This window comes from Watersipora subatra, chromosome 8, assembly GCF_963576615.1.
Source record: "Watersipora subatra chromosome 8, tzWatSuba1.1, whole genome shotgun sequence".
In the NCBI taxonomy this organism is placed as follows: Eukaryota; Metazoa; Bryozoa; class Gymnolaemata; order Cheilostomatida; family Watersiporidae; genus Watersipora; species Watersipora subatra.
Genome location: NC_088715.1, coordinates 7,580,618 through 7,652,706, shown reverse-complemented (window position 1 = coordinate 7,652,706; position 72,089 = coordinate 7,580,618). Strand labels below are relative to the sequence as shown.

General features: G+C 37.0%; 3 protein-coding genes across 4 annotated transcripts; 2 read left to right on the top strand and 1 right to left on the bottom strand.

Moving 5' to 3' along the window:
- Positions 1–26,876: 26,876 nt before the first annotated feature.
- LOC137402176 (turripeptide Ici9.1-like) lies at positions 26,877–29,514 on the bottom strand. Its single transcript, XM_068088657.1, has 3 exons — positions 29,442–29,514; positions 27,731–27,847; positions 26,877–27,039 (listed from the first exon to the last, which is right to left on the bottom strand). Exons 1-3 carry the CDS (start codon positions 29,485–29,487, stop codon positions 26,957–26,959), a joined length of 246 nt encoding a protein of 81 aa, XP_067944758.1. The 5' UTR covers positions 29,488–29,514; the 3' UTR covers positions 26,877–26,956.
- A 6,928-nt stretch (positions 29,515–36,442) lies between these two features.
- Positions 36,443–50,629, top strand: LOC137401649 (ATP-dependent RNA helicase DDX3X-like). 2 transcript variants are annotated; one of them, XM_068088099.1, is made up of 15 exons: positions 36,443–36,569; positions 37,078–37,144; positions 37,296–37,406; positions 38,320–38,389; positions 38,493–38,606; positions 38,878–39,063; positions 41,938–42,052; positions 42,826–42,989; positions 43,383–43,532; positions 44,104–44,253; positions 45,219–45,363; positions 45,525–45,851; positions 47,757–47,874; positions 48,808–48,973; positions 49,225–50,629. In XM_068088099.1, exons 1-15 carry the CDS (start codon positions 36,525–36,527, stop codon positions 49,427–49,429), a joined length of 2,133 nt encoding a protein of 710 aa, XP_067944200.1. In that variant the 5' UTR covers positions 36,443–36,524; the 3' UTR covers positions 49,430–50,629. The 2 variants fall into 2 exon arrangements, with proteins under 2 accessions (XP_067944200.1, XP_067944201.1); XM_068088100.1 differs by lacking the exon at positions 38,493–38,606.
- A 1,201-nt stretch (positions 50,630–51,830) lies between these two features.
- On the top strand, positions 51,831–68,028 carry LOC137401990 (protein SLC31A2-like). Its single transcript, XM_068088461.1, has 5 exons — positions 51,831–52,033; positions 60,441–60,543; positions 61,892–62,090; positions 62,301–62,416; positions 67,683–68,028. Exons 1-5 carry the CDS (start codon positions 52,031–52,033, stop codon positions 67,817–67,819), a joined length of 558 nt encoding a protein of 185 aa, XP_067944562.1. The 5' UTR covers positions 51,831–52,030; the 3' UTR covers positions 67,820–68,028.
- The last annotated feature ends 4,061 nt before the right edge of the window (positions 68,029–72,089 follow it).

Genomic DNA, 72,089 nt, shown 5'->3' with positions numbered 1-72,089 from the left:
ACAGATTGTCATTGAAACGCTCGATTGAAAAGTAATTCAATTTCCGCACAGCTCCAAATTCGTATTCCCCGAGTCATGGAAACATAGAGATAAGGATAAGCTGGCAGAAAGCCAGAGAGGGAGAAACTGGCAGCGAGCTAGACAGCAAAAGAAGGGCCCGGAGTGTGGGAAGCCGCAACATAGAATATAGCCAAAGGAGCCTGCAGCAAACTGTCTGCAGAGGATCAACTCATCTAAAAAAACACGCAGCAAACACAATTTACCCAAAGAGGTGGCAAGCCAAGAAACCCTAAAACCTTGAGAGAAGAAAGTTATTCAGATCCTCTGCCAACAAAAAGATCCATCCTTTCACGCCTAGTAGATGTGAAGGGATGAATCTAGAAAGGCTAGTTATGGCCTTTCTAGACTCATTGAATCTAGAAAGGCCATAACTAACAGGGCTGAGTATACAAGCATATTGTTATTTTTGCTTGGGCTAATGAGTATCGAAAGAAAAAATTTTGTTTTCACCTTTTGAAGGACATAGAGTTCACAAATACTTAGAAACAACCACTGGCGTGTTATTGTTGATTATATGATACATAACTACAGACAGTAGTAGGCCTCATAATCTTAACACTACTTGTTATGAACATTGATACTTGGGCTCATTAATGGCAACAGTGTGATACTGTCAAAACAAATATCAAGAAAAGTTAGGGTAGTGACCATCTTCATTGATTGATTTGTAGGCTCAATTAAATAATTATAATTAAATATTGTAATAACCTCATAGAGATCGCTAGAAAAAATCATCGTCATTTCCTTTACTTACACTGCGTTGGACATCAGTTAGAATACCAAAGCACTCAAGAGTGTCTAAAATGTCAGTTACTTTGAAATCGGCAAAAATGAAACTTTCATGAAATGAAATGATTTCAGTACTCCTACATTAATTTCCAAGTCTTAACAATGTCCCACAAGACCACTCATTTGGCGAGATCATCACAAAAACGATATAGAACGCTAGTAATATAGTTGTTGGAAATTCCAAGTGAATGAGCTTAAACTGCACTTATTAGTACTTAGCCGCCGAAGACTACTAAAAGGTTAGGGCAGTTCAGCCGGCCAGCTGCCCCAGAGAATACAGGTCTGACTGGGTATATTTCACATTTCTCTATGAACTTCCCTAGCTCATCTCGTATCGCTCTATGCCTCTCCCTTCTTTGGTCATTCTATGGCTGCCGATTTTGGAAAGGTGTGCTTGAATCCACTGCCGCAGTCAAATGTACAAGCGTTAAAATTCACCACTAGAACGGTGAACTAAACTTTTGACTTCAACAAAGATATAAAACAATCAAGAAACAAATGTTTGAAAAAACTAAATTATAAAACAACTTTGTGGGTTATTTTACAGAAACTTGTATCAACAAAAATAGAAAAAATTTGTTACAGTAGTATATATGTATAAATCTCATAGTTTGTTTGTTTGTCGTTTGTGTATTCAGTTATAGCGATAAAGTTTTGAGAATGGAAAACTCAGCTTCACCCTGAAACTGAACAAGGAATCTCCAGTATTGTAGACAGGTGTGCTATCCATGACACTACACATCTAAGTGGTGACAAAAGAATATTTGTGCACATACTTATGCACCTGCCAATCTTTAATACTGGTTGGTTAAAATAGCACCTTTCAGGATTCAGCTGGCACGCTTGAAAATTATGATTGTGTGAGAGATCATGACACTATCATTTTCCTAAAGCTGGCTTTTTGCAATAACGGCACTTATAGCAAATATTTAGACTAGCTTAAGTTACTAGATGAATATACTCAAATTCATTGGGTAAATAAACTTAACCAAGGGCAGTTGCATAACCTGCCACTGTTTATAAGAGGTTTTTTTTATTACCCGTGGAATGCAGGGCATTCAGCTAGTATGAATAAAGTTGAACTAGACTTTGATAATAGAATGACAGTATTTCATTGGTTGACTATGATGCTATCTCATTGGTTGAGTATGAAAGTGTTTCATTTGTCGAGTGTAATAGTATCCCATTACTATCTCTGTGAACGTCTGTGGCTCATCTTCCATAGTACTACATTTTTCACTACTTCAGTCATTTTTTGGCTACTCATTTTGGAAAATGTACTTTAATCTACTGTATTAGTTGTATGAAATAATGCACACTTGTTTAGCTAAATTAAAAGGGGCAGCCAACAAATGGGTCAAACTTTTAGAGTCAGAAGATTAGCAAGTTTATATTATAAATTAGTATTAAAAAGTTTGTGCGATCGAAATGTAAATAATAGAAATACATAGTGACACCATTATTCAATGTCAATGTTTAACAAAAACAAAAGCTGCTGCTCTTAACAAAGTGTATTAAAAACTGACAATTCAGAGTTACCAACTGTCAGGTGTAATATATACTGTCACTATATAGAGTTACTAAATGTCAGGTGTTATATATGCTGTCACTATATAGAGTTACTAACTGTCAGATGTTATATATACTGTTACCATTTAGAATAACTAACTGTAAGGTGTTATATGTATTGTTACTATTTAGGGATACTAACTGTCAGGTGTTATAAATACTGTAATTCTTCTATATAGAGAGATAGGGGTTTAAAAGTTGAGTTTGTAGAAAAGAACTGTGCGGGAGTCCCAATGCGCTGCTACCAAAGTATCGTCACACAGGCTTAGACTGTAGACAGCTCCATCAGCAAGTGCTGCATCTGACATCTGTGAAATTTTCTCACCTTCAACATAAGTATGGTAGTCATATATGAATATATATATTATATATATATATAAAATATATGTATATATACATTTGTGTGTGTGTAGTATATATATATGTATATACTAGATGTGTTACCCGGCGTTGCTCGGGTAATAAAAAAGTCTTTGGTTAGAAAATTGATTTGGACTTAACATATAACGCCATCTGCCATTCTAACTTTTAAACTTCATAGCATGCAAAAAATGTTTCCTGCAAGTCAACTAAATTAAAAAAATTAAATGACGGTAAAAAGGTTTAAATGTAAATGTGAAATAATTAGCAAGTAATAGCTAAATTAAGTCAGTTTTACTACGATTACAATAAAAAATGTTTCAGTAAGGATATAATTAATACGAACTGAGATAAACAAAATAAAAATCCTGAATATATAGAATTAATGATAACAATTCTTGTATAAAAAAGTGTGCGTGTAAAAAAAGTTACTGTTTCAGCAAAAACTTTAAATATGACGATGCTGGTGCCTCTCGATACCGGTACAAATGTAAAAATGAGATATCAAGCTGTCTTTGTCTGACCGAACGGAGAAAAAATGTAAAGGCTATTCTTACTTAGGGTAATACAAATGTGCCCGAGAAAAGTATTAACCTTGACTGCGATACAGCAATTAGTCCTTACGAAAAACCGGAGATAAAAGTTCATGAAAACACGAAAAAAGCATTAGATTTAATAGAGTTAAAAAAGTTCATAAAGCTTCAATTAATACATTATGTAGCGAAATCAGAAAAAGTGTATATACATACATTGTACTATATAGTAAAAGTAAATTGTCATAAGAGCCTTTGTAGAATGGTGGTTAAACATTTTCATTAGAAACCAGCGTTTGCCATCTTTGTGAGTTCAGATCCAGCACGATGGGAGATTTTAATTTCAATATTTTAATAGCTATAGCTAGACACACCGCACTACAGAATCACAGAAAATAGAAAACACACAAACTATGAGTTTTACATATGTTTATATGTATATGTATATATGTAGGCACAGCTATTGAATTTGTCTTTTGTCTCCTTTTTATCATACTTGACATAGTGTATCGGCTGTCACCATGGCAACCTATACTCATTGAATTTTAGCTGTATAATTTAGTTATTACTTACTAAGGGCTAGTTGACACTATATCACAGTATGTCAACAGTAATTCCACCATACAACAGTAATTGTCTGTGATAAAAATGTTTATACTATCACAAACCCATCTGTGTTTACATCAGCAAATAGTGTGCCACATAGCATTCTCATTATATAATTCTGCGGTTTACATCAGCAAGTAGCATTCTCTTTATATTTTCTATATTTATATAGTCTTGCAGCAAGTACATGTATCATTAAGAAAAATATAGATTAAACGCTTCGCTACAGCCAATCACCATCATCGATAAGGTACAAATTGTACAGACTCTATTGGATGCACAGTGAAATATTGGAAAGTTTGACAGTTGCAACTTTTCCCAAAATGACTTCGTTGCCTCGGCGATGTCATCAGTCTACGGTGCGCATAGTCAATGTATAATCACCGAGGAAACAACTCCGACATACTGTGATACAGTGTGAACGAACCTTCAAGCCACCTACCTGTAGAATAACTGAGTGTGTAGATTCGATCGCTGTTACGTCCAGCTACCAGTATGTAGTCTTTATACAGAATCATACCCTGTGGGCTTTCTGATAGGGAAAAACTCCAAAGAATATTCCCAGTTTTAAGGTCAAGCCTGAACACTTTCTTTGTGCGAAATTCAGCTACAATTACGTCACCACGATACCCAGCGCATAAGGAAACCTGGTCATTGCTGTTCAAGTTGCAAGGAACTTTGCGCAAGCACTCTCCTGTTAGAGTGTAAATAGCTACATTTTTTTGTGTAGGGTCAGCAACAATTACGTTACCCGCGGCGACAGTCAGCATTGAGCTGATAAACTTGTAGTCAGGGTGAGACCAGCTTGCAATAGCTTGGCCTGAAATGTCGTAGACACATACATTGTTAGGCGAAGGTCGAAGTAACGCATAAAATCTTTCTTTATAGATAGCCATTGATGTTACACTCTTTGACACGTCGATAAGATCACAAATTTTGTAATTACTATCAATTGTCTTGACTGCGCCATCAGGTAGAGCGACGTAGGCTATTTTATGTTGGTGGAATACTGCCATAGGATGATTTGGTAGTTTTATAGATTTACGCAAAGTTATCCCTTTTGGTGCTGAAGAGGAAGAAAAAGAGAAAGACAGCGGCGCAATAAGGCTCCCAATGTTTTGTTTGCTGCCAGCCCTGACATGGTCAGCAGAAACAATCTCCAGCTCAATCCGACGAATCTCCTCTAGAAAAAAGAAAATAGTACATTATTCCAAGCTGCAGCATGACAAGCTCAAAGTATCTTTAATTTCTCAGCCACAAAAATCATATTGACAATTCTTACATTCATAAGAGTATACAGTAAATAGAAGATAATGAAACAATATAGTATTGATATTGAAGGTTACAGAAGATAGGTGGCTTTGGATAGATACTTGGAGTACCTCGCAATTCCTTTACTATCTCATAAAAACAGGTGTTTGTATGATCCTTTACTTTTGTTGTGACTCCTTTGATCATAGGAGCAGGTGTTTGTATGATCCTTTACTTTTGCTGTAACTCCTTTGATCATAGAAGCAGGTGTTTGTATGATCCTTTACTCTTGCTTTAACTCATTTGATCATAGAAGCAGGTGTTTGTATGATTATTCACTCTTGCTGTAACTCCTTTGACAACATTTCAGTTAATAAATTTGAGTGAAAAAACATCTTCAAATCAAACCCTTTATATTTTTAATTAGCTCAATTAAGTTAATGAAGAATATTGACCTCGTGGCTGCATCTGTGATAAATAAATTTTGACTTTTACAAAACTTATCATTATTTTTTGTGTTCGTAATAAATGCAAATGATTATACTAAACATACCATAGCTATAAAACAAAACAACTGATAGATTTTCTGCAACAACTACTCAATGACAAATCTTTTGGAACAGCCAAATGAATATCAAGTGAACACAGAATGCGCATAACCTGGCTATTAATATTTTATATCAACTTATTATAAATGTGGCGCTTCAATATTGTATACCTGTTTGCCTCAGTTGGAGTTGCTCTCCCACTTCAAGCTTGGGCAACTCCTCAACAATAAATCTGTCCATCTGTTTCTTAAGCTCATTGAAATCTTTTACAATGTCAGCCTACAACAATAAATTAATTTGTAATAAATGATGCATATTGGTAAGATTAGGTTGTGTCTACAACTGTCTATCAAGTTTTCACATTGTACAGTAGCTGGTAGTCGGGACTATACAGTAACTGTATATGAAGTTTTTACATTATAGCTGGTAGTTAGGCTCAAGGTTACTTAACGTATGATAGTATAGATTGCTCAAAGAATGACAATATATGGCAGTAAAGGTGGTGCAAGGAATAACAATATATAATAAAATATGGGGCATTAGAAACACCAATGTGTGATAGCATAAATGGTGCTGAAAATACAAGCTAATACATGTATATGGTAGTATAGGCGGCGCTGGGAATACCAATGTATAATAGAATATGTTATCTCAGGGAGTACCAATATGTAATAGCATATGTTGCTCTGGGAATCCCAATGTATAATAGTATATGTTGTTCTGGGAATACCAGAGCATGGTAATATTATGCATCAGATGGTTGTAAATGGGTAAGCCTGTGCTTTATTATGTTTTCAAGTCTCCAACAAACAGTAGTTTTATCTACATAAAAATGGAATAAGTTAAAGGTTGACTTGCAACAAAATTCACATTACAATTACTTGATATCAAAAGGTTCACCATGTTTTACTCTGCTGTGTTGTAGGTTCAAACTATGTGGAAATGTGATTACTCAAAAACGAACATTTAATTGCAGCCATTACGAAAACGCCGTAGGTTGGAATTCCTCTCCAAGACTGTTCAAATGGGACATAGTCAAACACGATGGCTTCTGTTTACTGTTTCATGCAACCTCATTTGTCTAAATATTTTCACAAATATTTGTTCCGCGTACTCAATAAAACCATGCCTAATGTCCTTACGTGTCTATTTCGTCATCATTGTAATGCTGTCACTTTGAGCACTGATATCTCAAAACCTAGCTTAAAAATTAGTTAATTTTTTAACCTTAGCTCGAGGGAGTGCATATCATCTTCTGATTATCAGGAGGATGATATGTTGTTTGCTGTGATAGTCAAGAAATGCTGCAGAAATTGTTGGTGCCATTTGACAGGAAGTATGGGTCACATGATCAGATTACGAGTAGTAGATGATTAGACCAAGCTGAAACGAAACTGTAAAGTAGCGAGCGTCTACATTTGATGAGGGTTTTCCGGTAGAACCCAAAGTGTTTGTCATAAACTAGCGCTACAAGACATTTTATACTGAGCCTTTTATTGGCCTTTCATTTCACGTGATAACATCTCTTGTCAAAACAATAACCCCGTCAAATTGAGCCTGTCATCGAATTAAAGGGATTCAAATCTACAGCATTTTTGCGATGGCTGTGAGAAACTGTTCGTTTTTGAGCTTTTAAGAGTTTGTAATCACATTTTCACATGTTTTGCACCTACAACACAACAGAGTAAGACATGGTGAATCTTTTGATACCAAATAACTGTAAAGTGAATTTTGTTGCAAGTCAACCTTTACGTTTTTAGTAATGAACTAATAACATGGTTAGGCAGGCGCTAGCGAAGTGACAGGATTTGTATAATAACTAGGGATGGCATTTGTAGTTTGGAAAGGTGTGATCGACTACCGTTGTAGTTGTCTCACCGATAGCGACAGCCATCGAATTATCAATGAGCAGACAGAGTTCACCGATAGTTATCGCGTGACTTGGCAGCTGGTAAAACTATCGTATTATCAAGAAGATAGCTTCACTAGCCAGATGATCACACGTGCCTACAAAAATCGAGGATTGTGGAAAGCAATAGGAAAAAGAAAAGCTGCAGAAAAAAATCTGCAGAAGAAACAACAAAAACTTTCTGCAAAAAATATCGGGTTATATTCTTTTTTATTATTCGATAACGATATATAAGTTCCGGATGTTTTGATAGGCTAAAAATAGGCAACATATTCATATCGATAAGACAACTACCGACTATCGCGGTCGACTATCAAGCTATCGTTTAACCTTAGTAATAAAATCACAAGACATAGGCCAATCGTATGACAAAACTTATGCTGCTAAAATCAGCAGGTGCGTACTATCGATGCGAGGGAGCATAACCTTATCAGATAAGAAGACGCATGTCAGTGGTTCACAGTATACCTATAAGTTACATGAACTAATGATACATATATGGACCAGTTTAACTGGGTAGGAGCTATCTGCTTCTCTCTTATCACTGTAGGTTTATGTAAGAAGAATATATGTAATAACAACTGGAGTAATTGAAATATTCAACTTTGAAAAACTCCTTGCATGATTTTAATGCATTATATACCGGCGGTGAGCTCTTCATTTTCACTTCCAGCATTTCTCTCTGATTCCTGAGACATTTCCACATGTCAAGGACAACATCCTCTAGGAAGTCAGTAATTTGTACTTTAGACCTTTGCCTGTTTTCAATGACTTCTTCTTTTAGCTCATCGTATTGTTTGTTCAATGCATCTATCTGCAATTTAAATAATTTAATATATTTATTTGGGATTTTATGCAATTCACTGTATTTATTTGTAGGTAAACTAATTTAACACATTTATGTCCAAGTGCATTAATTCAATGTGTGTATCTGCTATTGAAATAACTCGGTGGTTCTATTCGCAATTGAACTACATTAGTGCATTAGTGCATTTTCTTGCAGTACCAAAAGTTCCATTCATCCATCTCCAATTCAAATAATTCAATGCGTTCATCTCAAATTCAACCAGCTTAATGCTCTTTTCTGCACTTGCAATAATTCTATAATTTCATGCAGCTCTCTCTCAGCAATTAAAATATTTTAATGTATCTGTTTTCAAAGATTTTAGACTTTTTATGTAGAAAATATTATTCTTGTTAAGTTAAGTTGCTCAAGTGTTTCATCGTACGTCAGAAAGTTCATAATGCAAGACAATAACATGTCTATGAACCTTAGTTATATGAATAAGGTTTATTGTAAGCAACCATGTAATACAAGTATATCATATAACAAATTTTATTATTATTATTATTTAATATATACATGTATACCGTATGTTTTATATGAAATAAAAAATATAAGGTATTTTGATATAAGATGGTATAGAATAATATAATACACTAAAAATTCCCCTGTCATACAGCCCACGACCGAAGTGATAATGGAAAAAAGAATGGGTAGTGCTGGTTGTTGAAAAAGTAGTTGTCAGCAGGAATTGACAGGGTATAGTGTAAATGAGAGTTGGTCGAGATGATATAAAATAAATTTGAGGGAGCACGACTTCAAAAAGGAAATTCTAGTAATCTAGGAATTGGACAGGGGAACTTGTTGGCACATATGACATAATTGCATTTGAGCATTGTATGTAATGAAATATTATGCAATATTAGAAGTAAAATGGCAAGCTGCTGTCTGATATACACAGTTTGAAAGTTGGTTGTGTCGAATGTAGAATGGGTTTAATAGCGATCTAGCAGAAAGCAAGTATGAGCGTTCACACGTCTGGAAGTTTTCTGCAAACTGGAGCAAAATAAAAAAATGTTTTTGTCATAAAGGGGCGTTGTAGTTCGGCCCTAGATTGTACATAAGATATAAAGAATTTTGGCTAACGTTTTAAATAATTTAATGAAACTTTTAGTAATTGGGAAAAGACATAGGCTGATAGACTGTGCACCACAATTTCATACCTGTAAATCGGCCTACGCCTCAAACGGTCTACGTTTATTACAGAAACCTTCAGACAAATAAATTCAAATAATTATTCTTATGATAATTTTATAAAGTCAAATAATTATTCTTATAAATATAATCAAATAATTATTCTTATAATTAAATATTTTTGCAAAATATTAAAAATGGATAAATATTAGAAACCTTCGGCAATTAGACAATGCTATAGACTGGTGAAATGAGCACGTTTTTCTCGTGAAATGAGCACGTTTTTCTCGTGAAATGCGCCCTGATTTATAGTTCTACTATCTGTTGCACGGCTTTATTGGCGTATCTAAATTTTGATTAAAAACGCTTGTCAAGTTTTTTATTGCGAATTTCGGCCATATAATCTGTCTGTTTGTGTATAATCCAATCAGATGGGTAAGCTTTAGGAAATTTTCGACAATTTTCAAAGACTTGGTAACATGTTTACATAGGTTTATATGTGCTTTGTATTGTTATTATACTTAAACGACTTGATTGAAAAATGGTTAAATTTGTTGATGAGATTTCGGTACAAGGGTTTGTGACGGTGTTGATGAATAATTTTCATGAGTTGTGTGCACATGCATATATCATAAAGCTCCCAAACAATCACTTCACTTGTGTTTGGTCGTGGAAATATAATGTAACACATTATAATATGGTAGAAAACCGTATAATAAATTTTGACATACTATACCACATAATATAAAAATGATAGAATGCATTCTAATATAACACAAAGATAATATTGCAAATGTAATAAAGGTACACAAGAAAATCCAATAGAATTTATGTAATCTATATTGTAATGAGAGTGTCTGTCCATCTGTCCGTCTGTCCATAGCTAGTCTGAGATTGCCAGGACAAAAAACCTCTTATTGAAATCGCTCCTCAGGCTTCATATTTGTAGGCACTCATGCTACCTCAACAACACTCTCACTCACTTTACCACTTTAACCATTAACTCTTTAACTTTGGAAGCCGCATAGTTCGGCTCGGCAAAGGTTTTCGTAGGGCCAATAATCGCATGATGCGGCTTTTGCAGGCTTTGTACAAATAATTTTTGATTGATTAGTAGTTAATAAATTACCCTATCGTATCTGTACTTCAACAAAAAGAAACAATTATCCACATTTCTTGAGCCAATAAAAAATATGTCAGCAATCCATCACAAGCGTAGTTTCGCTTTTCAAAACTTTTAGATTTTATCCAAATTTATTGTTAGCAAAAGCCAGTTGTGTTAGACGCATTACAGCTCTGACTCGACTCAAAAATTTGGAGCTGTAAAGGAATTACAGCTTCGAATTGTTTGGCTCTTTGAGTAATTCTAATAAAGACCCAAATATTTAGGAACTTTGGGTGATTTTTATTTAAATACTGAGAGTAATTATTTGCTATCACTATTATTATTTATTATCAATAATTTATTTTGTTATTTATATTTTATCAGTAACAATACTGTCGTAAATTGCAATAATATTGATAAATCCTCTGACTCAGACATTCTGTTGGTTGTTTAAAAAATGGCTAAAAAAGTGTTGGTTTTCATTTTACATTTATAGTATTTCTCATGACATCACAAAATGTAAACTTTTATGATTATTGGTTTATTATCATTGCCTTTTTCATAGATTATGTGGTTCAAAAGGTATGACAACTTATAGGCACCCCAGTCAAATATTAAGTTTTACCTAATACGTAATTATGTCCCGGTAAGGAGATTAATTTGGTAGGGAGTTAATTATGTACCTACTGAATACTTATGATGATCTCTCATGATACATAGAACTGTTGAGCATACTAATATAAGAAAATACATTAATAATATAATATAACTTCATGCAACAGAAGATAATATGTGTCAATACATCACATCATATATAAAATACTAGAGTATTATGTTATATGATACAACATATTATAGCGTAAGACGATATAATACAACATAAGACAGTATACTACAAAAATAATATAATAGATCACAAAGTATTATAATCTATAATTATAAATCTCAGTGTTTGTCCATCTGTCATTTGCGTGTCCAGTTATAGAAATACAGTTATAAGAATGAAAACTCCCCTTCACACTGGATTTAAACTTGAAACCTCCTGGTCTACAGTTTACCATGTTTATTCATTTGGCCAACTAGCTACATTGCCATGCAACCAAATAATTATAGTCATACATACTACAACTGCCATTCTTCAATTCCAATTGGTTAAAATAGCATTTTTTATGCTCCAGCTAGCAAGCTTGAAGACCATGATTTGAGCTGCAATTTGTTTCTTACTTGTACAATCATTAGGTGCTAGAAAGAGACTATCCTTTTTCTGTCACTCTATGATAATCCGGATAGTTTCGCAATAAGATGTCACCTAGGTAGCGTTATATCTCCACACCATGGCAAGAAACCAATACAATTAACTGGTGAGCTGATTAAATTGTACAACAAAGAATACTTAAAGCCTGGTTCCCATATACGTCGTAAAGCACCGGCGACAACACCACAGGCTATTAGCGGTGAAATGTGAACCTACGCGCGGAGTACTGCCGGTAGCTGCCGGCGGTCAACGCAGGAGTTTAGAGCTGTTCAAATTTTGCGATGAGCCGCAGGCAAAAACTTCCGGAAATGCACTGCACAGGTGAAGGTCAACATTATCGAAAGCGCATGGGGAGTGAACATTTTTATTGCGGTTGTTAGAGAAGCAGCTTTATGTGAACAGACGCCGCTGAGCCTAGCGTCGCAAGAGTTCTGCTGGGCAAGATTACCGCCGGGGTCTCGCAATCGATATAGGAACCAGGCTTAACCTGCTCTTGTCTTTTTGCTGGATCATCTCTACCATAGCTTCTGTCTGGCTGTCATATTCTGCTTGAAGTTTTGAGACTTGCTTAAAGAGCACTTCAAAGTCCTTGTCTCTGTCAGCGCATGCTGCTGAAATCTTGCCGGGCAAGAGAGTTGGTGCTAGGTTTTCTAGCAATTCTAGTTGATGTGGAGAGCCTGAAATGGGTTTTGGAAATATTGGTAGTTTTGCCACCTTCACTTGTCTTCCTTCAACTAGCTAAACATTTTTACAGAATTTTATCTAGTATATTAGAAATATCTAAGCTAAAATATCTAAGCTTATTAAGAAACCGCGTGCACAATTTTGCTGCATTGTTAAAGGTCTTAGTACTACAATGTTCAGGGCATGAAGAAGCTACACGAAAAAGCCATGCATGCCAATGTTTTTGGTTTGGCTTAATTGATGCACTGACAATCCTATCATAGCTGCTTTAGATTGCTGGATTTTTGTATCAGATAACTTGCCAAAAATCCAAAAGTTTAATTGAAGCAAGGATAGTTAGCCGCTGAAATACAATGATGCAAAGGAACTTTAAACAAACTATAGTAAACTGAAAGCCGAATGGAACCAATATCAGAGGTAAATATTAAACATCAGGCGACAAACATCAGGTGAGAAACATCAAGTAGCGCACATCAGTTGACACACAACAAGTAGCAAACATCAGCCTGCTAAAGAAGATTTTTCTATAACTTTCATTAAAGCAAAAACCAGAGTTCACCATGAATCTTAGACTGCATTTAGCCTTCTGTAAGTCTATTCAACAGGAAGACATTTGGAGTAGATGAAAATGGCTCAGATGTTTTGGCGCCGATCAAGCTAAATGTTTTCTAAGCTCATAAGCTTACCGACACATACATATGATTGGTCATTTGTTACAGTACAAGTGGTCTCTTGAAAAGACCACCTGTACTGTAACCAGTTGAGAATATGCAACAAAACCTTGTTCTAATTATGCTTCGTTTTAAACTAAATTAGGCGGGAAGTATCAACAAATAGACTAGGGTCTAGCTTACTAGAACATCTTGTTTGAAGGTTGGCTTGCAACAAAATTCACATTACGGTTATTTGGTATCAAAAGATTCACCATGTCTTACTCTTCTGCGTTGTAGGAACAAAATATGTTGAAAAGTGATTACAAGCTCTTAAAAGAACCAAAGCGAACAGTTAATCATGAAAACGCCGTAGTGTGAAATCTTTTTATTCTAATGACGCTCTCAAACATTTTGATTATTGTTTTGACATGTGATGTTATCAAGTGAATTGAAAGGCCAATAAAAGGCTCAATATAAAATGTCTTATAGCACTAGTTTATGACAAACACTTCGGGTTCTACTGAAAAGCCCGTATCAAATATAGATGCTCGCTACTTTCCATTTATGTTTCACCTTGATCTAATCGTCTAGTCGTAATCTGATCATGTGACCCAATACTTCGCAAATAATTTTTGCAGAACTTTTCGATTATCACAGGTGACCAACAGACTCGTCATGTTTATCAGAGGGTGATATGCAATCCTTCAAGCTAAGGTTAAAAAATTAAACGAATTTTTTGTGGTAGTTTCTGAGATATCAGCGCTTAAAGTGACAGCATTACAATGATGATGAAATAGACGGATAAAGAAAATAGACATGGTTTTTATGGGATGTTTGAAGTATATTTGTGACATTATTTCGACAAATGAAGTTGCATGAAAATGTAAACAGTAGCCATCATGTTCAGCTACGTCTCATTTGAGCCGTTTTGGAAAGGGATTCCCATCTACGGCGTTTTCGTGATGGCTGCGACTACCAGTTCATTTTTGAGCTTTTAAGAGCTTGTAATCACATTTTCACATATTTTTCACCTACAACGCAACAGAATAAGACATGGTAAATCTTTTAATATCAAGTAACTGTAATGTGAAATTTGTTCCAAGTCAACCTTTAACTAAATTACAATGATAGTCGTGGTTTCTACCCCTATTAGGGGTAGGGGTTTCTACCCCTACCCCTATGCTAACTATTCTCTTCTTCAAGACAAAAGTGCAGAGTAAAGGTAGGGCCACACGTATCGTGTAATTTCAACTAATCTGGGAAATTCCATTTGTACGAAATTTCTGACCTGCCACACGGAGTTTCCCCACCACGGATTCGTACGAAATTAACTTTCAACTAGCCAATCAGAACACGGTGATAAATTGAAGCCGATTCCGTTTCAATCTTTCTGGATATGCGCCAAAGAAAACGACCTTCAACATTCAACTAACCTTTTCAACCGACCAATCAAACAACGATTCGTAGGAATTTCTGACGTTTCGTCCAATTCAGGATTCGTTCATCGTGCGCAACCAACGATGGACGAATTCGTCCAAATGTCAATTTGTACGAATCATTTCATCCAAATTTCGCCAATTTCGTGAGAATTTTGTCTCATGTGGCCCTACCTTAAGTACTCGTATTATTAGTAGAAGTTTTAGCTTGATCCGTAATAAGCATACCGCTGACACAAACTGGCAGCTTAGGAACACATTTGACACAGCTGATTGTGTGGCAGACTTTGCAGCCGTATACATATGGCTGTCCTGTGTGCTCAGTGCAAGTTCTGGCCTTTTGATTTTTTTCTTGATGTTTCTCGGCCAGGAACTGAGGTATTGTAATTCTGTGGTGCTCTTCCAAGGTCTCATCATGTGACTAAAATAATGATAAACATACATTTAACATGGATGAGAGGTTTGCTGAATTGCTTGCTGAAATATGATATCTGCTGCAGTACATATTTATTGACTCCTCAGCAGGTAGTACAGACAAGACTGAATGCAATGATCAATTAATCAAGTAGTAACTAATATTCACTATAATAATAATATTGTCCGTGTGTCCATCCTATGCCAGGCTTGGGGCGTTGGGAACAATGCAGTGCACGACAATTAAACTAGGGCAGCTATGGCCAAATGGCGGATCTAGATCCGGATCTGGATCTATTAAGTTTTTTTGTGGATCTTTCAAGTTGGCTGTTAAAAAAGATTTTTGAAGTTTTTTTTTTTAAATTTGGTTTTAAAAAGATTTTTATAAACTTTTCTTAGAAATTTTTGTAAATTCATTGTATTCAGCAATGAATTTTGTGAAAAATATCATGAAACATGACTCATGAATACCCATTATCATGAACATAAAGAGTCGCTGCAAATAGCAGTAAACCGTGATTTGATAGTATGTATTGTGAATTCAAAGCCCTCTCATCATTTTCTCATTGATATTAGACATATTTATTACATCACATTCATTCACCGAGTTTTAGTAAAATTAAATATATAAAAAGTTTTTTTAAATCGTATTTTACGCCTTGTTTTAAGATGTACACAAATAATTGCATGTTTATGTATAGTAAAAAGAAAAATGCACATCTACAGCTTGTTGTGGATCTTTAATGTGTCATATTTGGCTGTAACGGATCATGGCCAAAATCATTTGGCCATCCCTGAACTCGGGTATTAAACTTAGTAGACCGACACCGCAAACCATTACATCACTCAGTCAACTTGCAGCTTCAGGAATAATTGTACACATAATTATTACACATGATGATAATCTCTCACAACACACAAAAAATGAAAAAACAGAGAAAAAAGATTGCACAGATCGCTTATAAAAAAGATTGCACTGCTCGAACAATCAAACCCCATTGTTGGGATTCAAAGCCAAGCACGCTACTACTACGCCACTTATTACTGATAACTACTGCTTATTAATACTTACTTCACGCTCTCTTGTTTCTCGGTACGTGGGACTGCCAGTGTACTAGTGTTAGATATCAATAGAAGTTTGTATTGCCTGCAGCTGTCACTTATTCACCAATCAGGCCCATGTACAGTGATACAGGCATAAACAAAATAGACTTTACTTAATTCTAGACCTCTAAACCTGTATCAATAATGTCATAACGTTTTATCCATAATGTGTTAGATTTTAACATACCCTCAGATGCTCATCACAAAATCTCTTGCAGCATTGAGTGCAGTACCTTACAGCTACCCTTCTAGTTTGGCTTTTCTTTAAACAAACATCACATAGGCCCTTGTCTGTTCTCAAATCATAAGCTGGGAGGCTCCTCGGTGGTAGTTCAAACACCTTGCTGTAATTAGACAAGACCTCTACGTGTTTGCAAATGTATATAAAGCAGGAAGGGTTGTCAAATTAACATAAAAAGAAGTAATTCACTATATTTACGAAAGAGTACGTTTTTATTGGATTCAACGTAGGAATACAAAAGTTGAACTATAGCAGTCTACTCAGCCCCTATGTTAGGGTGAACTGATACGTGTTCCTGTAGGTTTATGAGTTAACATGTATATGATGTATATGTAAGCTGTATCTGTATCTGTATCATGTAAGCTAAAACTCCACAAGTTATTTGTCTAAATAAAACTTACAGAATTACCTAGCTAAAACTCTGAAAGCTCTGTTATGTGAATAAAACTCTTTGAGTCATCTTATCTGAATAAAACTCCATGACCTATGGAGCTTTATCCAGATAAACTCCATTTTATCTGGATAAAGCTCCATAGGTCATGTCTTCTTAATAATTTTGCATGAATAATGTTGTCTGGATCAAACTCTCAGAGTTATGCTACCTAAAATAACACTCTAAAAGTTTTGTTATGTGAATAAAACTCAGAATCATGTGATCTTGATAAAACTGCATGAGTCATATTATTTGAATAAAACCCCTCAATTAATGTAATCGGGATCAAGTTCTCAGAGTTATGTTATCTAGATAAAACGTTTATCATAGTAAAGATTGCTTGTCAGGCTTACACAAAGAGAAGTTGCCCTGGTTAACCGCAAACACGACTTATTTTCATTATTTAATCATATTAAAATGAGAATACAATATTATACATTATATAATGCATCTGATTCCACTCGATCAGCCAACAGATTTTAAGCTAACTGTAAAGCCCGGTTTCCATATCGATTCTATAATGGTGACCTTCACTCGTACAGTGCATTTCGGGAATGTTTTGCCTGCGGTTCTCTGCAAAATTTGAGCAGCGCGAAACTATTGCGATGCCGCTGGCAACTACCGGCGGTCCTCAGCGCGTAGGTTCCTATTTCACTGCTAATAGCCTGCGGTGCTATCGCCGGTGCTTTGGAATGTATATGGGAACTAGGCTTTAGCCCCTCAACACCACTTTCTTGTACCTAAGGCTATTAGTATAGTCAAGTTTACTTTAACTCAGATAATCTCTCAATATAATTATGGGAGCTTCATTATTGTCCCAATTTGTTTGTTGCAAATAATTTTCAGTTATGCATTTTCATAGGACTGTTCTATTGCATATATACCCCTGCCAACAACTAAAATCCCTATTATGCTGCTTTGGTAATGGTTTTTAATATATTTTTATCAAGCCTCTGGTTTGAATATAGCAAACACTAAAATTGGAGAGCGTCCCATTGTTAGCAAAAAATATAAATGTGAAAACAGCTTATTCTGTTAAACCTTCACTATGCATATTTTTTTAATTAGCTTCTTAAATCTTGCTATACATACTAGTACAAGATGGCTTCCAGACAAAAGCAGTTGCTCACAGTCATCCAGTAAATAGCATGCTGAATGTAGCTAGGTGTTCAAAAGAATAAAATGTGGTATATTCTTGGGGCCCGTTTCTTTTCATACACGGATAGAAGATAAGTTGGGGAGTTAAAGCTCCAAACAACAGCTCACCCACATCCCCTCACCAGCATCCAGTGTTTCCACACAGTAGCAGGTGTTTGCTCTCATAGTAGGTGGTCAAACAGGTTATACAGTGAATATGACTGCATGGTAGCACTTTGGGGTTGACAATAGTGTCACTTCTACTACAGCAAAATTCACACTCAACATCTTCTACAGCTTCAGCCATTGTAATCTATAAATAAAGAGACAAGAGCTTTAACAATTAAGAGCTATTTGTCTTTACACAAGTAACTTTACTAGGTTATGTTACTAAGCCTCTATTCAGGATAGCTCCTAATCTACATTGCCAACTTAGCTGATAGAGCAATTTGAAGATATTCCCATCACTTCTGTCAATTGTTACAGAGTCTTGCCTTAGAACACTAAGCCATGTTTGCTTTCAAGGGCTGGTCTGGTGATGACGCAGTCTTAGAGGTGTCAGTGCTTTGATCATTAGCAAATCGAAGTAGTTTAGTGATATTGTTGAAAGCAGTGTTTGTGATGATCAGTCCGTCCGTTGAGCAAAAACTCAAGAGAAGTTTACCATTAGAATTGCATTAGCCTGTACCTTAAACTCACTAGACATCCGACCATTCTTCCGATACCATGCCTACTCCAACGATAATCAAATTTTCAATTATAAGAACACTTTTAAAGATATCTCTTAAGTCATGGTAAAATTCTTCTTTGTATTCGTTAGGGTTTGTCATGAAGGGTGAATAAGCATTTACAATAGTAGAACATCTTTTGTTCTAGATATGCAGTCTCATTGTCATCATCTGATCAGATACTAAAGCGAGATCCTGTTTTAGGCATCAGACAATGGAGTTCTTGAACACAAGCCTGATTTAAGGCTCTCTTCTCTCATTCTCCTGCCTTCTACTTCAAAATGCATATATATTGCCCTGCTGTATACATACTGCTGTGCTGAAACATGTCAGTTTCACATAGAGCAGCTATGCATATTGTATCTGCCGCGCATTCGCAATGATTGATATACTCTGCATAAATCTTTTTGGGTGATCTTTGTCCATCAATGGCCTTACGTTCCATTAAGTTACATTCAATGATTTCTGATTTTTTACACTTCTTCCTAGCGTATTGTCATAACATAGTTAGCTCAATGATATACATGTATGCAGTTAGGTCAATGGTTAGCCATTATGTGTGAATCATCTTACCAAATTCAGCAGCTGTTTGTTTTTATTACTATGTTGTCCTGACGATGTTTTGCTATATCCTTTGCCAACCAGTCTATATATGATAGCTGACCTGACCAGACGTACAATAAACTTATACACTGAAACTCACTTCATAACACATATTTACATTGATTGTTTTCATTTCATCTGATTGTTTACACTTCTTCCTAGCATATTTTCATTGGAAGCCGGGAAGAGAGTAGCTCAGCACAAACCTTGTTACTTCGGCCGACATTTGACCAGGTATTACAGATTTTTACATTTACCATTTATCCAATAGAGCTGCATGAAAGTGTTAAAGTCTTTTTGCCAGACTGGTTTCACTCTTGCTAGCGGAAGGATTTGGCATCCAGGTGGCAAGAACAGTTCGAGACATGATAGCATTTTTGGAGCATAACGGGACATGCTGGTGGTAGATATGTTTGTTTTTCCTCACCCTCTAGATGTTGATAAGGTACATCACTAATCCAGTGCAGGGCTTTCACAGATGCTGTTTGTGATTCTGTAAATTTATCAAGGTCACTATCTCTATTTGTACAGGGGTCGACAGTTTAGTCACTGTTGGTACAGGTCATAGTCACAGGTAGCATACAAATGTGTGTATTGCTGGTGGCCGGTTCATATTGACTGACCTATTTTCAATGGTATTCAGTGTCTTAGAGCTGTTACAGGACCAGTTTAGGAGTCAGAAAAAATCTCTAGTAAAAAAACCTGTTGCAAGAACGCTGTTTGGACAGCCTGTCATTTGCCTCCTTGTTGAGTTTCCATATCACTTGTGGACCGATCATCCTTTCCATGTGAAAATAAGGAAGGATGAGCATGATGGTGCGCTTTAATTTGTTGACAACTGAGTAGCATTTTCATTGTAATTTTTATATAGAAACCAAGTTACTGACAGTCAAAGAAAACAGTAACAACAACAGCTTTGTCATTATCAAATCTTGGTCGTTTGTTCTAACTTATAACACTAGGAACCAAACTAAAGGAGTAGTTAACAGCAAAGGTTTTACGTTGCAAACAGTATTATTTCTATGTCTTTCACACAACATGATAAAACTAAAGGTCTGTCGCACATAGCGGTATTATTCTAATTAACAGGTGGGCTGGGGTCTACTAGTTTAGGTAACCTCGTGGGTGAATCAAAAAACCAATAGTTTATAGGCTACGATAATAGATAGAGCTTTAAATTAATGCAAAAACGTTGTCGTTGGGCTCGCCTATAGCTTTTTTACTACTGAGTAAATTATTTTTAGTCAATCTCACATTGACTAAAAATTGTGACATGTTTTCAGTCAATGAGCGAACAACTTGACAACAACTGCAAGGTTATGATGGGATGGGTAGAACTTGACAATTACTTATTACAAATATCGACTCAATGAGTAATAGTTTCCTCGTGTCATGAATAAGGAGAATGATTATCGGCTTCCTCATTATTTGTTATCCAGCAGTGTATTTATTATTTAATTTGACCACGGAGTATTGTTTGGGAAGTCTGAACAATCATCCTCAGCCTAAAAGGGGCAGTAGAACAGCTATAAACCAACTGTTAACCTAAAAGCCCCGATAAGCTTTGGAAATGTCTGGAAATTTCTGAAAACAAAATGTGTGCCGTTTTAAATTAGAAAACTCAAAAGCTGATTAACATATTTAATTAAATGCACTAAATACTTAAAATACTGAAAACTGCAACATGTACACTGCATTTCATCGGTATTACATTATGTCAGGTTGATTTAATCACATTAAATTGTATTACCTTACAAAATAGGCTGACCTCCCTTTCATGACAGACATACTGATAAAAGAAAGTCTAAGATGGTTAGGACATGTGCACAAGATGGGTGATGCGCAATTATCAAAACAACGACATGTATTATAATCACAAATCTACAAAGGAAAGAGTAATCAGGGCAGACCCATAGAGAGATACAATAAGAGAAGTGAACTGCGACGTGATGTTGTTGAAGCTAGACACATAGCGAAAAAGTCAGAGAGCCGATTTGCACGAAAGTCAAAGATAAAGCCTAAATCCTATGGCTGTCATATTGAAAATGTCTGACATCAAGAGAAGAGCATGCATTGTTGACCAATAAAAGAACACAACATGGAAAACCATCAACCAATTGAATTGGTCATTAGACTACACTAGAGTACACTGCGTAACTTAACCTTTGACGGTAATTTTATAGATATACAAGTACACTGACGTAAGAACTTAAAATCACAAAACATATTTATTCTAGTGCAAGCAACAAGCTACTGAATAGCTGCTGTCTAAGCAGTCCTAAGAGTAATATGAAGTATTTTAATCGTCTTTTACTGACAACAAGATAGAGAGTACTAATGACAATTTACCTCAAAGTCAAGAAGGTGTTGATCGGGCTGATGACCTTGTTTGAGAGTAGAATAGGCAATTTAATCAGTAAACATACTTCATACCCGCATTCAATCACACTCGTAGTAGTTTGAATTGGGCTATATAAGCATGGCAAACAAAGCGCCGCATGTTTTATTGTATTCATTTAATGGAAAGCTATGAAAAAGTTATTGTGGTCATTCCCACAAGACGCCGAGTATCATTGACTACTGATAAATCATCCCTATAAATAAACTATTCTCATATTTTGACACTCTACCAAAGTATCTTTTACCTACTCTCCTTCAAAGAAGAGTAATTAGAATTTGAGTGACAAATAAAATCGGAAAAACAAGCTCATTTTTAAGTAAGAGTTATCATCTCTTTCAACATACGCACTGAACTAGAAAGTAACAAATTTTTGAAGGGCATTGAAGTATGTGCAGATTTACATTTTAGCCATAGTTCTCAAGAAAGTAGGTATAGATTGTAAACATGAAGCACAGTTAGGGCTATAATTGCTGAGGGGAACTAGTCTGCTTTGTACTCTTAGGATGCTGGAAGTTCTGTGTGTTGTGAAAGATCTTCAGATGTAATAACTATGTGCACATATATTCTGTGATGCTGTAAGGTGGTCTTGCGGTGCAGATGGTAATGTTCCTGTCCCCAAAATTGATTATTCGAGTTCAATTACCTTGTGAGGTTTTTTTTCCTAAATACCTTACAGTGATAGCCGGAACATATGAATGAACACAATTTTTATTATACTAAAAATTATAGTAAATATTTAGATTTGGTTTACAAAAAAAACAAAGAGATAGCTGTACTTGGTTAACAAGTTTTATCAGTGATGCATTTTCAAGTAATTTAGTATTTTAAGATTTAGTAAGTTTTCATACACCACTTGACTATGTGAACTTCATAGGTATGTCTCAATTGACCAGACTATCTACATGTATATTAGTCAGAGTAGAACAGCTGCTGGAGCTAGAATCATCAAAGAGCAATGTTTAATAAACAGAAGCCGCAGCCTGGCAATGCCCAAGATTTGTATTATTTTTAGTCAGCCTGCAGTTGGGGTTTTAGTAGGCTGGTGTTCAAGAACCAGACATGGTTTTCAAAACAAAACTTTTAAACTAAAATCTTTATCAACTCAGAAAAAGGAGCAGAATATATGCTTGTGAATTTTATCCTCTGAGTTACCCCTATGCTCAAGGTATTTGAACCTTTCTACTAGGTACTAACAGCTACTATACTACAAAACATTAGTCCAGCTAGGTTTGTACTCTTGAGTGAATGCAGCTATGGTTTGCAGCATTATACCACACAAATGTTACCTACAGTCGGGAACTCTTCAAACCCACTAGTTTTCATCTAAAACCTCTGGTGACTACAGTTTTGAGGCGCTGAGTGGTGCTACAATATATAAGGAGAGAACAAGGTAGATTCAACTCGTACTCTACTAGTTGGTTTAATAAATGTATAAATATTGATGGTTTGTTTTAATGTATTCTGAAGTTTATTAACAATAAAGCTGTGTAGGAGCAAAAGGTGGAATGCCTAAACTGTGCAGGACAAGAAGCTCATATACAGAATAATTCATCAAAACAACAAGTGATTAGTTAAGAGTACTATAGATTGAGTCTACTGGTTATGATTGGCCCATTCACAAAGTACAGACAGTACAGAGTAGTGCTGCACGATATCTTTGCATGTACCTTTGATTATTTGTTCTCTAAATATATCCAATATCGAAAAATATCGAACATTGGAATTGTCTTCTATCAATATATAGTGTTAGGCTTTAACATGAGCTTTAATCCTGTTTTTCAATCAATATTCATTCATATTATGAATGAATATTGACTAATATTGGTTGAAAAACAGGATTTATCCTCTCTTTACAATAACGATAGTAGACAACTCCAGATTTGCAAAATAAAATTTATGTAATTAGTTTTGATAAAATATTGGCTTTGATATTCATATCGATTTGAAAACCGACCAAATATATAAATCATCCACTGAAATATATCGTCACATCGAATGATATCGCTTTATCGTGCAGCACTAGTACAGAGTAACTCATAAACCACCCAATCATTTGTTACACTCCTTACATGATCGGCAGCAGTTTTATTGAATTTCGCACTTTCTTGTCTTTAATGCAACCACACATTCCCTTTAGATGCAATGTATCTTGCTAAAAGATTTCATAGGCAAACATAGTGCTACTATGTGTCGAGTGTTACACATGTTTTTTTGTACAAAAATGAGTAGTCTCTGTGATTTGAAGAAGCATGAGTCAGACGGTACAGAGTACTGCCGCACGATATCTTTGCATGTACATTTGATTATTTAGTCTCTAAATATATGAAATATCGAACATTGGAGTTGTCTTCAATCGATATATAGTGTTAGTCTTCAGCATGAACGAAACGAGAGGATATTGGTTAATATCGGTTGAAAGACAGGATTTGTCCTCTCTTTACAATAAGGAGAGTGAACAACTCCAGTTTTGAAAAATAAAATAATCAGTTTTGATAAAATCTCAGCTTCAATATTCATATCAATTTCAAAACTGACCAAATACAAAATCATCGACTGAAATATATCGTCACATTGAATGATATCGTTTCATCGAGCAGCATTAGTACAGAGTAACTCAGAAATCACCCAATCATTTGTTACATTCCTTACATGATCAGCAGTTTTATTGAATTTCGCACTTTCTTGTCTCTAATCCAACCACACATTCCCTTTAGATGCAATGTATCTTGCTAAAAGATTTCATAGGCAAACATAGTGCTACACTGTGTCGAGTGTTACACATGTTTTTTTGTACAAAAATGAGTCGTCTCTGTGATTTAAAGAAGCATGAGTTTCTTTAGATGTTACCTTAGTAACATCTGAAGAAGCTTTAGATAAGTACAGCTTTAACATAAGTACAGCATTCATTTCCTATCACAGGATGTGTTGAAGAACCACAGGCTACAGGAGCAGTTCATGGCCAAAGCACATCAATATGAGGTTCTTTAAAGCAGCGGCCAGTTTTCACAGAGATCCTGCTGGAGGTTTTCGGACAAGCAACACCATCAGACACGTAACACTGACCTTCGCCAGTGCCATTTCCCTGGTCATGCTAGCGTACGGTCACAGATGCTAACTATTTTCATAGCAACCTTAATAACAGCCTGCGGAGACATACAGATTCAAGTGAGAGCCAGCAGTCTCTACTGCTGTGTGGTTAATAGCTCCACTAGAGACTTTTGACTTGGACTGCTGAGTTGACGTTTTCCACAATTTTTACCACTTTGTTCAAGAGTCTGGTTTAGGCTATTCCTGTCTAGTTCACTGTTATGCCAGTCAATGCAAACAATAAAAACCTGTTTTAACCAATTTTTCTATAAAAACATAAATCTTTACAGTTAAAGATATAAGCTATACAAACTTACAGTGTTGAAAATTCACCGATAATAAACCTAACAAACATACATGTATTTGTACTTGCTAGCTTACTAAAACACAGGCATATAAAAATTTTAATAATATATGAATATATAAGTAACAATATATCTACATAAAACATTATATATAAAGTCATACATGATACATAAGTCATTATATATAAAGTCATACATGATACATAAGTCATTATATATAAAGTCATACATGATACATAAGTCATCATATATAAAGTCATACGTAATACATAAGTCATCATATATAAAGTCATACATGATACATAAGTCATAATATATAAAGTCATACATGATACATAAGTCCTGATATATAAAGTCATACATGATATATAAGTCATTATATATAAAGTCATACATGATACATAAGTCATCATATATAAAGTCATACATGATACATAAGTCATTCTATATAAAGTCATACACGATACACAAGTCATTATATATATAGTCATACATGATACATAAGTCCTGATATATAAAGTCATACATGATATAAAGTCACTTGTGTCTGTAAAGTATACTAAATTTACCTAGTAAAGTGTGAGAGACTAAAATCAAATTGCAACAAAAGAAAAGCAACTCTACAGTCTCGTGGAAAAAATGTACACCATTGTAAAGCGTTGTAATTTTACATTCTAAGGTGAAATTTAGAAATTACAGCTGGTTACGAAAGTTTGAAAACCTTTACAGTTGTTTTTTATTTTTCTCTTAATCCATTTGCATTGCACACAAATAACCTTTTTCCATGACATGATGTTGAAAAGTTAGAATGGTAAATGTTGTATATGTAAAATGAAACTAAATTTTCTGTCCAAAGACTTTTTTATTACCCGAGCAACGGGTTTCTTGCCCAGGTTTGATACTCCCCAAACCCGAAAGGCCCATTAGGCTCAGCCTAAAATCAGGTTTTAAAGGGGGTTTTTAGACCATGGGACATTGTCATTGAATTTGCTACTTTAAGAGACCTAAATAAAATTTACTAAATTTGCTGAACAATTTCTTTTATTGATTGGCCTGAATAGGTGTTCCCGTATATACATAGGGGATACATATGCTATAGGCCTAGTAGAAATTATTTTTATAACTTCTGAATCATATTGGATGTTTAGCGGGGTGTGGAACCTAGGCGCCCCTTAGGGAACTCCTAGTGTTTAAGGGTGTATTTCAAATTGATCAACCAGGTGATTGGGGGTCCAATATCCAAGTCTGGGCCAAGCCAGGTGGGTGTTTCTTTCATAGTATCAACCCTGAGGTTTCCTGCTTGTTCCATCAAACTGTAGAGAACTAACTACTTGCAAATCAAATATTTTTTCAAGCATACTTGTTGTGTAAAATAGGTAGACCCTTATGATACTCCAGTGTTAGTTATGTCGACAGCGATGTGTTACAAAGTATTGTGTTACAAAGTATCATTCTATCAATAGAGATGTAGCAGACTCGAGAAACCATAAACTATGAATAACCTGCAACTAATTAATAGCCTGTGCTCTACCAAAGCTACCATCGCCATGCTCAATAAAGTATGATTCCCTTGGCAAGTTGAAGATGTTGTGATGGTGGTAACTTTATTCTGCTATCAACGATTGACAAAGTCTCTGTACAGTTTATCTTTATACACAAAGCATGTTCATTAATACTTCATGGGACAAGTGTAGGGAGTTGTGCTCTCACTGCAATTTTAAAGCAAAAATTGTACAGAAGCAGAAATAAAACTATAGCTTTGAGCTATTAGGCATTAAAATCATCTCCAGGAAGAGGTTTCAATGGTTTGCCACACTCTCCCATGTAGGCAACCGTGATTGGCTGAGCATCTGTAACAAAATACAACAACTCACAGATAAGTTACCGTAAAACCTCATATTTAAATGCCACCTCTATTTGAACATCACCTCTATTTGAGTGCCATCTCTATTTGAACGCCACTTTTATTTGACCACCACCATGAGAGAAGGGTTGAAAAATGGAGCACAATGGTGTTCAAATAATGGTTTTACGGTATCTCAATATTAAACACAGCAAATCAGTTTCATCATTCATACAGAATGATAAAATAGATTTTTGGTTCGGTAAAAGAGAAGCCTTCTACAACTAGATAAGCAACTTATTTATGAAACAAAATTAGTTCAGCAAAATTAGGCTGGTAAGACAAAGAACCTTATCAGGTTGTGTTTTAGAGTTTAAAGAGAAAGCTGACGTTTCTGTAGAACTCGATTTTCATCTCTTCATAGTGCTTAACCAGGAGAAATACTAACCATTATAGATGTCTAAGTAAAAATCAAAACTTGTACAATAAAATTTTTTATAAGTTCACAAAAGTAATATGTCATACATCTTTGCATCAATGAATAAATTTTTGAAATATATGTTGCTACATAATGCGATTCTTTCAAGAAAGTTATATTTGACCGATTTTATCATACTTCTGTGATACCATACAACTATGTAAAAGAGCTGCAATGTGCTGATTGGCTGGTTACTTTAACCAAAAACTGATGGTTTCACCTGGTGTGCTCTCAAGGAGCCGAGAGTTGGCTATATTCAAATAGCAGTCATTGTGGTAGGTCTGCCCATCTGTCCCGCAAACAGGGAATCTGACGAGATAACAACCATGGCTGACACCTAAACATCAATTCAAGATGTAATAGGTTTACTATGGTAGCCATTGCCTTATAAAAGGATTCAGACTTCAGTAATTAACAGTATAAGACAACTCCAAGCTTTTTTATAGCAGGTATGGTTTATTGGTCAAGAATTCCCGAAGTGAAAGCAACAAGTCAGGGTTCAAGTCTCAATAAAGGCTACTATTGGTGACAGGAATGACTTCCAACATCAAATTCCTCTCTACAACTGGACATGTCTCTAGTTGTCAAGGTTTTCTTCTCATCGGACTCAGGCTTGTCCAGTCTAAATTGTACAGCTAATGTTTATGGAACAATTCTCTTATAGAAACACTTGCAGCCTCGGCAGCCAGATAACTAAACAGGCATCATTATTGATCTTCGAGGGACTGCACACACAGTTGTTATGAGTGTCTCATTTGTGCGAAACATTTTGAACCGCCCAGAAAATTATGTACAAATGTATTCATAAAGTTATGAAGCACTTGGTTTAGCTTTAAACTACTCTTGGCTGTCTTTTAAGTGGGGCAAATTTATATTATTTTGAAGACTGAACACAAAAAATATGTTTTGAACTTTGTTTCAATCAAATTTTGGAATTTCTAATAATTGGTTGATATAGTTTAGTGCCCTTGAGCAATTCCTTGTAGAACGAGTACTGTGGCGGATTAGCTTACTGCAAACATGCCGTAAGCTAACCCGACGCGCTAAGAGACAATGTTTAGATGCATAAACATTGGCTCTGTAATCTTGGCAGAACATGTCTGAGTTGAGAAATATTCATAAAATTAGTCACTATATTAGTAGTTACTAATGTTTCCTGCTACTCACTATATTAGTTATTACTAACAACTGTTAGACACTACACACAGTAATTACTAATACTTCCTGTTACTCACTATATTAGTTATTACTAACAACTGCTAGACACTACACACAGTAGTTACTAATACTTCCTGTTACTCACTATATTAGTTATTACTAACAACTGTTAGACACTACACACAGTAGTTACTAATACTTCCTGTTGCTCGCTATATTAGATACTACTAATTACTGTTAGACACTACACACAGTAGTTACTAATACTTCCTGTTACTCACTATATTAGTTACTACTAATTATTGTTAGACACTACACGCAGTAATTACTAATACTTCCTGTTTCTAACTATATTAGTTATTACTAACAACTGTTAGACACTATACACAGTAGTTACTAATACCTCCTGTTACTCACTATATTAGTTATTACTAACAACTGTTAGACACTACACACAGTAGTTACTAATACTTCCTGTTACTCACTATATTAGTTACTACTAATTACTGTTAGACACTACACACAGTAGTTACTAATACTTCCTGTTACTAACTATATTAGTTATTACTAACAACTGTTAGACACTATACACAGTAGTTACTAATACTTCCTGTTACTCACTATATTAGTTATTACTAACAACTGTTAGACACTACACACAGTAATTACTAATACTTCCTGTTACTCACTATATTAGTTACTACTAATTACTGTTAGACACTACACACAGTAGTTACTAATACTTCTTGTTACTCACTATATTAGTTACTTACTCAAAAAAAGGGAGAGAACCACAAGAAGACACAAAAAGACTTTCATTGCTGCGTGTAAACCTGAATTGTAGAGTTTGTCTTCACACAGTGTAATGAGCTGTGAGAGAGTTCTGTGTGAGCCAACATCTGGTACTAATACAGGGAGACTGCGGCTTCTTATCTTTTATGCTCAAAGGTGAATAAGTGAAAAAGCTAAAAATACATGAAGACGCATATCTTTACAAGCTGCATACCATGCCCTTACACCTTTCTTTAAGCTATTTTCTTTTAAGGTAAGGCCACACGTATCGTGCAATTTCAACTAATCTGGAAAATTCCATTCGTATGAAATTTCTGACCAGCCACATGGAGTTTCCCCATCACGGATTCGTACGAAACTAACTTTCAACTAGCCAATCAGAACGCGGTGATAAATTGAAGCCGATTCCGTTTCAATCATTTGCTTCAGTACAAACATGCGCAAAAGAAAACTACCTTCAACATTCAACTAACCTTTTCAACCGACCAATCAAACAACGATTCGTAGGAATTTCTGACGTTTCGTTCAATTCAGGACTCGTTCATCGTGCGCAACCAACGATGGACGAATTCGTCCAAATGTCCATTCGCACAAATCGTTTCGTCCAAATTTCGCCGATTTCGTGAGAATTTTGTCTCGTGTGGCCCTACCTTTAACGACACTCAAAGCCTCCTAAAACACTTCCTATGGACTAGCGGTAATCTGTGTAAAGTTGAAAAGCTCTCTTCATTGTTGAAGATGTCCAACTAGTGTACATGCATGCATTTTTGCATAATTACATTACAAAAAGGAGTACCAGTGATATGCTGGCGAAATATAGTGCGCTAAATGCTGTATTGCAAGAAAGAAATCTGACTGTAGACAATAGGGGGACCATCGGAAAAAACAAGACTTTAATAAGATCTGTTGCCCGCATGATCAACCTATTTCAACATTTACTAGTGTGGCTTATATGACTGTGGTACCTGGTAGCCAGCACTGGTTTTCACAACGACTAGGAAGAGATATACAGCAAACTTTGTCGTTTTATACGTCGCATCCAAGCAACATAGCTCTGGTCTGGCGCACAAACAAAAGGCACTGTGAGTGTCGTACACAGTTCTCACCTGAAGTGGAATCGATCTCCAAGATGTCTCTTTGAGCAGCCTTCCACCAGTGTGGTACAGTTATCTTGGTCACTTTTGCTACTCCTATAATGATGACAGTAACTTGTAAAAATTTACATATGTAACTTGTAAAAAAAATACATATGTTATATGTATGTAAACAACATATGTTATTTTCAGCACAAATTAATTCAGTCACGAGCAAATGCAAAAAAAATTATCGATCATGAGGCATTGCCAAGAAGAACCAATGCAAACACTATGATAAACTCAGTTGTAGAATGAATACTACTAAAATTCAATACTAACTTCATAAAAGAGGATGCCGAATGCATGTCATTGGCAATGTCCGGGCCTGTTACACAGTAGGCCAATTCCAGTAGATATTCCAGTACAGGTGGCCTCAGCTCAGATAGGAAATTAACTCCTTGGGACACCATAAGATGAATGAGACGTTTGATTTCATCATTTACAATTTGAAGCATACCCGCTTGCTACAAGGACAGATACAGTAAGACAATAAGTGTATGTTTCCTGACGGAAAAGAACATGAGTTGTTTTATAATCACTCTCCACGGCTTCAGTCGCCAGAAGTAAGTCTCCTCTCCAATACACCTTTGTATATAATGTATATATATTTAGGGACCACAATAAACTGAGAAAGCTATATAATCCTGCAAGCCTGTGTCGGATGAAAAATAATATACCGTAAAGCCTCTAATTGAATGCCATGGCGCTCTATGTTTCAACCCTCTATAATGGCGGTCAATTGGAGTTGGTGTCTCAATAGAGGCTGGCGCTGTATTTTTCAAAGGGCTCGTCAGACTTTTCGGAAGATAAATTTAGTCCTTTCACGGGTGACGCGAATGTCGCCTATATTTTGCCCTATTTTTCCGGTAAAACGATATTAAACTTTGTGGATGCAATAATTCTGCTAACTTACCTCTAACTTGTCAAAGAACTCTAAATAAATACAGTATACATTGAGAAACCGAGAAATATCTCTGGGCAAGGCCACGCATAGTATCACACACTAACAACTGGTAGAGCTACCAGTTGTTATTTATTGCTTGCAATTAACCTGCGATGATATTATAGCCTGTGTCCTGCTTTGCAATCTGTTGGGGGCTCTCAATTTATATTTCATTCTAAACTTGAAGACATGTTTAATTTATATCTATATTTAACAATGTTGCATAAAAGTTCGTTGCACTCATTGATATGCTTTCTACAGTTTGCAGCCAAAACTAGCTTTCTAAGTGCAATAGAAGAGGAGTTACGAGCATCAATCAATTCTAATATCTGATTACCGCAATGATGCTATCAAATAATATGCTATAAATTTGCAAATTTATAAGTTATATACATGTAATTATAATCTATCAAATGCTACAAATATATACATGTATATTCATGAGCAAGTCACATAAACGAACCATACTTAGATTACATGCAGAAACAAAAATTAATGTTTTTAAAACAAGAATATTTGCATCGTTTGCTCGGATAGCTGCGTTCCGATTGTCGCTTTCGATGGAACAAACATATTCTGGTTGTCCAACATCTTTCGACATGCCTTCTGATTTCAATTTTTGTTTTACACTGCTGAACTAGTCAATGTTAGCGGCCAAACAATCTTTGGGCAGACCAAAACTTTTACGCGTTGCATTTAGCACAAATGCAACGCATAAAAGTTTTGTTCGCTAAGCCTAACCTTTAGCCCAAAACTTTAAACTGTTTTTGTATAAATGTGACTTAAACAAGGAACTACTATTAGCCAAAGACAGTTATTAATTATTTTTATGGTGTTTCTTTTAAAGTTATAACAAAAAAGTAAAAAGCTTTGAAGCCGGAGGTTGAGAGAATTGATTGTTTTTGACGATTTACTATTAATACAATTTAGTGGACACTTTTCAACTGATCATTTGATATTATGGGTTCATAAAGATCCAAGATTTTCAAAGTGGCGGTCAAACGGAGGTGGCGATCAAATGGAGGTGGCGATCAAATGGGGGTGGCGGTCAAATAGAGGTGGCGTTCGAATAAAGGCGGCGTTCGAATAGGGGCAGCGTTCGAATATACATGGCGTTCGAATAGAAATGGCGTTCAAATGAAGAAGGCATTCAGCAATAATAATAGCAGTGTCTAATAGCAAGTGGCAGGCAACTTTCATTACTTATAAGCTGATTTTTAATACTCCGACAACACCAGGTAGCACAGCTAGTATATATATATATATATTTCTCAAATTTGGGCATGTGTATGTGTGTAGCTTCAGCTATAGCAATCTTGGAGTAAAGAATCCATAAGCAGAAGATTTGAACTTAGATCCCCGGTTCACCACTCCAACACCTCCCCAATTAGGCCACGCGAGCTTCATATATTCTTTAGGCAATATATGTGGCTATATGGGAGCGTAGCGTGATGGTGTAGCGTCATGAGAAGCGGTAGCTCTTATTAGCGAGCGAGCTCAAATTATCTATTGGCATTGTGCCAGGCTAATAGCAAGTGGCAGGCAAATCTCATTACAGTTCATTGTTTATAAGCTTATTTTTAACACCTGGGCAACGCCAGATAGCACAGCTAATTTATTTATAAAATGTATATACTCTGGGCACAATATGGCCACACTGTCAAGCGTCATAAGTCTATGCAGTCAAAATCGCAAGTTTAACCCAAAAGTCAGCCTGTCACACATGTGATAATATTAACGAGGAAAAAGAGGGATGGAGGTTTAGAATATATTAACATAAATATTTTGTAGTAAAACAATTTATATGATAAATAGGCCATATAAGCAAGAAGAATACCTAAACAAAACCAGCTCACCACAGAAGAAGAACAGTTTAATAACAAATGTTGATGAACTTTGTGTTATCTTTAGGTGACAGATGAGGCTGTATGCAAGCCATACAAGGGCTTATATGCGAGTCATACAAGGGCTTATATGCGAGCCATACAAGGGCTTATATGCGAGTCATACAAGGGCTTATATGCAGGCTAGTGGTGCACTAGTTATGTTTAATCAATTCGCAACAATGCTGCACTCAACCACTACTCACCTCAAGGTGTCAAAATGGCGCTGAAGGACGGGCTTCTGGTAGCTAGGTTGGAGGTTGCGTCAGGGTTGGAAAGTTTGAAAGTTTGCAGAAAGCAGCAATCACGCTAAAATTGGCATCGCGGATATTGTAATGCTAAAACAAAAGTGTGATAAACTGCCAAGCTAGGAATACATCAGTATTGGAAGCTCTGACAGATTAGCGTGTCGCACTGCAGAGATGTGATTGCACCAGTGATGGAAATGATGACAGGGCAGCGTGAAAAACCTGCCAAGCCAGAACAGCATTCGTGTTGGTAGCCTTGCTATAACAGCGCGTTACATGTCAAAACAATTTATAAGTAAATTGTTTGACAGGTAACACGGGCATAGGAAACTTGGAAAATTTAAAAGAAATTGCAATCTCTCCCTACTGCTACAAACAGTGTAATAATTGATGTATTACCACTATGCTCCCATGTATCAAGCATAGTAGCCGTCTAACCATTACAGCTGATGAAGAGATATTAATAAGCTTGTCTATATATGATGTCACCACTACACACGAAGAAAATGTATGGCCATATGATAACCAATTAGAGGAACAAGCACAAACAAGGACATACATACATCGAACCATCGACCAGTCATAAACGAACCGAATTTATTATGGATAGTATGACTTTGTAAAATCATAATATAACTATGCATGATTTTAAAGGTTTTGAAAAAACAGAACTGATGTAATAAATATAGAATAGCATGAAATATGAATATCTCTTTTGCCTTATGTAATATGAATAATTAGAACTGTTTCAGAATGGGTATTATAGCAAAATCCAATTTTTATACGGTAAATCAGCTATTGTCGGTTTTCAGGTTATGGCCAATCTTGTACAAATTATTGACTTAGTCTAATTCTTGAGCGTATCGTATCGTCATGGAATCCCGTAAGATGTCAACTGTCAAGGGGTCAGATATCAAATGTCAGAAAGGAACACTGGCTGACATCGAAGACACTAGAAATATACATTATGAAAATGTTGTAAAAATCCATTGACATTCGACACTAATCCGAGATATATATAGGAGTATATAAGGAAGAGCTGGCAGCAAGCCAAGGCAGAGCGCATCTGGCAGCGAGCCAGAGACAGCAACTTGGCAGCGAGCCAGAGACAGCAACTTGGCAGCGAGCCAAGCAGCAAAAGGGGCGCATAAAGAGAGGGTGATATAAACAATAGGAGCCTGCAGGAAACAGCCTGCAGAGGATCAACCCATTGAGGAAAAACATACAGCAGATACAATTTACCCCAAGAGGTGGGAAGCCAGGAAAACTACAAAGCTCTGAGAGAAGAGAATTCATTCAGCCCCCCCCCCCCTTGCCAGCAGAAGGAGCCATCACTACACACCGCGTTACTACACGCCTCCAGACGCGTAACTATCAAACCTAGAAAGGACATAACTAATAAGGCTATTATACAAGCGTATTGTTATTTTTGCTTTGGCTAGTTAGTATTGACAGAATTACTGTTATTTTTGATCTTCTAAAGAAAATAGAGTTTACAGACACTTGAAAACAAACCAATGGCACATTTTTGTTGTTTATTAGATAATTGCCTACAAGCAGTAGTAGGCCTCGCAATCTCAATACTACTTGTTGTGAACTTTGATACTTGGGCTCATCATTGTAATAGCGCTACTGTCAAAACAAATTGCAACGAGAACTATAGGAGTGCCCACCTCCATTGATTGAGTTATTATTTCAATTTGGCCTTATAGCAGCAGTCTGATTTTTGTGGGGCAGAAGTGCCACTTTGTCTGCGGTCAAATTTATCTTGGGAGAAATTAAACTCTTGGGAGATCTAGAGGCTAACCATTACACATAAAACCGCAGAACCATAATACTACTACACTCAGAGGAAACGCACACATAAAAACAACACATTTTACATTATCATTCAAATGTTATAATTATTATTATTACTATTAAAAAATTAATTGCAAATCATATTTCAAATTAAATAATATATATAATATAAATTATAAATATAATAGATTTAAATATTTCAATTTTCTCCCTTGACAGTTCAAATCCTATTCATGGCCCTATGATTGTAAAGGTTGGCACTTCACATTCACACTTAGCCAGTTGACATAAAACTCTAATGCCCCACCTGGGGCGACTGTGATAAGCGTGAAGAAGAAGATTTTATAATACACCTCTCAACAATATACATGTACCACCACCACTATAAGTCAACAAGACATCACTCTAAGTCGACAATATACCTCTCTACGTGGCCCTACGTCAACAATACCCCACTCTTCATCGACTTTAATCAACTGTATCATTATTCATCAACAATGAAGCTGATACATTATGTATTCTCAATAAATGATCGTTATTTATTATTTTCTCAATCAAGTACCTGCAGGGTAAACATGAAAAATACGCGGGTTGTAGCGAGTAAAAGGGAGAATGAAACTTTTATGATAAGAATTGAATGACAGGATAGAAAACCACCGTATACATTCTACACCGTAGCGCTCCTAAGACCTGTCGAATAGAAACTACTGTATATTTTACGTTGAAGTAGATTGTGGTAACTTTCTACCTCCGAAGTAAAAGAAAGAAATTTCAAAAGATCTACCGTATTTGACATGAAGCAATTATTTTAGCTTCAATACTTTATAATAGCCTTGCCTCTATTATGCTTACGCAACTAACGATGGTGGAAGCTAGACAAATCGTTAGCTGTCAGCTTTTTACTGTGGTGATCCTGCTATAAGTTCGTCATTTCTGACGGCTGACAATCAGGCAATATCTTGCTCCCGTACCACTTTACGGCAAGCCGTGATTGCGTGGGGTAAAATTTTCTTTGTGTAGAAGATTTCATTAAAGTAGTTTCATTCATAGTAATATGTCTGATGATTTCAGCCAACATGGACAAAGTCTAGATCAGCAGGTTTGGCAGTATAATATTTTTAATGTTTACTTTAACGTTTTCGTGTTCTGCCCTAAGTCGTCGCCAATGTACTGTTGGTTCGGGTGTGTCGATTGATTTTCAAGTTTGCGACAAAGAGTGGTTACCCAAATTAGTACTAGCTTGTGATGAGTTATTGTTCAGTTATTTTTTGTTGACGCTGCTTTATGTGAGTGGAAACTTGTTTTTAACCCTGTTCGTAATTTTTTTAATTCATTCCGCTGAATGATGCTTTATTTTGAACTAAGAGCAGGCGTGTAAGATCTAAATGCTAAAAAGAACAATTTGCTGTGAATAAAATCGGAGGGTAAATTAGTCAGAGATAAAATCTTATCTACTATTTTTGTTACAGATTGTTTGAAGTGTAGCAGCACGGCTTGTTAATATTACATTTTATGCCATATTAGAATATTTATGGAAACTGGGATTTAGTCCTTCACGTTATTTTTGGGAATTTTGCTTCTGTCAATTGTGTTCTTTTTGCTTACAGTTTGCTGGTCTGGACATTAACGGATCTGCCCAGGGCGTTGCCCAAGGTAGAGATAATAAACAGCAATGTAAGTAGTGGCTGGCATTTTTGGAGGATAATGACAAGCTCATGGTCTCGTCTCATTTGTAAAATACGTTTTGAATTACTTTACTACATTACAAGCATAACTTGAGATTGTCATATTTTTGCACTGTTCATTGCCTGGTTCTCGATTGTAGACACCGCGCCTGCTCGAGGGCGATATGTGCCTCCTCATGCTCGTTCTTCTGGTGGTCAACAACGACCGCCTTCAGACATGCCTCCAGACATGCACCGCGGAGGTGGCTATGGTGAGTAAGCAAATTTATTTTTATTTTTCAAACCTTCGTTGATGGTATGAATGATTTCTGTTCTGCTGATACCGTTTCCAAAAGCATGCTTTGTTATTTGGACTGTCTAAGATGATATGCATGTCAAGGAAGGCATGCAAACCGTGTATGCATGGTTATATATTTTGAGCCTTTACTGGAGTTTTTTCTGCACAAAAACAGATGGAGCTAACACAACTAAAATCAGTTGACCAAGTGCATTGTTACCTTTTAGAAAAGGTTTTAATTCATTAGTCATGTATGGGCAGTGTCTGCTTGCTATTTATATCCGACTAGCATGTGTCTTGTGAGGATTTGTAGGAACAAACATTGTACTAATACATTGTAATAATCTGTCTACCGCCTGAAAAATGTAACCTGTATATATATATATATATATATATATGTAAACATGAACATTTTGTGCAAGTATTTTTAATCTCAAGTTTTATTGTACATGGCAACTAGGATTGTGAGGCATTGAAGCTGTCCAGGGTTTTATGGTTTTTGTAAAAAGTAGATTTTCTTCGGGTTTAATGCGCTTAGGAGTGTGCAATCAATTGACTACTGCATGGCTGTGACATACTTATTATTGCTATTGCACAGCTAATACAGCCACATAGATCCCGATGAAAATTCACTGCATGTGTTTAAAATGTGAAACATTTTAAATCTGGGCATTGCCTATTCAGTGAGCATTTGTCAATGCACAGGGATGATTTTTTATTGTTATGGTTACAAACTTGATTGCAACCAACATCATGGAAATGCTGATGATTTTATTTTTTGGATCTGCTATCAAATTTTCTTGATAAGTTTTATGAACAGATCTAACACTATCCTCTTAAAGATCTGATGCTAAAGCTCGTTGCTAACTGTTGGTTGTTTATTCTAGATGGTAGTAGGGGATATGGTGGAGGTGGTGGATACAGAGGTGGACGTGCCAGAGGTGGCTATAATAGAGGGTGAGTCTTTACATTTTTATGAGACTTCGTGAGAGTTAGTGAATTTAATAGTTCGTATTCTCCCACTAATTTGGTCCTACATAACTGTGTTCTAAATTTGAAGAGATCAAGGTGGATATGATTACAATCAACGAAGCGGTGGTTGGTCAGGGCCCCCTCCTGCACAGGCTTATCCTGCACAAAATATCAATGGTGGACCTTATGCTATCAATTCAAGGTACATTTTGTTCCACAAGTTTACCTACCAGCTCTTAGAATAAAATGGTTTACCTACCTACATAGAATAAAATGGTTGCGCTACAGATCTATCCTTGTGGTTTTCAATCAAAAGACCATTAGACAATGCATTTAAACATATTGTTGCCAGACTTGTACCAGTTCATTGGCTTTAATCTGCATTTTAGCCACCATTGTTGATTGCCAACATCATCTGTAAGCGCTGTAACTTCACCATCGAATTCCATTCCGAATTATTGGAATTCTTTCAGGTGGATCCCCGATGAAGGAGCTAACTATGGAGCAATGAACCGTGGAGGGCGACAATCAGGAGGCCCTCCCAACAGACATGAACAATCTGGTAACTACAGATATGAAGCAAGTTCGAGGTGGGACCAACCAGCGCCTGAAAAACAGGATTGGACAAAACCTTCACCTCGTAATGAAAGGCTCGAGCAGTTAGTATTCCTCTTTATTTCAATTTTTATTTCTCAAATTTACTTCAATTAGGCTTGCAGTTACATTTCATATCTAGTGCTATACTGGTTAGTGTTTGACATTGAGGTCTGGCTCCGTGTAACCTAGTTGACAATAGGCCACTATCTGCAACTATATAATTTGGACCAGTGTCGCACCAACAAAGATGGATACAAACTGAAGCGTTCAAAACTTAGTGCGATGCTTTGAGTTATTACTTCGATGTGGATCAATGTGCAAAATTGAGATTTCTCTCATTGCATTAGCATTGTATCTACTCTAAAACTTGTTGGACCAACTAACAAATAGGGTAACTTAACGTCATACCAGTTGGTTGATCTTTTGGAAGATAGACAAATTTTTGGTCGCATACAATGGCTACATGTTGCGGTAAAAAGCAAAATTCACTTATTGTCCATCTTGTGCATGTTTGCAATATGGAGTGAACTCCTTTACTTAATGCAAGTGGTACATCAACATACAGCCATACCTCTACATATGAGTGCCTCAACATGCAAAAAAGTCGAGATAGGAGCTGAATTTTTAGCGAGTTTCCTCTTTGAGATACAAGTAATCTTTGACAAACGAATGTACGGGCCACTCCTTGCTGGACACTACACTATATGGTCGAGTATGCGAGAAGTCGCTTTCAAGAACAGCATCGTTCAGTCTTTCTCATTAAATCAGCTTGAAAAAATGTTCCCCACTTGTTGGCTAAAAATTACAGGGAACACACGATAAAAGCGTACAACCGAAAACATACAAAAAATATGACGACAAAATTAAAGTAAGTTTAATTAAAAATTATTAAGTGAAATTTGTTAAGTTGAAATTCTGACGGGTGTGCAACACATGGCGTCTAAATTGATATGTCGAGAAAAAAATAGCTCATTTATGCTTGACTGAAATAATTTCAAATCAACTTGATTCCGTGTTCATTAATTTACAGCACATTTTATATTGAATAATATCAGTAAGGTTCATGCAGAACGCTACATTCGAACCTCTGCTTATGGGGGTCCTACCACACAAAGTTGTCGTCAGAATAGTCACTTTTAAAATCACTGTCGTCACTTTTAAAATCACTGTCGTCACTTTTAAAATCACTGTCGTCACTTTTAAAATCACTGTCACCTTTCTAAGTTGGTAGCCAAAACAACCTTTTTCTTCATATTTGTTATTTTAATACAAATATCCATTCTGGTGGTACTGGGTTGCGTTAAAAACCTGAAACTTGCTCAGTTTGAACTTCTGCTAACCAAAAGCATGGCTAAACCAGCTATCTTCACAAACTTATTAGTGATGTTTGGGAGTGTTGCTGATTACTCTGCGAAGAGTGACAGCCGTCTTGGGTTTTTAGGGCTACATTTCTTGTATTGAAAATAGACCGAGATTGTCTTTCATAATCACTGTCAGTCACAGACTTAGAAACGGATTTGCTGTCAATGTCGCGGCATTTCATTGCTGTTTACTTTAATTATATGGCAGTCTATAAATGCTGAGCCAGATGCTTCAAACACAAACTAGTAAAGTTTCGGTTGAACGTGTTGAATTATGGGCAAATAATAAGTTAGTAAAGGTACAGCTACACGTAACAAATATTTCTTTGGTTCTAACAAAAATCACGATATGATTGAAACGCACAGAATTATTCTGCGCTGCTAGAATCGTGTGCTAGCGAGCACGATTCCAGCAGCTTTGCAATTAGTATAGTCCAAGAGACGTATAATGACACACAATAAAAGTATAAGTGCAATTCAACATAGTACACACGATGCAACTGCTTAGTTTGCGTTATTGTATGTATTTATTGTTTGAACGCTATAGCTACAAATTGTTTATTTTTAATTATATTTCCTTTTTAGCAGCAAAAATTTTGTGGTAGAAAATGCTGCCATCTTTAGAGCAATCAAGTCATGTGCATCGTATTTACTATGGTGAATTTCCGTAATATTTTTCTTGCGTGCGGCATTATGTTCTCGGACTACATATATTCTAAAATTTGCTAGAGTCATGCTCGCTAACCAATAATAGCGCAATTTAAACAGATACATCGTGTGTTCTATGTTGAATTGCTTTCGTACTTTTATTGTGTGTCGCGATACATGTCTTGGACTATACTAATTGCTAAAGTTGCAAGAGTCCGTGCTCGCTAATAATTTGTTTAATCTGTAAAAGCGTTTCGCCGACGAACTCGGTGGGCATGCAAATAATTCTGTGAATTTCGACCGATTAATTATGCGTTTTTCGTGATTTCGGCCAGAACTCAGAAGCAACGAAAAATTCGTTACGTGTAGCCGTGCCTTTAGTAATTCTACTTACGCAATCATCGTCACCTACATTGATAAATGGTCGTCTCGTCTGTCACTTTTTAAATATCCCTGTCGTCGGGTCGTCAGAATCGTCACAAAACATGGGAGGACCCCCGCTTATGGTTCCCTCTTCGTCCAAGTTTTGTGACATTTGATACTTATTTGAAATTTGAGCTAAAGTGTTTTCACATGCCGAAAAAACAACTACATGCGACCTCTAAAATTATTCAAAACATCACAATTCTGTAAATAACAGTAAAAATAAACTATGAATTCGAAACAAATAATAACAATAAAGTGCCACTACAGTTAATTTTTAATTAAATCGCATTTCACCTCGTTCACATTTCGTCCATATGTGTTGCCACATAAGATGCTTATGATGCTGCATTTGGTCATTGTATCTAGCCACAGTTTTGTTGTAGGAGTCAGTTAATGCCTCCCTTTATTCGATAGCTTCACGGGTGCTATTATTAGACCAACAGTAATACCATAGCTAAGCTTTTCAATTAGAATTCATCGATTTTTTTCGCACCATTGCAGTGAACTCTTCGGTACGAGCAACACTGGCATCAACTTCAAGAACTATGAGGATATTCCTGTAGAGGCGACAGGAAATGATGTACCCAGCTGTATAACAAGCTTTACTGAGTCTCCGGTAGGTTTTTTCTGCATTTTCTTTACAGGATAGAATGGGTAATGTGGGTGCCTGTGGTTGTTCCTATTTTTATGTTCTGGTCATAAGTGTTTTCATACGTTTTTGGTTGGAGTAGCTAGGTGGGAGTCCAAGGTAGCTTAGTGGTTGGTGATGAATAAATCATAATCATTTTTTATCAGCTTTTACTCTATGGCGATTAGTTGAGCTAAGCGGTTGATGCCCATGTTTTATGTTCTAGGGGTTCCATATAAGTTACAAACCCTCAAGACAGAAATTCCCTAGGGAATTTTGCTCATACTTTAAGGAAAAAATTTGCTTGGAATTTTTCCTTGTCTTTGATTTACCGTATGTCGGGACATTCATATAGCTGTAGTTACTTTTCGAATATGATTTTGACATTGGTAGTTGTGGCGCTAACATAGTCTGGTTTAAAAGGTGAATTAGACGATTGTTTGATGAGGCATTGTATTAATGACTGATGCAGGAACTATTTGACTGATTATTGGAGGAGTGCGGGGATTCCCTGAAGGTTATACATGTGTGAAGGGATGTTGTAAGAATGAGAGATTACGCAACAGATTATATTATCAATGTGATTTTATCAGCATCACATGATTGTCAGATACGGAGCAGGTGTTGATAAGATTCGTGCTAGGATTTCTTTCACCTTAATGCTGGATGCATGTCCAGTTTATTAACAGTTTTTCCCAAAATGGAAGGTTGTGACCGATGTAACATAGATATTACTGATCTAACTGGCGTGTCTCTTTCAGCTCTGCGAAATAATCAGGAGTAACATTGAGCTGACCAAATATGATAAACCTACCCCTGTGCAGAAATACTCAATTCCCATCGTTTTGAAAAAGAGAGACTTGATGGCATGTGCCCAAACTGGATCAGGCAAAACTGCGGCCTTCCTTGTGCCTGTTCTGAACCAGTGAGTCATTCGCCACCTCTTTTTTGCTTCAACTCTTTTTATTGGTCAATGTGGTAGTCATGTGATTGCATTCCCTATCCATGTTCAGTTTATTCATTCTATGGCCACCTCGGGCTCAGCTTTCAATCTCAGCTTGGTTTAGCGAACAAGTATGTTCGCTAAGGAGTATGTGTCTGCATGGAGCGTGGAGTATGTTCGTTCCATGCAGACACGGCGCACTATTTACATCTCAACTAGGAATGAGTTGCATATGGGCTTTATTTAAACATTCTCATGTGTTAGAACAAATGATTTTAGTCGATTCTGCTAGTCTGCAGCATTTTGCTGATTAGGAGAGTGAGTCGTTCATCAAACAAATAGTTCATCAACTACTTAGAATAAATATGCTTGTAGGATTTTCGAGGGAGGTCCAGGTGATGACAGTGGCACGGAGCCACCAAGGAATTATAATCGAAGGAAGCAGTTCCCAATAGCCTTGGTTCTAGCTCCGACTCGTGAACTTGCCTGTCAAATCTTTGACGAGGCGCGCAAGTTCTCCTACAGGTAGTAAATGTTGAGAGTCTATAGCATTTTTGGCAGCTGCCTTTTTCCATCTTACCTTCTACAGTCTGTACAATATTTCATGAATATGTCTAACATGATCTCCATGTGTCATAGCATTACCTTTTTGGTGGCTGTGTTTGATGTGCCTCTTTAGCAACCTATGTTGTCCCGGCCTTTCCCTTTGGGTTTGAACAATTTTTTTCAAAATTTGTCAAGAAATACAATTGAATATGGTTACTTTTTAATAGATTCTCAGATTATTTGTATCTTTTTCTTGATCCTGTCACTATATGGGAATTATTTTGGCACCCAAACTGGCTTTAAGCTCGTCAACTCATTCTTTGTTATCCCATCACTCCTAGTTTTGAATAGCTATACTTTTCGTATTCCTCTAAAATTTATCACATTTCTGGCAGTGTTTGACTTCATAAATTCGGACAATTTCAATTTTCGGTAGTTATCTCCAAAGCTGCATTATGTGGTGCTATGTGCTAATGATCTTACTATAGTTGTGTAGAATAATTTTGTTTGCGAAGAGACCCTGCTAACTGTCTGACAACCATTTCAACAGGTCAATGGTAAGGCCAGCTGTGGTTTATGGTGGTGCCGATGTTGGTGGACAGATGCGAGAACTTGACAAGGGCTGTCACCTCCTTGTCGCCACTCCTGGCCGATTGGTGGACATGCTAGACCGGGGAAAAATTTCCCTGGAGAAGATCAGGTGGGTTGCATTGAGTATTCTGTTTTCATATGGATATTGATAGTCTGTTCCTCGATAAACGCAGCCCCAACATACAAGAAATATGAGATATGAGTAAAATTTTAACTAATTCTTTCTTGAGATACGAGACAAATGTGAGATACGAGCCAGTTATCGATTTTGACAAGTATGCAAGAGGATGCTTTTGAAAACGGCATCACCCGGCCGTTTTTGTAGTTTCTGTTTGAAAAGTTTTAAAAGGTTGAAATTGCTAGTGAAAGCAAGGCAAAAAGCGCAGCCAAAAACAAATAACAAAAAACTGAAACCGAAGACAAAATTACTATTTAGTGTAAGATTAAAACTTATCTTCAAGTGTGCCTTTAGTAAGTTAAGTTAAGGTTACTTAGCGTCAAAGGCTCAGTGGTGTATCCGAGGTTGGGATATTAAGAGGTGTACATTAAGCTGTCAAGTGTCTCACACTGCTGCTAGTCACTGTCTGTCTCAAAGATAAGAACTCAATACACTAGTGTACACAGCAGTGTTGCATTGCAGATTATAACCAATAGGTGTTTGTTACTTTGAGAGCGTAGGTAGCGGAATTAGAACAGTTAAAAACAAGTTCTGTAACCATATTAACTTGTTTTAGATGGTTTTTGTCAGAGCATTGGAACGGATTAATTTCTATTTAGTTATCTTACATACAAAATAATGCATTAAGGAGGCATTGCACATGCGAGCTCGGTTACGGAATGCATTAAGTTCGTATGTCAAGGTATGCCTGTGTATGTAGTTGAATTAATCAGCAATTGGAAGGATGATCATTGAATGAAGTGCAATAGAGTACATGAAATTGCCACTGTGAATCACATGAAGTCATGTTATGTTTAGCCTTGAGTCATGAGTTGCAGATGGGAAGTTGACCAAAGTCGACTTGTAGGGCCAAGAGATTAAGTTTGTAAGTTAACACAAAGTCGTATCTCTTGCAGGTTTCTTGTCCTCGATGAAGCTGACAGAATGTTAGACATGGGTTTTGAACCGCAGATCAGGCGTATTGTGGAGCAGGATAACATGCCTGCAACGGGAACAAGGCAGACGCTCATGTTCTCCGCTACATTTCCCAAAGAGATTCAGGTGAAGACATTTGGTTATTGCTTCACATTCCTCATGGTATCTAGTCTACATGTAGCTTAGTCTATAAGTGTCGTCAAGGTCACATGGGTCTCTCTTAGTCGTTTCATCGATTTGTTTTCTCTTGTTGCTCTGTTGTTTACCAATAGCTCTATATTCTATAGATGCTGGCAAGGGACTTCCTCCATGATTATGTGTTCCTTGCTGTTGGCCGAGTTGGCTCAACGAGTGAGAACATAACACAAAAGATTGTTTGGGTAGAAGAGGATGACAAACGAAGTTTCTTGCTCGACCTCATTAATGCTGCTGGCCCTGAATCGTTGACCTTAGTCTTCGTTGAGACAAAGAAAGGTGCTGATTCGCTGGAGGACTATCTCTACAGAGAAGGTTTTCCAGCAACAAGCATTCATGGAGATAGGTCTCAGCGTGAAAGAGAGTCGGCCCTCGCTTCCTTCAGAAATGGCAGGACGCCTATCCTAGTAGCGACAGCTGTAAGTGGTGTTTTGTGTCATTTCATGAGGTGGCCTCTTAGTTCACCGTATGAACTATAGTAGAACCTTAACTTAAAAAGCTACCATATTTTCCGGACTAATAGCCACTCCCCTATATAAGCCATATCTGCTTTATTTGTGAAAAACCGATAATAAAACAATACATAGGCCGCATCTTTGTATAGGCTGCAGAACTCATAACAGCGCTTTTTAACACTGCAGCAACTTTGCTGGTTAAAACAGAAACGTTCGCTGAAACCCATGAAGCCGTCTTTTTCAGTGTCATAGTTGAACAATCTCATCAGCGTGTGCAGTCACACGGTTTGCTTCCTGGATAGCAAGATCGATGGCCTTCAGCTTAAAACTTGCTTCATACGAATGTCTTCGTTTGGGTTCCATAATGATGGGGCAAAAATTTGAAAATAATTAATAGTTGATAATTTGTCCTCCGTGTTCCAGTTACTAGCTGAATGAAAAAGCAACGTCTGCTTCTCTGCTCAACTTTTCTTTAGTTTTGAGTTTAATTCCGGTTAGCGCGCCCCTAGCGATGAAAGAAAAAACAACAGAACAGCCGCAGCCTCTAAATAAGCCGCATGGCTCAAAACATCTGAAAATGTAGCGGTTGATACACCGGAAAATATGGTAATTCGCTGCAGAATCTGTTTCACAAGTGGAAAATTTATTGAGTCGGAACGAGCAACCTACCTTACCTACAAACTTCCGAATCTGTTCCAAGTCACCACAAACAAAACTCCCGCATAACATTTTGATGAATAAATATGTACCATATATCGATTCTCGAACGCAAAATAAAGCTATCAAACTAAGGCGTCTGCGTATACGCTCAACTTTGATTAAAAGGAAATAAAATAACATGATGCTAACATTTTTAAGGGTTTGAGACATTTTCACCGCTATTAATAAAGGTGAAACATAATAATGGTTACTATCATTAACGCTACCAAGTTTTTTACCAAGACATTTGAATGTTCCAAATATTTGCCATTGGAGCTTAAACAATAACTGTCATGCACAACTTTTATCGTATCTTTTAGGTAAGTCAGACACGCTGATTCCGATTTTGTACTCAAAATAAAGATTGGTCCACTAGCCTTCAAAGTCATTTAGGCTTTTTTAAAGCGTTTCAATATCCGTCTCAAACAACACAATCGGCATAACAAGCTCCGCCCATAAATATGTGATGAAACCTAGCTTTTTCAGGAACGGAAGTTAGGGATGTTTAGTCCGATTTAGAATACTAGAGATAGGTGTCTTAAAACCCATTATCTAAACCCAGCCTGTAAAATAATGTCTTTTATGAAAGGTATATAAACTATTTAAAATTGTTCGTCGCTTCTTACATGATGATTAAATAGGTTGAACGCTGAGAAAAATGAGTTCAAAAAAGCGCGATAACCACGCTAGATTGTGATAAAATTAATCTTTTAGAGTACAAAATCGGAATCGCCGTGTCTGATTTACCTAGAAAATACGATAAAAGTTGTACATGACAGTTATGGTTTAAGCTGTTATAACAGTTGATAAAAAATTAACATTTCGCATCATCTGATGCCATAAGAAAGCCAGAGGTTTGTTGCAGAATCAGTTTAGACACCATTTTGACCTCTTCACGCTACTCTGGTTGATAAGTTAGGCGTGTTTAGAGTAGAACAATTGACCACTATTACTATAGCTATTACTATTGATGGCATTGTTACTGTTAAAAAAATAAATGTTGTCTTTGCTATTGATCTACAATTTGTGTAGCCTGTAGCTGTGATGCATCTGATCATCACTGGTGCATTCATCTGATCGGTGAATGCACCAGTGATGATGCTGCATCACAAGGTGAATGCAATCGTACAGCCTGCTTGTGCTTATTATTTCACTTGCACGCTCTTACAGGTTGCCGCCCGTGGCCTTGATATACCAAATGTAAAGCATGTCATCAACTTCGACTTACCCAATGATATTGAAGAGTATGTGCATAGAATCGGTCGAACTGGTCGTGTCGGCAATCTTGGTAAGTCTGCATTGTCCTTGTAACATCGTTACTTAGTAAAATTCTTTAGTTCTACAGACCAAGGTCTCGGCACCAGCCATATTTTTTCTCACAAGACAGAGCGGTTTAACTTGGTTGACCCAGTTCTACTGTCAATTCATTTGGCAACTGCTGCAGTGGTATTTGCGGTGCCCATGCCAATGACACTCGTTATCGATCATGGCTTTCCTAGCATTTGGCTTCGTGCTTTGCTATGCATAATTGTCCAAACTTGGCTAGTAGGCAACAGTTATTGAAGGCCTTTTTTGACATGATCTGATATGAATTTCTATAACAGCATGCATGATTATATTCATGGCTGGTTTTTGGATGTGTTAATATATTATTGAACTTAAGGTTTATTACCCACTCATTTACAATCGTTTTCAAGCTAGTTAAAACATTATTTTTGGCCATTCTAAAAATACCGCGAAAGCTGTTTTTCAGCTTTAGTTATATCTACTTTTGCATGAGCACCATATAGGCGGCACTGACTGTGTAGGCTCAGGCCTAGATTTTGGTTTTCGCCTTGGAGTATCTGTTAAGTTGTAGCTGTATCTACACATGTTTGGTAATATTCTTGTGGCTCACCGATTTTAACTAGCTTTTACTCGCAGGCCCAACATTTCCCCTTTAATTGCAGAAATGCACTTCGTTTGTATTCAACTTCAAAAATTTGGTTGACACTTGTTATTATGACTGTAGTGCTACTCCATACATAATATCCTTTTAATGAGTAGGTCCTAGTAGTTCTTAAGCAGCTCTTGCTGCCAGAAAGACAAGTTTGGAAGTTTCTGTAGCATAATGAACTTTTACTTGGAAGAAGCTTCCCAATTTTCTTTCGGCATTCTCTCTGCACAACAAAGAGTTTACTATCAGAGTTTTTCTTTACGTCTGAATCTCTTCCCTTTGTAGGTTTAGCGACATCCTTCTTCAATGAGAAAAATCGCAATGTAGCACGAGAAATGGTAGAGTTGCTCGGGGAGGCATCGCAAGAGCTACCTAGTTGGTTAGAGAGCATAGCCTATGAGGCTAGAAGCTCGTATCCTAAACGCAGCAGCAACAGGGGAGGTGGACGTGGGTAAGTTCTCACCATTTGTTTAAGCATAGTGCGAAGTGTGTTCCTCCACATGGTACAAGGACCCATTCTCTAGTTGTTTCGTGCTAATATCAATTGCTTGTCTTTGTCAATTTTAAATCTCTGTAAGGCTTCTATTTTCATGGTAAGACTTTGTGTTATTCAAGAATAACGGTTAGGGCAAACCTGCACGTAAAAGCAGCTACATGCGCATAAGTTTCATTCCGTAAACACTGGTATCGTCTTGATTTTAGTGGCTTTGGAGGGCGTGATTATCGACAGCAGGGAGGTCGTGGTGGTCAGCAGGGTATGAAGCAAGGATATGGTGGAATGCCCCAGCAAGGCGGTGGTTATGGTAACCCTATGTATGCTATGTATGGAGGAGGAGGAGGCTATGGCGGTAGCTACGGCGGTGGATCCTACGGCAACTCGGGCTCTTCTGACTGGTGGGGAAAGTAGACGTCCCTCCTCCGTCCTGTCTCCTTCGCAAAAAGGACGTCAAGCTCGAGTCATTGCTCTCTTATCTTAGCTATATTACAGTATTGTTTAGTCATTTCCTTTATCAAAAAACCAAGTGATTCCAAGCTTGTTTTTGCTGACACACGGTGTCGTCCGATGTATTACCCAGCACGTCTCAGTCAGCCCAGTTTATGTTCATGTTGGCCAGAATCATACAGTCATTAACTAATATAGGGTGGTCCCCTGATAGGCCCATCCTCTTGATCAGATTTTATAAAGAATTTCTTAGGTTCTATTGGACTGCAGTCTAGCCGTCCAATTAACTTTCTTGTTGACTTTTAGCTGGTGTATCCAGGCTGTTCGTAACAGCCAAAAGGCTCGGTATTTTTCTCTCATTGTTATAGATGTTTTAATTAGGTTTTTGTTTGGATCTCATTGTATCTAGCCGCGCTAAGTATTCGCACACCTTTTATTCAAAGTGATGGTCAGATATTTTTAACTTATCGCACCACTTCTCTATTCTCTACTGATAATCATTCTTACGACTGCTGCGCGCATTTGTGGTGTGCATAATCTGTTGGTAGGCACACTTTGAATTTGAATTCTTTCGATTATTGGACTTGATGAGGGAAGTCACAAGTCATTCTTTAGGTAATTTGTACAGTTTAAACAATGTACATAGTATGTATAATTATATCGGTGTGTGCGGATATTTTAGCTTCGGTCTAGCTTTTTAGACCAAACATTTGTCGCATTAACTTTAAATTATTTGGCTGTAATTATTTAATGGCTTGACCAACAATTTTATTCTGGCTCAGAAAATCTGTGAGAACCAATCGTGAGCTGTGCCGGTTTGGTGCTAATATTAGTAGGATTGGGACATAGTCAAGGGCTTTCTATGGCTGACCTAGTTAGCTTAACTAACAGCTGGTATCAGCAATTGTTTTTGTATAACAGTCATTACTATTGGTTACTAATGTTGCTCCACCCTTAGATGGGCAGAGCCTACGCCAGTGCTTTTATCATTTGCACTTGCAGGTGGAGACAATTTCTGTGTGTTCAGCCTTGTCCGCTTCTGGCTGCAGCCGTACAAGCTATATAACCATATTTTTTTTCTCTAATATCTGTCTTTTTGTAAATGCTTGATGGATAAAATATTGTCAGTGCATTTAACAAAGAATAAATATGCATTGTTATCACTTGAAATCCTGTCTTATTCCTGCCTAACCTTTACCTGGTTTACGAGTTTGTAGAAGGAATTATAACACTAAGGTCATTTATATCATGGGTTCCCAACTTTTTTCATTCAGTTCCCCCTTATGCCTTTTTCTTAAATTTGATTCCCAACACACTTATTATATAACTTTAATGACAAAAACAACCGAAGCAAATTATAATCCGATTTTTATAGTACATATTTAACATACTACAAAATTTTATTAGCTTGTATACAGCATGCATACAACACACAACCATACATGACCTTTGGCATGGCGGATAATCGGTTTATGACTAAGTTAACTTAGTATCCAATCGAAATCTGGATGGATGTGTTCACATGTATCTGGGTTCTGACTAGTAACTCATCATTAGCTGCTAGTGTTATAGATGAAACCAAAATGTTGAATGATCAAACTCATATGGCACTGCAGGACATAAATTGAAAATCTAGCAAATCAGACACTTCTTTGTTCCCCCTTGTATATTCAAAATTCTTCCTTGATTTCGATGGATATCTCTTGCGGAGGTGCCTACGTGAATCGACAGCTTTGCCTACGTGCAACCGTTTTTTCATTCTATTGTAGCTCAAGTCAGGTTAGATAGATCCTATACATCATATAATGATTACTTTGCAGTAGTCTGGTAAGCAGTAAAGGTAATGTGCTAGTAATTTGAAAGCATACATGAATTGCAGATCATGATAAACTATGGAGCCTTATAGCAATGATATACAGCCCCCATGTGGTGGACGTATATCATTGCTTAATGCTTATAGTGCCCCGTGTACCAGGTTCTCAACCCGAGCTGTTGAACTTGGAAGTTTCACAGTACATACATAGCTTATTTTTTGTTAGCTAACGGGTGCCTGTTGGTAAATATAACCAGATCTACGGTTATGCTACCGTAATACCAGTATATTGCACCTTATTTTTACAAACTCGAGTTGGTAAATATAACTTATAATATATAAGTTATATTGTTATAAGTTATAGAATTGTTATATCAATATGGGTTGCAAACTCGGGGCACTCTAATCTACTATAATAAACAGTACACAAGACCTGAATTTGGTGTAACTTTACTTAACCTACAATAATTCCTCAAATCAAAGATGTCACGTGAACATCATGTGGTTCTCTACACAACGAGTCGGGTTGTACTATTTGTGGCTTACATTAAATTCGTAGATATTCGACGAATTATTCGATACGTTTTTATAAATATTTAGCGTTGAATAATTTCGTCTCCGATTTTGAATAGCAGTGCAGTCTACGTATGTTTTTGTGCTTCACATTATTTTGTGCTATTTTGTATTACTGAATCAAATTGAAATACTTACGAAACGATAGGATACTCTGACTCACTAGGCGCAAGTTCCTCATGGTAAAACGACATTCTAATTCTTTATTACATTGTTACAACGCGTTGCTGTCTATGCTTATGCAGTTTTAGTAGTACACTTATGTCACGTATAGCTCTGAGTGAAAAATCTGTCGTGAAGTATACTGGAGGTCGAGGGTATTGAAGTGTTTGCCATCTCGTTTCCTCGTAGAGCATAGAACACTAATAACACCGACGGTGTAAAGGGGAAGTTGCTTCATATGGTATATGATTTGAGACAGTGTGAGACATCAATACAGCATGCTGCTGAAGGAGTTTGTCATTCATATTTTGGACCAATTTTCATATTTCGACCACTGCGTATGAGAAAGCTTTAATATTGTACGTGTTTGGATGTAGCCATGTGGAAGTTCATGGTTGTGCTGTTTTTCTCCTTTAACATGTCACCATAAGCTGAGGAAGTGTTACTTCTATAGCCATCAAAGAGTATTCTCATCAGTAAGGCTATTCGATGTGATGCACGTGTATCACTCAATGATAGCAGTTGTAATTGAGTTTGCGCTTCTGTCAGACCGTGACGGCCAGACCTGCCAACCCAAGAGTGGGCAATGCGTGAGATTTGGTTTTGGGGCAATTGATGTATCAATGATAGTATATACAAAATTGTGGAAATCGGGGCAAAAATCTCACGCATTTTCATTTTTTCTTTGGGGTGATTGCGTGAGTCTCACGCCCAATGCGTGAGAGTTGGCAGGTATGGTGACGGCTTTTAATGTTGTTGATAAAATGGACAGCTTTATTTTGCACTAATTCTAGCAATTTAACATTGGTATTATCTGCAGAATCACATAGTGTCTCCATACTTAACAGGTATGCCTAGACTGGGGTATTTTTCAGCTCAAAAGACAGCTTATACTTTTTAGGTGCTTCATGGAGGAAGTATTTGATAGCCTAGTATTTGTAGCCTAAAACTGTCAAATCTCAAACTTAATTGCATTTGAATACCAAGATATCAGGCTTCTGTTACTACACAGAGTGCTGATCTGCCCAAAGTATAAGTTTTGCTCCTGGTGAAAAACCATAACATCATATTCATTAGTGTAGTTAGAATGCAACAAGTTTATTACTGTACTCACTTCATTCACTAGCCAGAGCAATCTGCCTAGCCAGATCCCAGCAATGCACAAAATAATAAGTCAGTCTGACCAATCAGATACTAGTAAGCAAGCTAATATGCAACGGAAAAAGGGGAATCCCTTTCAAGCTAAATAGCAACACAAAATAGACTGGGTTAACAAATCATGCTAAAACATAAATCGTCACACCTCCCTTGATTTCTAAATCAACAAGAACAGAATTAGTAAATTTTAAAACTTAAAATTCAACATTTATTACCTATGATAGTCAGTTTGTTTCGTGTTGGTCTCGCATAGTCACTGGGAACCACAAGACTGTTAGCTAGATTATCACAGTCACCTGGGATCTGAAACTGATCTGGACCGTATTGCAATTCATCATTGTCATGTTCTAGGCTATCGTCTTCTACTTGCTGTTCGGTGTCTGGCTCATGCACTTCTATGTATGTGTCGTCCTTCTCAGCTGCAGAATGTGGGTGGCAAAGCCTCAAATCACTAATGTGTCTGGATATTGAGTCCACTCTCACCGCCGTGTTTGACACTGATGATGTCACCTTGCCCTTTTGCCATTGTGTCGTACAGCTTGCCTGAAATGGCTTCACATACACAACATCTCCTGGTTTAAAAGGATTCAGCTCAGTACTCCTGTGCAGGAAGGAATTTACAGAAACATTTGGTGTATGCTGTCCTTCATACTTGTACACCTTTTCAGCAGGAATGGCCCCATCAATCTTTGGAGAGAAATTATGCCAATATAACATCTCCTCAGCACTGCGACCTGTTTGAGCCATCATCCTTTTCACTGTTCTGTGCTGTCGTTCTGCGATGCCATTCCCTTGCTGTCGATAGGCACAAGAGAATATGTGTTCTATACCCCACTTCTCTTCCAGTTTTCTCATTACTTGGCTGCGATAGCATGGGCCGTTGTCTGACAGAAATTCCTTAGGAGGATCCGCTCATAAAATATTTGTTCGAGCTCTTTCACCACCACCTCAGCTGTCTAATTTCTTAGTTGTCTCCACAAAGAGAACATGCGAGGTCCACAGTCAACTACTGTCAAGTAAGGGATTCCTCGGTAATGAGTGATGTCTGATGCTAATCTTACCCACGTTTCCTCAACAGCCAGTTTACCACAATCCTATCTCACCGATGAGGGATCTACCTGCCTACAGACATGACATTCTTTGACCACCTGTTCGACATCTTTCTTCGACACTGATCACCCCATTTTTGGCGGGCTAAATAAAAAGTCCTGTCGACTCCTAGGTGATTAGTGTCATGAAGGTCTCTAATTGCTTGGACTGGGTGAATGCTGACAATCGCTGTAGCACACACTCGGGCCTTCAGCCATTTCTTGGGAACTCTCATCAGTGTGTCTGCTAAGTTCTCTTCTGACTTTACTAACTTCATTTTTACATCTAAGCTGTACAGTTCTACCAGCTCGGCAATCATACTGAGCCTCCTTCGTGTAAGCATCTCTCCCAGGCCGCATACTTTTGGTCGTTTACTGTTAGTGATAATAGAGTTAACCCAACCATACACTGTAGCTGAGTCGGTTATCACACATACTGATGTGAGGCCCCATTTCACTCCACAACTAACACCTCGTATTATTGCGTCCAGCTCTGCGACATTAATATGGTTGCCATCATCTTTACGTAACCAGCAGCCAACTTCCACCTGTTGCCCATCAATCTCCACAGACACACCAATTGTCAGGTTACTTGCGTCACACCATATTGATCCATGTCTCTTGTCAGGTACTGACCACTGTCCGCCTACTGGGTCTTTTTCCTTCAGCATCTCCAGTGTATCATTTATCATCACCTGAACTGGCTCTGGAACTGTATCATTCCAGCCACAATCATTACTTTCTCTCTTCATATAACGACAGGCCACCCTCGACCAACCACCAACTGGGTAGTGGCCTATAAGCCTTTCACACAGGGAAAACAATTCTCTTTTCGTCCTGCTCTCTGTCTTTTCACCAGCATCATTGTCTCTGCACCACTGAACTCTGCTGGTCTCATCTCTTTTAACACGAAGCCCCAGAACTCTAGCATCATCAATGCACTCCGGCTCCTTAGTCACTAAGCCATACTTGGTGAGATGCTCCCTTACATGTGTGACTGAAACTTTATCGTTATCCACAATTATATCGTCTATGTAATGATCGGTACCAGCTTCAATCTTGCTATCCAATGAAAGTACCTTGCCTAGCACCTTTGACATGATCTTAGGCACCACATTAAGCCCGAAGCCCATTCGTGTCATCATAAAGAGCTTTTCTTTGTACCTTACAGCCTGGAGTTTCAAAAGCTCATTATTCACATACAGCTGCAAATAGGCTTTCTTCAAGTTGAGCATACAACAGTTGGGTCCAAACTTTCGCCATTTTCGCAGCTTGTCTTGACAGACTGCTACATCTGCACCTGGATTGCAGTTTATATGCTGGTTCAATTCCCGACTGTAGTCCACCACAGGCCGAATTTTTCTCTCGTTTGGTTGTAGTGCTGCCATGAGAGGTATAGTGCCTTGCACTTTGCCGTGTACTGTTTCATCATGCTCTTCCAACCATCCACTATCAATCCATGCTTCAACTTCCTGCTCATAGCCTTCTCTGCACTCATCTGAGATGCTGTACTGTCCACATTGACTTTTCAGAATGGGTTCTCCATCCTTCCATCGCTATGCCACCATCCACTTTTGTCCATCAAATGTGGCTATGAAATCAGTGTCCTCAACTTGTAATCCGACAAGTTTATTGCATACACCTACTACTACTGTTGGCTCTGCACCCTTGCAAAACCCAAAAGATGGCACACCTTCAGCGCTCACACTCACGCCGCCCAATCTTTTCACTGCATCCATCCCAATAATCACTAAACAGTCGCACACTAAAGATATGGAAACCAAACATCGGAGCCTAACTGTGTTTTTCCCTGTGCCAATGTACAAATCTACCTCCTCTAGGCACTCTGTGGTTTTAACATCTAACATCATCACAGTTGTACGACGTGCGCTGTATCTGACCCAGCAGCTGCAGAGCCTGGGCACTCACTACAGATTGTTGACAACCAGTGTCTACTGATGATCGAATTTCTACACCATTGATTAGGAGATTCATTATTGGGAGCGCCGTATCTATTGCTGCCATGTGGGGCGAGAATCCGACGCAGATGCTCCCCTTTTCGCATTTCCTGAGCACTCAAGACACCTGTTGGCCAGATGAGTGGTCGAGTCACAGACATAACACTTACGGACAGACTGGTTACGACTACCTGCAGATTTGTCAATTCTTCCTGTAGGGCACTGATGAGCCATGTGCCTGTTTCCAGAGCAATTGTAGCATAGCATGGCTCTACCTTGTTTCAACCCAGCGCACACAAAGCTGGTAGTTGCTCTCCTTGACGCCAACATAGCTCTGGCCTTACTCACGAGGGCAGGCAATTCCATACTATCAATATCTACAGTTGATTTTAGTTGCAAAGCTAAATCAGAAGGTAAGCCGCCAACAAAAACACATCTGAGCAACGGATCTGGATTTGTCTGTCCCATCAAATTTACTAATCACCTCAGGTCAGCAAGATATACATTCACAGACTCGCCTTCTGACAGCATCTCGCTTTTTAACTGCTCATATGAAGAAAAAACATCAATGCTGAATGCAGTTCTCAGTTTATGTTTCAGCTTATTATAATCAGCCTTTACTTCATCGCTCAACTGCTGATACACTGCAAACGCTGGTCCTGACAGGAACAATGGCAAAAACTTCAGTTTGTCAGTCACACCCTGCAGTTCTGCTACAAGCTCTAATTTTTCAATCCACACTGAGAATTCCCCACTAGTGTTGTAGTCCTCATAACTTTTTTATAATGTCCGAAAATCTTACGCTCTTAGCCATTGTCTTCTTGTAGTATCGCCGAAATAGCTTGTAGTTAGAATGCAACAAGTTTATTACTGTACTCACATCATTCACTAGCCAGAGCAATCTGCTTAACCAGAGCCCAGCAATGCACAAAATAATAAGTCAGTCTGACCAATCAGATACTAGTAAGCAAGCCAATACGCAACGGAAAAAGGGGAATCCCCTTCAAGCTAAATAGCAACACAAAATAGACTGGGTTAATAAATCATGCTAAAACATAAATCGTCACAATTAGCATTGAAGGACATTTTACATTTGACAGATCATTCCTAGAGCTGATCGATGTCATTTTAAAAGTGTTGAAGTTCTGTCATTATTGACTTCAAAATAAAGAAGCATATCATCCCCAAAAAAGAGTGGTTTTTACACGACATATTATTTGGAAGGTCATGAATATATAAGATAAATAATGTTGGCCCCAGTTCCAAGCCTTGTGGGACTCTAGAAGTCACTGTCATGCTAGGAGATAGCTCTCCTTTAATAACCATTTCTTGACTTCTATCTGAAAGAAAACTCTGCATCCAGTTGCATCTGTTCTGGTCTATACCATCAATCTGTCTAATATTTTAGATAAGTTTGTGTGGTAGCTTGTTAGCTTTGAAATTAAGAACTACGCTGTGAAAAGTTGAGGCTTTTTCTAATGCGTTGGCGAGATCATGATAAGTAACACACAGTTGGGTTTCACAACTAACACTGCTTCTGAATCCCCGTTGCCAGTTATATAGCATAGCATTAAGGGTTTGGTTGAAATGATGGCAAACAATATGTTCTAGCATTTTGCGTAGGATACTCGTTAAAGAGATACGTCTATAGTTACATGGATCTTCTCTACTTTCTTCGCTTGGTATACGGTATTTGTTTAATTATGGTAGATTTTCATTGATGATGTAACACTCTGCTGTCAATTGATGCTCGGAGTATATATACTAAACAATCAGCTGTCAGTGCAGGGTCTGTTGGGAGTCGGCACTGTCTTATCTGGTCAGGTTCGGGAGGTTTGTTGTTTTGGATGTCATGTATGAGTCTGATATGGCACCTTACAGTGCTTCGCGTTCCATGTTTTCAAGCCGAATTGTTGAACTCGAGTTGCTGTTGAAAGAACTCGGCCTGGGTTTTTGATGAACTCGCGTTATACAACTCGAGTTATATTTACAAACTCGAGTTTGTAAATATAACTCGGTTTATCAACTCGAGTTGCAAACTCGGGACACTCTTATTTGCCATTAGTTCTAGTTTTACAGTACATACATAGTTTAATTTCTATTAGCTAACGCGTGTCTATTGATGTACCATTGTTAATATAACCAGATTTACGATTATGCTACCGTAATACCAATATATTGCACCTTTTACAAACTTGAGTTTGTAAATATAACTCGAGTTGTATAACTCGAGTTCAACAACTCGATTTGAGAACACGGAACGCAAGGCACTGTAAGGCGCCATAGTTTGACAATACCATTCAGGTTGATTTCTAAAAAGTTGTTGTCGATAGTCGGTAGTTTGCTTATATTCTCATCGTTACAGAACTGACTGCGGAAATATTAAATTAGCACGTTGGCACGCTGCAGATTAACACTAGTGAGACTTTCATCACTTTGATCATCACTTTCATCACAGTTTTGAGCTGAGTATCTGGTGTTCATCTTTGTTTCTTTCAATGTACTTATAGAAGGGCTTACTATTACCCTTCTCAACATGTATGTTCTTTGTATTTGTAAAAGAAGTACATGTTTCCAGTTGATTTGTACATTTTGTAAAGTTTTCTCTGCCTCATGTGCAGCTTTTCTGCGTGTCTAGTGAACCTAAGTGGTTGACGTTCAACACTTAGTTATAATGTTTTGTGGGGCAGCAAGACCAACAGCCTTCCTAAAAGTTGTTGAGAGCTTATTCTACATTTGCTGAGCATCACTCATTTTTTAGAGCTCATCACAAATGTCGGACACGTGATCTCGTAATATCGTTTGATCTGCATCTCTGTTAATAAGAATGTCTTTAGTTCTGCTTCAAGAGGTGGTGCATCTGAAGAGGTACAAGTTTTTAGATCAGTTGTTACTATGCATCGCGTAAATTAGGGAATATAACACCAGTTAAGCCGGTAAGCCCAGTATTATAACTTTGACTACATCAAGAATATTACCATGAATATGTGTGGGATTTTTTACCATTTGTACAAACTGCTAAAACTAAACTTGCATCAATACTAGCTTCAGTCAGGTATACAATGTCGTAATCAGTGATTTCGATTGCTTTTCCCTCAACAGGTCTACAGTTGCCAAGAAAGAGACGTAGTGACTTGCTGGGCTTATGGCTGATGTTGTTAGAGCTTACATGCCTTCTCATTTTCCCAATTCGTTCTTTTGTTGTATTACGAGATTTCGTCTATGAAACTGTGTAGAGTTGTTGTCAGCTTTGAGAGCGCAAATTTGTTCTCTGAGATTTTATTCTTTGTCTCTTGTTTTTTTTTTACATATAATTTACAGAATATTTTTTCTGTGCTCTTTTCAAGAAAGGAGTTTGAAAGCTAGCTTTCAATGGCTAGCTGCGCATGTGAATATCGTAGTTTCAGGTTCGTTTTTATATTTTTTCAAGAGAACTCTGTCAATCTTCGCTTTTGAAGAATTTTAGCAACTGTAGTAAAGCTACCCTATGGTTTTCTTTTGCCTGGATAAGGTCGGAAAACTTAATTGCTCACAGGCTCCCATGATACTGTCACAGCCTTTCAGACTGCTCACATTCGCAACAGCTCTCCTCTGTACGCTTTCGATTTATCATAGCTTTGTTGGTAGGGTCCCATATTGTATCCACGTACTCTAAGATGGGTTTACATAGACTGGTGTGTGTGAGCAGTCAGCTGTTTTATATGCACCTCCAAGCGTATATTTGATTGCGTCCTAGAGTTTGGGGCCGCCTAGATTTGTTAGTCAAAATGTTGATCTTGTTGCAGAATGACATCTAGTTATTTGATGTTTTCTACCCATGGGACATGCGACGGACCGAGCTTGTATTGTAACTGGGATTGAGATACATATGATGCTGGGGTTTAAAATATTGTTTCTTTACCACCCTTGGGTGGAAGTAGAAACCATCCATGATGCGTGATGCGTATTTCAAAATTTTCATATCATGAGTAGTCGTTGGTATAAAACTGCTAAAATATGCATTGTGGTTTGTAGAGTCGGTTAACAGCTCACCCACGTTTTGCTCACACATCATTGAAACGGTGTACAATAATATCGTTTAGTTCAATAAAAGACTGACTCCTTTGACCGTAAAACAAAATAGAAAAGTTCTGATTCTCTGCAACTCAAAAAAACGTCGCAATTGCTAAAAGTTTTAAGTTGTGAATGCGCTGAATGAAATAATTTGTTCTTTTTTCTTGTAGACAATGAATAGCACGGGCACAGATTACATGTTTCTCTATTTCGAATTCACAGCCAAAGTTCACGATTTTCTTTTCAATGGATGGAGCAGCAACAACAATACGGGTAACATTTGATTAACAAATGGTGATATTATTTTGAAACCACAGTATTATTTTTATGAGTTGGCGATGAGGTTATTAGCTATAAAAAATGAATGCTTACTCAGGCATAAGTTTTAGCATATATTTTCTGCGTCATAACTGAGACCAAAGCATGCATATATGTTTTTTTGTTAAATATTAGATTTTATAAAATATTGTATGTGTGTTATATGACATTACTAGTTGAATGCACGGCATTGCGTGGGTAATAAAAAACATCTTATAAACAGTGGCATGTGATGTAGTTGTGTACTTTGAGTAAGCTAGTATATGCATTGCTTAATTTACTAATAAGAGCCGTGAGAGCAAGCTTCAATGACGTTGTGCGTAACACAGTGTTGTTATGCGTATTGTAACCCAGATAATGACTATCCGCCCTATAAATTCATTTCATTCTGCGTAGATTAATGGATTAGCTTGTCACCTTGTGAATGGTGGTTCTGAGATCAAATCTTCTGAGATATGGATTTTTTATTCCTAGATTGTAATCGCTACGACTCAAAATAGGGATGAAAATGAGAAGACCAAAAAAATACCAGCAAACACTGAGATTTATATAGATAGATGTTCAATGACACCTGCCTTGAACCTCTACAATAGTTAGTCCGAAGTCGCTAATACTTAACGGACGATTTAGCCACATAGGCCTACAAAGCAGCTGAGCCATATTCTGGCTAAGAGTTAAATTTTTAACTTCTTACTGAATGTTGCTACAGTTAAAAGCAAGCAAGACAATGAAATACATTCAGGGTACATACACGCCTCACCCTTATACATATTATGAAACTATTATTTTTAATAACACTGTCAAGTGTTTTTTCCAATTTTTTGAGCTTGGTCGGTAACCTGTAAGCCGTTTGTTTTGTACATCTATATATATATACATCTCAGTGAGTGTCCTTTGGATGTCCAGTTATAGCAATAAAATTTTAGGAATGAACAATCTACTTGGCACCGGAATTGAACTCGGAACCTTCTGTTCTGAAGATAGGCGAGCTAACCCACTGAACTATACAACAAAATAAGTGTGCACATAATTATTACATTGGCAAAAATACCCATGTTAAATGCGCTTGGGGAAAATGCTATTGGCTACTATTAGCTTAGCTTATTGGCTACTAGATACATTAGAGATCATTACGCATAACGATTATTAAGCTGGCTTCAGAGATGGTTTTTATTATAGTAAATATTTGGACTAGCTAATTTACTAGCTTGAGTTACTTAAAATCACTAGGTAATCTTTTTATTAATTGTGCAATGCCAGGCATTCACCTAGTTTGTGCTATATACCACATTTATGTTTGTAGGTTTGCTTGGGATGGCTTTTGCAATGGCTACTTTAGTCTTCTTCATGGAACTTTTGCGAACAATAAGTGAATATCTTCATCTCAAGATGCGTGCTGGACCTGTAAGCCTTGTAGCCTCAGTTCCTGTCGAATCTGAAAGCTCTCCGCTAATACGGGCTCTTCAGATACCGCCCAGTGAGGAGCATATCAAAAAGTACAGGTAGCTGTGTCTCCAATCTTAGTTTTACCTATTTGCCATGTTCATAAGCATCGCTTCTGGTTGCATTATGAAAGTGGTAGATACTCCTAGAAGTCAAAGGTTCTGTTGCATCGATTTAGCTTGGCATGAATAGTGCTCCACTCTCATCATGTACCTTTATCTCATCTTACCCTGTTATATCTCAATTTTAGCCTTGTGTCTCATTTGTAGGTTAAAGTTGCACTTGATAAGGTCTCTGTTGGTACCTGTACAGTTAGCTATTGGCTATATAGTTATGCTGTCCATCATGTCATACAATGCCTGGATACTAGTCACAGTTTCCCTTGGTGAGTTCATTCATGACTACAAATCTTATAGTATTCAAGTAATTTCATAAAGTAACCAGAAGGAAATGCTAAACGTGTTATTTAAAATTAAAAATATTATTATGTTGTAACACGACTATTTGAACGCCATAACGCTTTATTTTTCAACTTTTTCCCGATAGCGGCGGTCAACTTGAGGTGGCGTTAAAATTGAGTCGGGCATTGCATTTTTTAAATAGCTCGTCAGAATTTAGAGAAAATCAATTTACCATCTTTTATTGCCTTTTTACCTCCAATGTCGCCTATATTTGGCACTCTCCTTCGGGCGGAGTGACATTACACCAAAACTGCCACGCACAACTTTTATCGTATTTTCTAGGTAAACCAAACATGCTGATTCCGATTTTTTACTCAAAATAAAGATCGGTCCACTAAGTTTCAAAGTTATGAAGGCTTTTTAAAGCGTTTCAATATCTGTCTCGAAAACAACACAATTGGCACAACAAGCTCCGCCCATAAATATGTGACGTAGCCTAGCTTGTTAGGAATGGAAGTTAGGAATATTTAGTCCAATTTAGAATGAAAGAGATGAGTGTCTTAAACCCATTATTATCTGAATTCAGCCTTAAAAATATTTTTTGAAATTGTAAAATGGTCTTCGATACAAACAAACGAAAACAAAAGAATTAATTGTTATTGATGTAACCGAGTTATTATTAATACGATTATTAATACGGGTTATTACGTATTAATAATAATACGTGTTACGTATTATTATAAATACGAGTTATTATTAATACGATTTTGGGGACACTTTTACTGGTCACTTGGTATTATTGGTTTGTAAAGATCACAGAATGTTAAAGTGGTGCTCAAATAGAGGTGACATTCAATTAGAGGTTTTACGGTATGTTAATAATACTGAAGGCAGCACAGCTTCCTCTATCATACTGGAGTTATCTTCTCTAAATTTGTATATTTAGTTGCAGTGTGCTCTGTTTTACCTAGTTCATTATACCTGTATTCATCTTTACTGTTTAAACGACACGGAGATGTGCTATAGATCTTTTAAAGGTTTGCTATGTATCCCTCAAAACAAAACATGTTAATGTAGACTCACTTTTCAGTCAAGATCAATTTTTAATTTATGTGTAGCCAACTTGCACTAAAAATTAAAAATTTATTCATTTTTCTATAAGCCTACCTTGGTCGTGTAAATGTTAAAGTAGCGACAGAAAATCAAGCGAAAATATTACATAGTAGCAATAGAACTCTTTTTGTACCCACATGGTTGTGTGCTGAATTTTTTTATCTCTGCTGGGGAGCGCTTAGCCGAGTATTATTGATTTGGATCGATTAGCATAAGGAAGTCAAAGTACTGTCACAGCGAATGCCTCCACATAACTTTAGCAAAGCGAAATGGCGTTAAATGCATTCGGATTTATCGTTTCTATGATTCGAAAAGAAAGCAACTCCGAGTCCATTCAAAGCATGGAAATGCAGAAATCTTTCTGAGTTTTTGTTAATCACCAGCTATTAACTTTCATCAACTCAGTAATCAAATATCAGGGTAAAGTCTCATATTTCATCTCTTGCTCATGTATGTAATAATTATGTTAGAACTGTAATTATTTTGTGAGACCATTTTGTTGTAGGCCTACACACGTCTATAGGTTTTGGACAACAAGAGTCTGGTTTGTGTTAAATACTGCGAATAGTAAAAAACAGGATTTGACTCATGTCTTAATAGTTTATCTTGTTAGAGAGATTTCTATGTGTGTACAGATAGAAGCTTATTGGCTATGAGGATTGAAGCATATTTGATGATTCTAACGATTGGTGCTGGTATTATATAATGATGTCTTTAAAGAATAGAGAAAGATATTATTATGCCTTATTATTTATCTTGAGGTGTTGACCGATGTTCTAAAAAAAGAATCGAGGAGATTGACCAACCGTAAGCTGAGATATAGCCAGCCAAACACAGGTCTACCAAAAAACAAAAGTGTTTTGGTAATCATCAATATACGACGTATGAAATCGACTTGTGTGCCATTGGTCAATTAAGCCAACTAATGCGCTCTCCTATAACAATCACGACGTTTTAATTGGTTTAATCCCTGGAAGTATAGAACAATCAAATTGGGCCTGACAATCATCGCTCCTAGAACTCCGAACCAGTCCCTCTGACGTGTAGATTAGTTTTAGCATAAAATAATTACACGCATCTATTATTTCGCAACATTTTGCTATGTTGCTAGTTTAGCTCAGTTTTGTTGTTCTCCTACTTAGCTTCCCTATTCAGACTCATCTTTAGCGTTGTTCAGATTTTTTAACTATAGCTAATAAATGGAATCAATTAAATCAATCATCAATCTCGGTTATCATTTGGAATTTTCTACAAATTATATTAGTTACATCATTTATTCTATACGCAGTTATATTATTATTTTGTATAATATGCATTATGATTATTATATTAATCATAAAAATAATCATAGATAAGATAATAGATAAATAGAAAAAATCATATCAAAAGTTATCGTTTTCTTTTCTTACAGCAAGAGCAGCACGGTCAAGTTATTCTTTTTAAAATTATGGCTGTAGTGAACTTACAGTCTGTTAATAGTGACGATAATCATGAAAATCAACTGAGTGCTGCAGTAGGTACACAGTAGAAAAATGATGAATGAACAAAAATTCACATTCCCATTTCTTATTCTAAACAAACTGCAAATCGCGGATGTCGCATATAGACTATACACGCGCCGTTCGTTGAACAGAGGATCTTCGGAGCATATCCGTGGAGATTGAGTTAAAATTTGAAGCACAATAGTCAAAGTCTGCTCTTCTGTTTTGAAAAATCATGACGAGGGGTTGTGGGCAAATGCCTTTACCACACAATGTTTGCTTGATTTTCCTGAGAAACCAGAGCTAGTCTGTAAATTCTTTACTATCGCGAGAAGCCTTTCACATCTCGTAGCCTAAAACAATCATTATACGTAACGGCGATAAGGGTGCGCGACTCCGGCACATGACCAATAAGTCGATTTCATACGTCACCATTCTCGGGATTTTCAAAGGGTTTTCCTCTGATTCGTTATTAGGTAGACCTGTGTTTGGCTGGCTATATCTCAGCTTCTAGTGGGTCAATCTCCTTGATTATTTTTTTAGAACATCAGTCAACACCTCAAGATAACTAATAAAGCATAATAATATTATGCTTTCTCTATTCTTTAAATTGTATTATGGAATTTTATAATAAAAAACTTGGTATAAAACACTCAATAGAAGTTGTCACCCTTGCAAAAATTCTTAAAATTTTATTTAATTGGCGGTGGTTATAAAAATAAAATGAGTGGATAACTTCTAAACTCATAGGAAAATTATATCCCCATTTTATAACAAAATGTTAGCAGTTATATTTAGGATCAACATACTGAAATGGTATTGAACTAGGTTTAGACAGCTTGCAGGGCATGTAGCAATTGCCTGTGGTGAGTAACATTTTATGAATGATGGTAAAAACCTGTGATCCGGTAAAGGTCCTCTTAAGCACGTCGGCATATACTGTAATTGCTTCACGAAAAAACTAAAAGCGTGTCTTTTAGAAAATTTTCACCTGATTTTAAGTAGCATTGATGGATAACTGATATATTGCTTTCATTGAAAGTAATTCTGGCAGTTTAGCCTTTTTTTACTGCAGTTAGCGAGAAGTGCAACCCACTAGCATAATAAGGATGAATGGGTAATCTTGGTTGCTGGTGAAATTTCCTGTTTCTGGCATTTTATCAGCTAACTACTTTGAATAATAACCTCCTTTCCATGGCTTTATTTCCCATTGCTTGTTGCACAGCGCAGTTATCATAGGAATGAGCTCTCTGTCATCATTTAATGGTTCACCCATCCCTCCAACTGATGGCTCTGCCAACAATACATATATTATATTATGAAGGATTATCATATTGTTTGAAAAAGTGCTCGATAGGAAAAATAGACTTGACTAAAATCAAATTTGAGTAGTAGCTGCACTCTTCATGTAAAACTGCAAGAAACTATTTAGAAGTAAAATGCTTTAACCATTTTGGTAACTTTTACATATACAGTCAAACATGGATAACTCGTCCACGGATAGCTCGAACACATGGTTAATTCGAACATTTCCTTCGGTCCGTTCCCACGTAATGATAAATTGCTATAGATAACTCGAACTCAACACTGTTAATTCGAACTGTTTTTTTGCCCAACGGCTACCGAAACGGTTGTTATCGCTTTAGAAAATCACTTTATTCAAAGCCATAGAGGTAAACTTCATCTTTTCGTAATTCATAAGCGTCGTTATTACCACCATCGGCAAAATATTTTTGTCAACGACTTTTCTAAAAGTTTGGTGAAATTTGATTTATACTGCGATACGATGAATAGCACGGGCTAGCCGGGTCACGGGCGCAAGGATATTCGCCACGCACATACAAAACAAAAATCGCATGTTGTTTTGTATGTGCGTGGCGAAAATCCTTGAGTGCGTGACCCGGCTAGCCCGTGATGAATAGTTTTCCGACGTTGATTCCGTGTTGAATCAACGTCGAAATGTTGAATGTTTAAAACGTCATAAAAAATGTTGTAATTAAACGTATACGTTGTCTGAGCTACAAAAAACTATTCATCGTTTGACCTAAACACAGAATACGTGTGTACATTCAATAAGTATCTATTAAAAAAGCGTGAGTGATATAGATTATAGAATGTACCGTAAAACCTCGTAAAACTTCTAATTGAACTGCCTCGGAGTGTTGCTCTTAACGAATCCCAGGTAAAGTAAGGTAATCTGCATAAACTTCAAGAAAAAACGGCAAAATTGATCGTGGGTAAAACCCCAAAAGAAAAAAATGTCTTTTCTTTTGAGCATTTCAACAACGATCAAGTTTTGCCAATGTCAATCTGAAAAACGTCCTGGCAATAACATCACCTCAAACAACAAACCAATCTCAAGTGATAGAAAAATCTCTATACCTTTTCATGAAAACGTTTTAAACTTTACATTAGAAGCATTTAATTTGAAACAAGCCATTTGTGCTTTTGATTTATATTATAGTTTGTATATGTACATGTATCTACTAATAAATAAGTAAATATATGGACTTGTGACAGTGCTCTGATAACTTGAACGCTCTGATAATTTGAACACTTTTGCTCGGTCCCTTGAAGTTCGAGTTATCCATGTTTGACTGTATTATATTATAATGTTTATATTAAACAAGTGGAGTTATTATTTTATGTTTTACAGCTAGTGGCTGCATGTATTGGCTGTTCTCATTCTGTCGAGACCTCATTAAGCTACGATTCACGGATGACTCGAATAGTGTGAACACTCAGAGTGAGTTGACACGGCATGAGTCTTTACCAGATCTAGAAGGCGAATGATATTGTCCTTCCTCATGTGCTGACTTCACAATCTAATCTGTTCTTCCTTTTACCTTTATTTATGTATCACTCCCTTGCTCAATCTTTACTTTTGCTATACTTTATCACAAACTAAAATGATACTTTGTTTTAATGTGAGAGTTGCTTGTTATTATTTTTATTGTTATTATAAGTATATATATTGCTATTGTTATTATAATCATATACCAAACATACACTCTTGTTTGGTCTTGTCTCCCTTATTATATAATACCTGTCAACTAGATTAATGAAAAAGTATATTCATCAGTGTGAGGAATTCCAACAGTTATATACGAAGGCTCTGCCTGAGGGATATGAACCTTGAAAGGCTGTCAAGATAAAGTGAGAATGTTAGATTTTTTGATAAGAGTGGGGTAAGCAGCTCAGTAGCTAAAGATATACTATAATAGTAAACAATTGGTGAAAAAGGTAAACATTAAATTTACAATTGTGAACTACTTGGTAGAGGCATGAGTCAAGTTTCGTCAGGACATACTGTTTATCGAGATTCCTAGTAGATGTTAGTTGATGGCTATCTAACCCCTTTCTTCAAGGATAGGTTGTAAATATTCATTTCAAAGGTTTTGCTCTGAACTTGCGCTATACGTATGTATCTTGGTCTGGTCTCCGTTATAGCAGACCTGCCAACTAGATTTATAGAAAAGGGTAACTGTAACAGTTGTATAGGAAGGCCCTGCTTGGGTGATATGGAGCTTGAAAAGCTTCGAAGAGAAAACAGGAAGGTTCTGAAGCTCTGAGCTCTTGCTATCCAAAGATGTTGACCAATCTATTTAAGATGTTGACCAATCTATTTAAGACCAGGCGTAGGTAAAGGTATTTGATGATAGAACTTAAATAGTTAGGTTTGACATCCTGTAATAACAAGCGAATGGGTAGATAGTATTTTTAATAGCCTTCGTTTGTGGCACAGCAAAACTTCATAAAAAGTACTTCGGAGTTGTCTTACCATTTTGGTAAGTGCAAATAACCATTTTAAGAGCATTTTGCTTTGGCATTGATGATATTACTAAACTATAGATAAAAAGCAGCTATGTGCTCTTTTTTATCCTGTGGTCCAGTTTTTTCTGTGCCTGGCAGCATCATTCAAGTTATAGTGATCCAAAACATTAAATCTTTACTACTAGCAGATTAGTATGACAGCAATAACTGCATGCTGATAATAGACCCGGTTAATAGAAATCTTCAAGCAAAGGCCACCATTTTTCACAGTGTATCTTTGTATAACATGAAAGTGTATTTAAAAAAAACAGTTGGCTTTATTTTTAAGGCGAGTTGATTCAGAGTCAATCTGCCAACATTAATCTATTGTAAGAGTTACATGCTTTGGAATCTCTGGGATGGAGAAACTTTGCAGAAACTCTCTTACTGACCGAGTTAATCTGACATTATAGTATCAGTGCAATGCAGTCCTTAATAAGAGTAAAGAGCCACGTAACTCCATGCGGATATGTATATCATAGTTTTATTAGATGGTTAAAGAGAGATAAAACACTCTCTAGTTCTATGTGCTGCTATAAGACTTGAACAAGGTATGTGCTATTTATTTTATTACAGTCGATAGGGATATACCTACAGAGACTTGCTAAGATTCAGAATAAAACATCAATAAATTAAGGCTTGATGCTAGTCATAGTAGAGCTAGAAAGTTGATTCGTTTATCAGGTGAAATCTATGCAGACTCCAGGAACTTAGTTCAAAGCATGGAGGTGTAGACCACGAGGATAATTCCCAGCTGCAACACAACCTGAAAAATACCGCAACATATTTCAGCTGTCCGTACAAGTCTATATATATAAATCTCAGTGTTTGTCTGTCATCTGTTGTTTGTTCGCGTGTCCAGTTATACTCAGTTATAGTGATTAAAATATAGGAACGAAATACATGTATTTGCTTCACAATAGATTTGAGCTCTGAACCTCTAAGTCTGCAGACAGGTGAGTAAAACTATGCTGCATTTTCCTTGTCATACTATGGAAACCTTGTGCACATACTGTTGTAGCGCTTGTGATAATGTTAGCATTACTGACGCATAACATAATGATGCATCGTAAAATGAAACTGACTTCACCGCTCTTATTATAGTAAAGTTAATTGCAATAGTTAATAGCTTAAGTTACTAGCTTAAGTTACTAGCTATTCTAATACTCGAGCAAGGCCGGATATTCAACTAGTTAGTAATTGTATAAAACATAAAACGAACATTTAGAAATTCCAAATAAAGCGACTTTTATTGAATTTTATCTGCGATTGGATTTATTTCCAAAAGTTTGTTCCGGCTATTTGTAATGCCTATAGTAGCAATTCAAATGTAAATACAGTAATAAAACTTAAATAGGAAATTTATTTTTGGTAATTTCATGTGAATAGTGATACAGATGACTCTTAGCTATGGTTTGAATATGTAAACCCTCCAATTAAGTAGAAGACTGTATGAAGAGTGTGACTGTGTCTATGGTAATAAATACGGAGAGAATCACATGGGTGCTCATGTATTTGTTGCGTGAATATTCTCTACTTCATGTTTGGGCTTGCGCTGAACTAGAGGTTAATCCTGTCTCATTATCTAAAGGAAAGTTAGAATTCACCATGATTGGTGATTACGGCTATGGATAACTTTACCTTTTGTATTAATATTAGCAGTCACCATTTAGTAATTGTACAAGGAGTGGTTAAGTATGAGCGTATAAGTATTCTGAAGTATTACACTAACAGTTCTATCTCAACTATATATGACAATTAGGTAAAAGTTGTCTACACCTGTGCTGCAACATTGGAAACTGCATAATCTACGCTTAAGTAAACGATACGAAGAGTATGACTGACCAATCAGATGCCATGTCATCTAAAAGACTAACCAATCAAATAGCTTGTTAGTTACCTGAGTGGTAGCAGCTGCGCCAGCAAGTGCTGACAGTAAGTATGAATATTTTGTGATGAGTTTTTCAACAGCTTCTTTGCACCCCTACAAAGCACTTGTTCTGCTTGTCAACAAGAACATTGTATTAGCGAAGGAGAGGAAAGTGTTACAGTAAGTCATCATTTTTTAAATGTTTGTAAAGAGCTGGGGCTAAGTAACCAGTAGCAAAATTGACTATTTGATGTAAATTTGCTGTGTAAGTACATAAATCCACTGTTACTAATAAAATAAATAAAATAAAAATGGTGAGATGAAACAATAAAAGTAGTTTCTTAGCAGCTGAGTATTTACTGCTCTCTCTCTCTCCCTCCTTCTCTCCCTCTTTCTCTCCCCCTCTCTCTCCCTCTCTCTCCCTCTCTCCCTCTCTCCCCTTCTTTCTCTCTTTCCCTCTCTCTCCCTCTCTCTCCCTCTCTCTCTCCCTCTCTCTCTCTCTCTCTCTCTCCCCCTCTCTCCCTCTCTCCCTCCTTCTCTCACTCCCTCTCTCCCTCTCTCTCTCCCTCTCTCTCTTTCTCTCCCTCTCTCTCTCTCCCCCTCTCCCCCTCTCTCCCTCTCTCTCTCTCTCCCCCTCTCCCCCTCTCTCCCATTCTTTCTCTCTTTCCCTCTCTCCCTCTCTCTCTCCCTCTTTCTCTCCCTCTCTCTCTCCCCCCTCCCTCTCTCCCTCCTTCTCTCACTCCCTCTCTCCCTCTCTCTCTCCCTCTTTCTCTCCCTCTCTCCCCCTCTCTCCCCCTCTCTCTCCCTCGCTCTCCCTCTCTCCCCCTCTCTCTCCCTCTCTTTCCCTCTCTCCCCCTCTCTCTCCCTCTCTTTCCCTCTCTCTCTCCCTCTCTCTCCCTCTCTCCCCCTCTCTCTCCCTCTCTCTCCCTCTCCTCTCTCTCTCCTCTTTCTCCTCTTTCTCCTCTTTCTCCTCTTTCTCCTCTCTCTCTCTCTCTCTCTCTCTCTCTCTCTCTCTCTCGCTTCTCTCTCGCTTCTCTCTCAACCCTGGATTCTGTTAAATGTTTAGGCCTATTTCAATGAGGAAAAATTGATTACAATAATTGTAGTAGTCAACTTACCAGGTCCTTATAGCTATTGTCAGAGGTCGGAGCAAAGGCGCACGTTGTGTCATTGAGAGAAAACAGCTCACCACTCTCTGACTCCCCATATCTTATGAGTTCATATAAAACTTCTGTATCAACACCATCTTTTGTCTGATCATAAAATATATTAGCACAATTTATATGCGAGTATAGAAAGTGCAAGCAACTCCTAAAACACCTAAAAGATGTAAAAACCTAAATTTTCAACACCTAAAAGATTATCTTAGTTTTTATTAAT

What these genes read in the sequence shown, in the direction of transcription:
- LOC137401990 (XM_068088461.1), top strand. An exon ending in GAGCAGCAACAACAATACGG is followed by an intron (nt 60,544 to 61,891) that starts GTAACATTTGAT and finishes TTATGTTTGTAG; the next exon opens with GTTTGCTTGGGATGGCTTTT. An exon ending in GAGCATATCAAAAAGTACAG is followed by an intron (nt 62,091 to 62,300) that starts GTAGCTGTGTCT and finishes TCTCATTTGTAG; the next exon opens with GTTAAAGTTGCACTTGATAA.
- LOC137402176 (XM_068088657.1), bottom strand. Translation starts at nt 29,487, where the DNA reads ATGAAAGTCTTTTTGTGTCTTCTTGTGGTTCTCTCCCTTTTTTTGA. An exon ending in GGTTCTCTCCCTTTTTTTGA is followed by an intron (nt 27,848 to 29,441) that starts GTAAGTAACTAA and finishes ATTGATGTTTAG; the next exon opens with GTGTCAGCCATGGTTGTTAT. An exon ending in GCTCCTTGAGAGCACACCAG is followed by an intron (nt 27,040 to 27,730) that starts GTGAAACCATCA and finishes ATTTTGTTACAG; the next exon opens with ATGCTCAGCCAATCACGGTT.
- LOC137401649 (XM_068088099.1), top strand. Translation starts at nt 36,525, where the DNA reads ATGTCTGATGATTTCAGCCAACATGGACAAAGTCTAGATCAGCAG. An exon ending in TAGAGATAATAAACAGCAAT is followed by an intron (nt 37,145 to 37,295) that starts GTAAGTAGTGGC and finishes TCTCGATTGTAG; the next exon opens with ACACCGCGCCTGCTCGAGGG. An exon ending in CTATCCTAGTAGCGACAGCT is followed by an intron (nt 45,852 to 47,756) that starts GTAAGTGGTGTT and finishes ACGCTCTTACAG; the next exon opens with GTTGCCGCCCGTGGCCTTGA.